The 72,089-nt window shown below is 36.6% G+C and overlaps 2 non-coding genes across 2 annotated transcripts; both read left to right on the forward strand.

Moving 5' to 3' along the window:
* Window positions 1-38,974: 38,974 nt before the first annotated feature.
* On the forward strand, window positions 38,975-39,081 carry LOC141676018 (small nucleolar RNA R71). Its single transcript, XR_012556632.1, has one exon. It is a non-coding gene; the product is annotated as a small nucleolar RNA R71 (small nucleolar RNA).
* Window positions 39,082-57,290: 18,209 nt separating this feature from the next.
* On the forward strand, window positions 57,291-57,397 carry LOC141675481 (small nucleolar RNA R71). The gene has a single exon (XR_012556131.1). It is a non-coding gene; the product is annotated as a small nucleolar RNA R71 (small nucleolar RNA).
* The last annotated feature ends 14,692 nt before the right edge of the window (window positions 57,398-72,089 follow it).

Below are 72,089 nucleotides of genomic sequence, written 5' to 3' on the forward strand. Positions count from 1 at the left end.
GGTAAGTGGTCATCCCAATTTCCTTTGAAATCAATGGCACACACTCGTAGCATATCTTCAAGGGTCTGAATAGTCCTTTCGCTTTGTCCATCAGTCTAGGGGTGGTAAGCGGTACTCATGTTTAGTCTGGTGCCTACGCATTCCTGGAAGCTTCTCCAAAATCAGGAATTAAACCTTGGGTCTCTATCTGACACTATGGCTACAGGAACACCGTGTTTTACTACAATTTCCTTCAAGTAAATATCTACCAACTTGTCTACGATGTATCTTTCGTTGATTGGTAGGAAGTGTGCGAACTTGGTCAATCTATCTATGATAACCCATATGGCATCGTGATTGGTCTTTGTTCTTGGTAAGCCTGTCACAAAATCCATGGCTATATGCTCCCATTTCCATTCCGGAATTTCTAGGGGTCGTAATAGTCCACTAGGTCGCTGATGTTCAGCTTTCACTCTCTGGCATGTCAAGCACTTGCTGACCCACTCTGCTACTTCTCTCTTCATGTTAGGCCACCAATAATATTCCTTAAGGTCACGGTACATTTTCGTACTTCCTGGGTGGATTGAATATCTATAGCTGTGCCCTTCGAGCAGCAGCTCATCCTTTAACTCTTGCACATTTGGAATCCAAATCCGGGATGCATACCTCATGATCCCTTTCTCATCCTTCTCGCATCTCACTTCCTCACCGGTCAATGTTCTTCTTTCTTCGCTCATCTTCTTTTCCTGACATATTCGTATCTTTTCGGTAAGCTCCGGTACTAGCTTAATCTCAAATAATCCTTCCGTTTCCCTACCGGTCATCCTCACGTCCATTTTCATCTTCTCAAATTCCTTAATCAACTCCTCCGATGTCATTATCATCTTGAGTCTTTCCTTCCTACTAAGGGCGTCAGCCACATTGGCTTTACCCGGGTGATACAAAATTTTACAGTCGTAGTCTTTTATCAACTCTAACCATCTCCTCTGTCTCATGTTCAGTTCCTTTTGAGTGAAAATATATTTGAGGCTCTTAGAGTCAGTATAGATTTCGCATTTCTCACTGTATAGGTAGTGTCTCCAAATTTTCAGGGCAAACACTATGGTTGCTAATTCTAGATCATGCGTAGGGTATCTGCTCTCATATTCTTTTAATTGCGGAGAGGCATACGCTATAACTTTGTCGTGCTGCATTAGTACACATCCTAATCCTTTAAGCGATGCATCGCTGTATATCACAAAATCTCCCTTTCCATCGGGAAAAGCGGGCACTGGTGCTGACACCAGCCTCCTTTTCAGTTCTTGAAAACTCTCCTCACATTTCTCTGTCCATACAAACTTTTCTGACTTTCGGGTAAGTCTAGTCAGTGGACCGGCTATCTTAGCAAACTCTTGCACGAATCTTCGGTAATATCCTGCTAAACTCATAAAACTCCTAACCTCCGTTGGGGTAGTTGGTCTTTCCCAATTGGATACCGCCTCTAGTTTGGCAGGGTCAACTAAAACTCCTTTGCTACTCACTACATGTCCTAAAAACTGAACTTCTCTAAACCAAAACTCGTATTTTGAGAACTTGGCATACAATTTCTCATTCCTCAAAATCTCTAAGACTATCCTCAAATGTTCTGCGTGCTCTTGCTCTGTCTTTGAGTAGATCATAATGTCATCGATAAAAACTATCACACATATATCCAGATACTTTTTGAACACTCTGTTCATCAAATCCATAAAGGCTGCGGGTGCATTGGTTAACCCAAACGACATAACTAAGAACTCATAATGTCCATACCTAGTGCGAAAAACAGTCTTCGGTATATCTTCCGGTTTGATTTTCAACTGGTGATATCCTGTTCTTAAATCTATTTTGGAAAAATGTACAAGTCGAATAGGTCATCAATTCTGGGAAGAGGGTACCTATTTTTAATAATCAGCTTATTCAGCTCTCGATAGTCTATGCATAATCTCATGTTGTCATCCTTTTTCTTTACGAACAGTACTGGCGCTCCCCATGGCGACACACTGGGCCTTATCATTCCATTATCTAATAACTCTTGCAGTTGAGAAGCTAGTTCTTTCATCTCAACTGGGGCTAGCCTATATGGGGCCTTGGATACTGGTGTCATTCCTAGTGCTAACTCTATAGCGAACTCTATTTCTCGCTCAGGTGGTAATCCTGGTAAGTTTTCCGGAAACACATCCTCGAATTCGTTTACTACGGATATGTCCTGTATGTTAGGGACTTCCTTCTTGGTATCTATCACATTAGCCAAATAGGCTTCGTTACCTTTCCTTAACAATCTTTTTGCCTGAAGCATGGTTAGAAATTTCTGGTTCTGTCGTTGACCTTTAAACACTACTTCTTTTTCATTCTGTACTCTTATCTTTACTTTCTTTCATTCACAATCTATTTGCGCTCCGTTACTGGATAACCAATCCATTCCTAAGATTACATCAAATTCTCCTAACGCGAATGGGATTAGGTCGACCTCGAAGATCTTCCCTTCTAATTCCAACTTGCACTTAGGGTGTACTCGATTTATAGGAATTATTTCTTTGTTTGCTATTTCCACTCGTAAGATCTCACGTAAGGGTATGGCATTAAGTTTTAACTTTTTAGTAAAATCTTGAGATATAAAAGACTTGATTGCTCCAGAATCAAAGAGGACATTTGCATGTTCGGAATTTTACAAAAGGGTACCTGCTATCACGTCAGTGTTTCAGATAGCATCCTGAAAAGTCATGTTGAAGGTCTTAGCAGCTGGGGGCCGGTTGGATGCAGCTTTGCTCATCCCTGAGGCTGGGGTCTTCAACGTTGGGAAATCTTTCCTCATGTGTCCTACCTTTCCTCATTGGAAACACGTTATATTAGACCGGGTGCAGCTGTTGGCAAGGTGTTCGATTTGGTCACACCGGTAACATCTCAGAGGGGCTCTTGTCTGGGTACACACTCCAAGGTGTCTCTTCTTACAGGTTTGACACTCTGGTATTGGGGCACGTGGTTGGCTATGAAATGTTGCCCTAGATTGTCCGCCGCCCTGACCAACGCTCTCACTCGGGGCCTTTCTGAATCCGGGGCCTCGTGCAGGTTGGGACACCGCTCCCCTAACGAACCTGTTCGGAAGGCTCCTGTTCCCGGTTCCTATTCCTTAGCTTCCTATTTTCCTCTTCCTATTTTCCTTCTCCTTCACACTCTGCTCACTGCTAGCTTCAACAATCGAGGCTTTCTGTACTAAGGTGGCATATTCTGTCAGTTCTAACACTGCTACTCGGTTCTGTATCCACTGTTTCAGACCAAGTTGAAACCTTCGCACTTTTTTTTCTTCGGTATTCACAAACTCAGGCACAAATCTCGACAACTCGGTAAATTTGGCCTCATATTCTGCCACAGTCATCTTATCCTTTTTCAACTCCAGAAACCTAGTCTCCATCTGGGTTTCCATAAACCTAGGGAAATACTTGTCTAAGAACAGTCGGGTAAATCTATCCCATGGAATCACAGTATCAGTTTCTAGGTTTCATTTGGACTCCCACAAGTAGTTAGCTTCTCCTTTTAGCATATAAGAAGCGAAAATAGTCTTATGTCGTTCCTCAACACCTAGTATTTCGAAAGATTTTTCTATTTCTTTGAGCCAGGCTCGTGCTTCAACGGGGTCGGCAGATCCTAGAAACTCTGGGGGTTTGAGAGATTTGAAGGCTCCAAAGGCAGTAGATGCAATCTGTTGGGCAGCATGTGGCTGTGGTGGAATAGGCTGTTGGTTCAGATTTGCTCTTAGCAGTTCCATAAATTCGTTCATGGGATTCCCTCCCTGATGGGTATCCTCAGCCTCTTCTTCTACATATTCTTCCTCATCATATTCATTATAGTCTAGGTCTTCTTCACTTTCCTCATTTACAACAGGGTCACCTCGTTGTTGGTTAACAGATTCTGCGGGCTGTGCCCTGGTTCCTCTTCTACGAGTGGCATTGTTCTGATAATGAAAATTGGTCAACATAATTGTAATTATAACAGTTGGGTTATTTTATTCACATGTAAGCATGTCACTTATTATCTAGCAGGTTTTATAAAGTGCAATAATATAGATATCATTTCTTAATAACTGCTTAGATATATATTAATAAGATCTCCTATTGATATCTTGGGGATGAAACAACTAGCCGAGTTCATACATGCCTGATTATAATCTATCACTACTAGACCTGAATACTGAAATGAAAATACATAAATCGTGTACCCTGAAGGGCTAGGAACGCTATCTACTACTAGCTATCCTACCAAAATTGGTGACAAGTCACCCAGCCTTCTTCAAGGTCTATATCTAGTCACTAGCCTCTCAGTCACTATCACTGCGAGTGAGGTCTCGCACCCTCCTCATCGCTCCTGTAATCATCAGCTCTGCATCAACTACCGGGATGTATCTTCCTATTGATGTCATCCTCATCTGAACCCGGGTACGGAGCTCGATCCCATCGATCGCTCTGCGGGCTATAATTGGGGAAGCAGCTCTGAAATCCCCTGGGTGTGGTGTAGGAGAGCGAATAGCCTGGTGAGGGTACATCTCTACATCTCTCCAGACTACGCCATTAGCTATGGGGACAGGAAGCTCAGTCTCCTCCTCTAGGACATCCTCAGTAGGGTCATTATCTGAATTATCAATGGGTGGGCTCTCTGGCTCGGGAATAGGGTCACGCTCAGGAATCATGACATCATCAACAGGATCAACCTCTCTCCTAGGCTCCACTGGTACCTGACACAATAAGCAAGGTGTTACTAACTTAGAGTCGGAATTCCCTTGAGGGTAAAACGGTCAAGACTACCCGTGTAGCCCGACGACGAACTCGACTTGAGCTCTAATTGATTATTTTATTATTCTTATGTCTACGTATTTTATGTCCTATCGTTTCCAAGATTTAATAACCTAAGGCTCTGATACCATTTCTGTGGCGCCCCAAAACCCGGGGTCAGGAGTCTCGGAAGCCACGCCATCTAAACTCACACAACTCACACTACAATATGTAAATACTCACACTTCACGACCCCACACTTATCATACACACACTTACAGGTTATTGTCTTGGAAACGAACCATCATAACTAGAGTAATTGTTAACCATCAAGTGATATTTATTACAACCCAAAAGTAATTAATCTTACCGGGGAGTGACCTTTAGGTAAGGCTAGTCCGCCGGCCAAATATACGTTTCTTGTTTCTTACCTTACATAAGTCATACTTATAAATATACAGAACTATAAACAACTGAAAACTAATCCAGCTTATTCTGACTACCTGTGGTACAGCACCAAACAATCTACGGAACAGCTGGCCATTTCCTACCCGTTTCCTAGCTGTGGTTCTCATGGAAGGCATCTTGATTCACTGTTGTGTTGTGTAAATTTAAGAAAATAAGTGTGAGCTATAATGCACAGCATAATAATGTACAGTATGGAAATGACTATATGATAACATCATATATGATATTTATGTTTTATTCGAAAATAGTTTTCCTTGGTGATACACACCTTTTTATGAAAACAATTCTTTAAGGGATTTTAATATCCTGCGAATACCTTAATAGTAATCCTAGCACAAAGGCTTGGGTTACGGTATTGCATCACAATTCCAATTGGAAGAATTAGGACATTCGTTGGAGCCACCGCATACGATGATCAGTCGTACTGCGAATAAAGTAACCTTTTCTACTAGTAGAAGGGCGATTCCCTTTTTATTATCGGTTATCACCCTGACCACATTCAGGCCTTTTCTGTGTCCATCCCTCTCAGGTACACACTTCGTAGATCCATAGGTACATATTGTACCGTCTCCTACGGAACCAGTAGTCTATCCAATACGCGAAGTACTTGGATCCTACCCCTCCCTTGTCCTTTAGGAAATCCTATCATATATCGAGAAATCGAACCACATCGAAGTTCCTCCAAGCGTTTTGCTTGTTGATAGATTTACTGTATATATATATATATATATATGTACTTCCGAAAGTTTCGGAGGAAGTACTAAGAATGTGAGTTGACCGTTGTCAACAGATAATCAATAAGGGGGAAAAGTTTCTCCTTGAAACTATATTCAAAATATTAATAAGTCGGGGTAATATTCACCGACAATCTGAAATTATTCGAATGATATTCCGAAATCAGAAAGTATGTTTTAAATCAGGATCTATGATTTTTAAATCAATAATAAACCCTTTAATAAATAATTAAATGATAATCGATAATAATCAAACCTCGAATGAGTTTACTCTCTAAAAGATTTATTTAAAATAATATTCCTCAACTAGTTTGTGTCTACATAATTAATAATCTATGATGATTAATCGGGTTTGAAATAAATCAACGTTGGAGTATGCTACTCCCATAATAAAGGAATAAGTATATAATATTTATTATTGGAACGATAAAATATAGTTGAGGGAATATGATCGTTGGGAAATCGTTTTAATAAAAGTTCGAGGTATTTTAATGTTTCGTAAGTGGACGATGAGTCCCTTTTAAACCGTACTACTATGGACTTATAACCGTCCTATAATATCTCCGGAATGATTTCCGGGTTTTATTTTAAATCCAGACCGACTCTCGGTCTCTCGGTCTTATTTAATATGTCACGCTTAAAGCGGAATAAACATTTCACGATATATACTATATCGTACAACATCGCTATATTATGCAAAAAATCAACAACTACGTATCATGGCAAACATGGTATTTATGTGATGATAGTAAAACAATCCTTTCACAATACAACAGTAAAAATGGAGTTGGGTTCGTAAACTTGTCTGGGTATCTCGAGGTGGAGGATGCTCTAGGTTCCGCTCGGAAATCTATAACCATAAACACATTTCATTACGTTAGGTTCCGTTCTAATTTACGGCAACTCGCACTCATGCGCTACTTATTATGCACCCTCTCAACTCATACTACCCTTAACATTCCTTTAAGTCATATTCATATTATGGTCACTTCATTTTTCTAAGTATCGTAGGTTCATTGTCATTATCGTCGTCGGCTCCACTTATGGATTCTTACGGTTTCCACTCACGCGGTCTCAGCTCCGACATTTTTATAAAATTGAGTAATCATTATTTTCACTTGAAATTTTGATGGAAGTTAGGAAACTCAATATTTTACTCTATGTAAAAAATTCATGATTTATGAATACTTTTAAGTCTATCCTTTATATTTTCAAAGTTCGTAATTCGTAGCAGTTTTTGTCGCATAAATCACTTTTACCAAAACAACCATAACTTTTGATCCGTAAATCGGAATCAAACGATTCAAGCACCTAAATGATCCTTATAACATTTTCTATCATAATAAAGGGTTATTTTTCAAGAATCTACAGTTTACAACTTCGGGACTTTCTGCAGAAACTTAAAGTTACGATTTGTTGGTTTTAACGAAGTTACGTTTACGATCGGGGTTTCGTTTACGCCCTAACTATTAACACAACCACCAACAATCATCATATCATCATCAACACACAAACTCCACTCAAGAACATCATGTTCTTGAGACAACAACAACCAACCTTAAATCTACTTAACTTAATCATCAAGATTTCATCAATAACACCCATTATACTAGGGGTACTACCACATACTAGATGGATCTAAAAAATGAACCTTAAATAAAGTTGGGCCAAAGATTTTTACCTTTCTTAAAAGATTGAGATGTGTTCTTGAGGATGGTGGAGGCTTGGAAGTGCTTGGTATGATTTTTAGAACCTAAAACCACCATTGAAATCAAGAAACCAAAGAGAGGTTACTATTCACACTATTCACTAGTGAGTTTCTTGAATTTATTCCACCTATCAAACCTTGATAAAAAGAGATGAAAGAATTTTATTACCTTATTTTAATTTCTAGAAGGCTTGAGAATTAATTGGGTGATTTTACAAGAGCTAGAACTTGGAGATTTGAATTTGAGTTCTCCTTCTTTTGCATTAGGGCCGAATGGAAGCATCAATGGGGCATTTATACTCCTCTTGGTTGCTTAGCTTGGTTGATTTGCTAGGTAACTTCTAGGAAGATGGGGTGGTATCTTGCAATTGATTTTATTCTCCTAGTATAGCATTCTAGGTTGATTCTTGGTTGCAAATCTTAGGGACATATATTTGTAGCTTGCTAGCTTACAAGCTAAACTACAAGGTTAGCTTCCTTAGCACACTATTTTGCTAGCTAGCTTGGTCATCCTATGGTTCGCTCACTATTTGATGAAGTAACCATGGTTACTTCCTTACCATGGTTTAGTTAGTGCGTTACATTTATTTAATCGTTTACGCGTTCACTTGGTTACTTAAACGTTCTCCGTAATACTTACTCGTAAATGGTTCGCGATGTAATTCCTTTCGTATTTATTCCTTATATTTTTAATTATCCTATTTGAATATAAATCCGTAGAATTTTAATCTCGTAATTATATCGTGATTCCCGTAATCCTCGATGAGTCGTAAATACGGTCGTTTTTCAAAGTTCGTTTTCTTCGAAAACTAATAGCGTTTACATACACTCATTTGGTACATATAGTCGTAATATTAACTCCGAAACTCATTTTCTCATGCACTACATAGTGTGGGCTCAAAGTTTTTCCCGTCTGTCAGGGTTTCTATTCATTAAACGTTTTACAAGGTCTCAAAAATTCGAGTTATTACATCTCTAAACTACTTTCATCTTTGTTTTTATTTCAACCAGTATGCAACATGTTTGTATTTTGCGAATACTATTTGATGTCCTCTTTACAAGTAAATATAGGTTTTCATGAATTATGTGAAAGTATGCTTAATTATGTGTGTTTGTTATAATACATGTCTAATAAGCTTATCTGCAACACCTTTATACTTATGCTAGATTTATTGTTTCTCCTTTACATGTTACATTTAGTTAATTCATATGCATTGCATATCATTATAGTATGTCCAATACTCTATGTATACAATGAATATGACGCACATGACTACACTCTATACAGTATACGAAGGTCATCGTATCTTCACTCTACTATCATAAAGCATTGATCATCATACTACGATATATCGACAGGGGCAAACCCTTACCTACGTACAATCAGACGAGGGACATAGTATCCTGATTTTTTAGCATAAAAACTACAAATGATAAGTGAGTTTCAAAAGGGAAAGGCCTCTTAGCCACTGTACGAGTGCATGCACCAACATATTATACCAAAGAATACAACTGCCATATCAATTTGTGACACGTATTCTAATACATAACGAGAAACACAAAAATAAGGACACTTCATAATATTTATCAAATCGACATAAGTGAGCAGACAAGACTCACTATGACAATTCTTTCACTATCTAGAGATGATTACATGATTAAGATACAAATATTAAATTGAATGCACTGAAAAAATACCCATTAGACGAAAAGGTATTTTTCTCTTGATAAATCACGTTTGTATATAACCTGAAGATCATGCACTTTGCAATTGACTTATGTTCATAAGGACTTTAAATCATACGGAAATACTACGTCTGGTAAATGTGTTAAATAGTATAATAAATTTATGACTTGACAAATGAACAAGAACAAGATATGACAAACTAATGCGGAAAGAAAATGGTTGTAATCGAGAATTAAGCCAACTATGGTTTGTGATATGACAGTGACCTCTTCAAGATAAGTGCTCAATATGGAATTTACAAGGTCCTACAAACACCCTCGTGAAACATGCATGATTGTGCAACATCGATATCGTACTTGAAAATAAAAATAGTGCATGATGATAATCACCTGATGAAAAATCTTTTAGTTCATACTATCAAACGATTAGTTTTGCTTCGACTAGAAAATTACAGCATTGACAGAGATAAACAAAACATCAAAGAGAAATTAAAATGATGGGCACAGCCATGAGACTTCATTTCAGCGTCTTCACTACCAAGATTAACAAGATCGTCCATCGGGAAGGCATCATCTGGGAAAGACTCATTATAGATCTTCACTATTTTAGCAATATCCCAGGATCTCCGTTCCCCTATATATCTTCAAAATTGAAGCGGCCTGCTCTGATATTACATGAATCTTCTCAGCATAGTTGGATTCTTTAGGTTGCAACAATAGTGACATCAGATTAGCTTCTTCTCCAACTTTTGTACTTTCATATCAAGTACGCTTCATGTTGGACTACTATTATATGTTTCAAGCATTTGCCACACCTTAAGAGTAATGAATTGCTTTGAACGAGATTCATGAACACGACAAGCAATCAAAGTATCTTGAAGAACATAAATACATGAGGAAATGACGAGTACAATAATTGAAGCTCATCTAGAATATCGTTCATCATCATTGGTCGACCGTAATAATTGGACCATAACCTATCTTCAATAAACAATGTGAATACACCATTTATCATAGAATGATTGACATGGTTGCTGCTAAGAAAGCATTCTTAAAAAATGAGTGATCACATAATAAGTGTTTCTTGCTGATTCAACTACAACCTTCTCAATGGATTTATCACGACGACTATCAAGAGTTTATGCAAGCAGACATTCATCTGGAGATTTAGGTAATTCAGCAGGCTTAGTAGACACGTTACGTCATCAAGTAAAGCTCAAAGACAAAGGAATCGAAGATCGGCTACAGAAAACCAACGCAATTATTGTGTTGACAATTCTTAAGTTAAAGACATTCAGAAATTGACTTGGTGCATGGTTGATTTGAACTATTTGTCCCTCGATCGACTAACAACTATGGAACTTTGCGGTCAACTTGACAACACATGAATAAGCGGCATTTGGCATCCTGGATATAACGAATAATCTGCAATCAAATTGGCTGAGAATGTGTGAGATCAAATTATCCTTCGAAGATGGTGCTACGGAAGTCAGAATTGACAGGAACATGGAATAAAGATAATTTCATTGGGTGTTGAACACTCCAATAAAATTAGGTGCAATTGTTGATCCCTGATTTTTAGGTGAAAGAAACGTTATAAGCATCAAAACTAAGTCAAATAACAACCCATAAATATAGGGTTAGTTAACATAATCACCTATTCTACAGCATACATGAAGATGGTGGCAACAATATAGAAAAGTGGGTAACTGTGTGGGAAGATTTACAATGGATATAAGGATACATATTGAATTAAAAAATACACTACACACATAATTTACATATACTTTTACTTTGATTAGGATTCTAATTCATCTTCTACACTCACTTTTACTTAGGCTAGAACTCTACTACTTCACCTTCTACATCCACTCTCTTCATTAGTCTTCTCTTCATTAGCCACTGTATTTTCTTTATTATTAGGCATGACTCATACACTATCCAAAATAACAGACAAATATATATCACATACACAAGCTACAATCCTACTAGTAATCTCTACATTTATACTCAAAATACTATATAATTCTACTAATTCATTTATTTACTCTCTACTTCTATCTAGTCTTTTACCATGAGTTCAATATACACACTATTATCCATTTCCTAATCAACATTTACACCTAAAATATTTTACCCTTCATGTACTTCATTAATTATTTGTACATGATACTTTATATGCTATTCAGCATAATACACACTTGACACGTGCAAACTACACGCTCGACACGTCCAGACTACATAGTCAAAGAAGGAGCTATCCTCCATGTTTTCTTGTTATTTCATTGATTGTGATTACTTGTAATCGTCTTGACATCATTATAGTGGAAATATTCCGGCCGGGTATCGTCCCACGCGCGGTTTTTACCCTTTCTCACGAGGGTTTTCCGCGTCACCAATTGTCCGCGTCCATTTACATTTTGCATATGTTAATCTTTTTTCTCTTTACAATTTTTCCATATTTAAATCTATTAGACTTAGCTTTTAACCCACAAATTTTGGTAAAAACATTTTGCTTCATGTCTCCTTCGATCTCCTCTGTTCGCCTTTTAAATGCAATTCGAAGGTGTTTCTGAGGTAATATTAAGCATGTTGTTCAACTTTTTGAAGAATATGCACTGATGAGTTGTATGTATGCTACAATATGTGTATATAAAATACATGATATATATTTTAGATAATGTAGTGTTTGAATTTTATGTCAAATTTGTGTTTAGTGAGATTGCACGAAATCTGTTTGAAAAAATTCTTGCGAGATGATATATTATGTTGAAGTATTCAACTTTTAGATTTTTGAAAAAAGTAGACAAAAAATTCGTGTGAGATGTTATATTACATTGAAGTATTCAACTTTTAGATGTTTGAAGAAAATGTACACAAAATTTTGTTATATCACGTTGACGTAAACGTGGTAAAAAGAAACCAAGTACCTTATCGAAACATAATTTGGAGTTCTACGGAAAATAGAATTGTAATTATAATACAGTTTGAACAATTTTATTATTATCTAGAGGTGAAGCTAGAATAAGTATCTATAATATCTATATTATTTTATTTAAAAAGAATTCCACTAACAATTTAAACAATTCTAAATTAAAATGTTATAACTTAAACATATGACATATTTACTTGGTCGATGAAATCAAGTACCCTATCGAAAATACTTTAGAGTTCCACGAAAAATAGAATTATAACCATAATACGCTTTGAACAATTTTATTATTATTTACAGGTGAAACTTGAATACAGCGTCTATAATATATATTATTTTATTTAAATAAAATTCCACCAACAACTTAAACAATTCTAAATTAAAATATTATAATTTAAACGTGACCTATTTACTTGATCGTGGTCTATATCTTTCGGAACCTATTTAATTGGGTTAATATATAAGCCAAATTATTTTAAAGCATAATTAAAAATAGGATTACATCCTATAAAAACAATAAAAATTATGTGGCTATTAAGAATCAAAAAATGGGTAAAAATAATACATATATAATTGTAAGTCATATAGTAATAAAAAATGATATAATTAATACACTTAAGAGTTATAACAGAAATTAAGATGGGTGTAACCAAAAGGTGATTAAACTAAAATACGACTTAAAAAGAGATTTCACTTATTAATAAATGTCATTATTACCACTGTTTTCTTTTTCCACACATTTAAATATATTTTGACCGGATAGTTAAATATATTATTTTCATATTTTAATTTTTTGAATAAAAGTAGACAAAAAGATTATGATTCACAAAAAAAATTAAATTTATGACTACTCTTTTCTTCGTCTCTTTGCCAATAAATCATAATCGGCGTATAGACTGGTCGGATGGTTAATACACTTTAATATGTATGTAAAATGTTAGGCGTTATAAGAAAAATAGCATGTTGCGTACCTAAAAATGGATCAAAAAATTATTTCATAATGACACATGACTCTGATTTTATTCGTAAGACTAAAAATGAATGCACAAGGGATTTATATATTATTAAATTAATGGTATAACCAATTATATAATGATAAATAACATTTTGGAATGATTTTTGGCACATTTTTTAGAACCTGACATTTCTCAAAGTAAAAAACAGAGGAAGAAATTTATAAGAGTGCTAATTGTGGAAATATTTACTCTGAAGCAGGATATATACAATGGCGTGTACGAAAGAGAAAAATAAAATTTAACATTTTACTTGACGTGGCAAAATTAACCTTCGTCCAGAAAATGGGCATTGACTTCGCAATTTGGATAACTGGGTAGGTTCTGGATCATATTCATTTTTGAATTATAATATATATCTAGATAATATTCAGATCGGATCGAAAATAATTTGATTCGGGTGTAATTCAGATTAAATTCAGATTAAGATCAGATAGAATTCGGTTCAGATTAAATTCGATTCAGATATGTTTGGATCATAATTTATTAATTTTTTCAATTTGTGAGACTTAAAAAATATATTTTTATCGAGTGTAGTATTTTTAAATCTATCACAGTGTACTTTTACAAAAAAAATTATGATTAAATAATAATATTATTATAAACATAAAAAATTTTTAAGTACGAATTTTGCTTACTTCAGGTCATAATATTATCTAGTGGGCAAGGCGGGAAATACCTATTTTTTGGATGAAATTAATTAAAATACCCATTTGCAAACATATGGCGGAAAATACCATTTCAGGTACGCAACTCTTAATTAGATAACGATAATATGCATTTATTAATTGGGTATGTCAGAAAATTAAAAAAGATACACATTTTTAATTTGGGTATTCCTTTTAAAACACCCAACTACCAAATGTGTATTATAAAAGAAAATTGGACACTTATTTACCTAATACGTATTTAATATAAAATATGACCCAACTGAGAAATGAGTATCCCAATCGGTATAGTCAATCACCTCTGCCAGAATTGTTATTTTTCGTCATATTTGTTTAAAAAAATATTATTTTTAACAATTTTCCTTATTCGATTTTGATAGGTTCTAAGTTAGAATATATTCTGCTATTTCAAATCATTTTCGGTTAAGATTTTGTTTTCGGTAACTTTCGAATCGAATTAAATTAATTTTGAATATTATTGAATTAAATAATTCAGATCTCGGATCGGATCTCGATTTCATGAAATTGGGTTGGATTTTGCAGATTCAAACCAATTTTTTCACATCTGGTCATACAATTAGAGCATGGTCAATAGTATACTATATTTTGTGCTATAATTATAATATAGAAAAAAGTAAAAAATCTCATTCCACGCTTTATGCTCAAAATAGCATGATGTTATAGTTCATTGTGCTATAATTTTAAAAGGGTTAAGTTCTATGGAGTACACTATTTCATTGGAGTTCTTGGAATCCATATATGTTCTGCAAGTAAAATATAGCTTAAAATATTGTAAAACTTATTATTTTTCGACAAATATCACTATTCTATTAAAAAACTTGTAGATTGCATATATTTTACAAGCAGAATATTGCAAAATATATTATTCTACAAAACATGTTTAGTTTGCAGAACATAAATGTTCATGTTGCAGAACATAATGCTGAACATACATATTGTACTGTAAATATATGAGATTTGCATGATTTTTTTGAAATTATGCTCTTTGTGTAACATGTATGCAAAATAACACGCTTTACATGATATTTTATTTGCAGAACGTAGATGGACTCTGAGGACTCCGACAAAAAGATGGACTTCATAGAACTTTACTCTTAATTTTCAAATCATAAAAAATTGAAAAAAAAGAGAAATGGATAAAGGAGGTAATTAAAAAGTGCGGGGTATTTTAAATGTAATTAAATTTGTATTCAGAAGTGTAATATATTTTGAAAATTATTAAAATTTGAACAAAATTTAGAACAACCCATGAAAGACCTTTTGCTATTTTAGCAATAATTTTTTTTAGTGCTAAATTATAATAATAACTACACTAATATGAGCACAGGCTTTGCCCTTAGTAATGCGCTAATTCTCTAAGAGCAAGTTTAATAAACTCTTTATTTAGGCTTTTAACTCAAAATGGGAGGAATGAAAAATGCAACTCCAACAAGGTTTCAGTGGCTCCTCAAATTCCTAACAGCCTCTCTTCCTTCCTTTTTAAGAGCCCCAACTCATTCTTAATTTATATTTTATCAAAATAATTTATTCATTTTTTTTCTTTCTCTCATTCTTTTATTCTTTTATAATTTCAGTATACGTATAACTATAAAAATAAAAAATAAAAAAAAATTGGTTAAGAATTTTTGTTATAGTTGAACATACGGTATCATCCTAAGAGCTAATTAGTTAGAGGATTAGTTAGAGGGGCATATTCGATTAAGATTTTAAAGGTTTTTTTTGGATCATTGAAATCAAGAGATATTCAATTTAGATTTTAAAAAATACTTTAAAATCTGATGATATTAAATAGATATTAGAAAAAAAAATTAAAATCTGAGTGTATTCAATTTAGATTTTAAAAATCTACTGAAATCTTGCGGTATTCAATTTAAATTTTATAAAATCCATCAAAATCTGATGGTATTCAAATTTCCGTGGATTTTTTTATTTGAAAAACTTGTGGATTTTGATGGATTTCCTAGTTCAATTTTAATCTTTTGAAATCTCTTCAAAATACATGAGATTTTAAAGGATTTTCGGAAAACTTCACAAGATCAGCCAACAAATTTTTTTTATCTTCCCCATCAAAATTCACAAACAAATAAAATTAACGAAAACCTTTTAAAATTCATGAATTATTATCAATTTTTTAAAATCTAAAATAAATAACCCACTTTATAATCTATACTATACTATAATAACCGGAATAAGGTATAATTTGTATTTTGGTTAACCCCTCATTTTGGTTATCTCTTTCCATTATGACAGTCAGATCTTCTTCATCAAATAATCAGAGCTGTTAGATCCAAATACTAAAAAATACGTTTCACAAGTTCTCAGGTTCGAATCCCGTCAACAACAAATATTTATATTATTATTATAAAAAATATATACAAGTTTTCAAGTTCAAATCCCGTTAATAACAAACATTTTTTTTATTATTTATAAAGATACATATAAGTTTTGATGTTCGAATCTCACCAACAACAAATATTTATATGATTATTTATGAATAAGATCCCATCAATGTATTTAAACTTAACTTGAAATTATACACAATGAAAACATAATAATAAAATTATTATTTAGTATTTAATGATTTTTATAAAATTTTAATAAAATATATATAATAAAAATCAAAATATATAAATATTAACCAAGCCCCGTACATTGCAGGGGCCGTAAGCTAATCTATACTATATTATAATAGCCGGAATATAGATAATTTGGTTCAACGGTTTGGTTCAACGATAATTCTCTAATTTTGATTATTACAAAAATAGATAAATAGTGTTATATATCTAATAAACTATTAAATTATTAAACTACTACTAAATATAGTATACTTATCCTAATAAACTACGAATACAACTTATCTTATTATTAAAAGATATAAATAATAAATAATAGTTCTGGCAAAAAAAAGATATAAATAATAGTACTATATTATAATAGTCGGAATAGAGATAATTTGGTTCAACGGTTTGGTTCAACGATAATTCTCTAATTTTGATTATTACAAAAATAGATAAATAGTGTTATATATCTAATAAACTACTAAATTATTAAACTACTACTAAATATAGTATACTTATCCTACTAAACTACGAATACAACTTATCCTATTATTAAAAGATATAAATAATAGTGTTACATATCTGCTAAACTACTAAATTGTTAAACTAGTAGAAATAGTCTATTTATTCTACTAAATTACGACCACATGTTATTCTATTATTTTTATTATTAATTTATAATCATTACATATTTATATAAATATTTTAAAAATATAATATAACTTGATAAATAAAAATTTAAAATATTAATAAAAACCCGTAAATCGCACGGGATTTATGCTAGTATTTATCGAGGTGTGTTAAAAGTCTATTGGACAACACCTCATGCAATATTACCGACAAGTGGTTAATAAGATAGTTAGTACTACTTGCCTGCTAGGAATTTGATTTCGAACACAAGGAAGTAGGAAGCGCAGTAGGAAGCGCCGTCGATGAACATGTTGGAACACAGATTTATGATGATAAGATTTTCCCAGCAAGTGAATGAAAATAATAGAATGAAAGCATCCGAGAATATAGCATTGTAATATCGGACTTTCCCGAAGATGCAATTTAGGTTTTTTAGGGTTTATGTGAATCATGTTTGACTGGATATATCTTTCTACTTTATTTTAAACAAACACTATCTTATAAACTTAGTTTGAAATATTCAAACTATTATCTTTTACTAAATTTATCTATTTCAAAACAATCTAACAGATTATCTTTTCAATACTTATTCAAATACTTTCAAACAAATCTGTTTTATTCATGTTTATCTTATCTTTTGTTTAAAACTCACATCTGTTAGACATTGTCTATAAATACAACTCTTGATTTTAGACTAATGCTTACACGCTATATTCTTCATCTGAAACATCATTCTTGTTCTCTATTCATTCGTTCCAATATCCAGTCGAACAAGATCTAATTTGAGTTGTAATTCATATTCTTATTACTTGTAATCGTGTATTCATATCAACTTGTGTCGGGTTGTGGCAAGGCTTGATTTCGAAAGATAGAAAAGGTAGTCAAATGACTAGGATATAGCAAGTGTGCTAGGTAGCAAGGTTTTCTAGGGAAAGAGTTTCTTTCGGTGCTATCCATTTGTAATCAAACAAAAGATTGTAAGTTCTTTTATTGAAGTTGATATAATACATTCTCTATGCTAGTTGGCATAGGGACTTGGATGTAGGCCATAGAATAGGATTAAGGGCTGAACCAAGTGAAAACTCCTGGTATTTTTATATTGTTCAATTTTTCATATTACTGCATTTATATTTCAGCATTTTACATTCTGCAGTTAACTGATACTGTCTCATTGCTTGTCTCATTCGTAAAGGATCTGTCCCATTTACATAAGTGACTGTCCCATTTTCCATATCAGTTAGATATTTGTTATATCGATTGGACCTTTGAATTTCAATTGGTATCAGAGCAGGTGCATTTAATTCTCTGTTTAGTGTTTATTTTTCTAGCGATCCATGGCCCAACCATACATGTATTCAAACAATTACCCGCCATTGCTTCAAGTTACTGAAAACTATAATAACTGGAAATTTTGAATGAAAATCTTCCTATAGCGTGATGCTTTTGAATGAGATGTTGTTGAGAATGGCTTTACAGTCCCATTGAAAGAAGGCAAGCCTAAGTCTATTAAAGAACTATCTCCTGAAGAACTCAATGCTATGAATTCTAACGCGAAAGCTATGAATTCACTTCTTAATGGAATGGTGGTTACTGAGTTGCGTAAAGTGTCAGCTTGTACCACGGCTAAACGAGTCTGGGATACTATTAAAGTCAGCCATGAAGGTACATCTAAGGTACGTGAGGTTAAACTTAGTATGCTAATGAGAAAATTATGAAGGTTTCAGGTTGGAAAGAGATAAAAGTGTCAAAGATGCTCAAGGAAGGTTCTTAACCTTGATGAATTTTTATCTTTCTTCTGGAAAGGACTATTCCTCAATCCGAAATCAATCGAAACGTTCTTAGGGCTATGCCAGAAGAGTTTGCTCCTAAGGTCACCATACTGCAGGATTCAAATATTCTTTCTACTATGGACACTCTCACACTCTTAAGTAAATTTGAAGAATTCGAGAATCAGCTTCGCAGATATGATGAAGAAGATGATGCTCCTCGAAAGAAAACTCTTGCACTTAATGCATATGCAGACGAATCTCCTGATGATTATGACGAGGAAATTGCTCTCTTGACCAAAAATTTTCATAAATTTCTTGCCAAAAGGAATGCATCAAAACGGCCAATAAAGTCTCAGTTTCCAAAGAAAGATTTTAAATCTAATTCCAACAAAGATAATAAGGCTAATTCGAGCAAAGATACTTGCTTTGAATGTGGGAAGAAGGGGCATTTCAAAAAGGACTGCTACAAGCTCAAGAACAAGAAGAAAGCATTACTTACCTGGAGTGATGATGTTTCTGATGTCGAGATCGATTCAGATGATGAAGTGGCTCAACTATGTTTTGTTGGACTCGAAGACAGCTCCAGTGACAACGATGAGGTACATAATGTTCAATATAGTAAACATTCCAATACATCTCAAACTGTACTAACCTTGCAGGCTCAGAATAGAAAGCTAAAAGAAAAGAATGCTTATTTAAAACAAGCATTAAGTGAAGTTCTCAGTGAAATGGATGATCTTATGAAAGATGAAACTCTGGCTGCTGAAAATTGATCGTTGGTTAAAAAGATATCTAAGCTTACCGAAGAAAATCAATATCTCAAGAATGAGATTGAGATGAAGGATGTATGTCTTAAAGCCTTGAAGAAAGAGTCAGTCTTTGTTGATCCAGAAACTGTCAAAAGAGACAGTGCTCCTTATCATTTGGTTCCTGAATTGAAACAGAAAGTGGCACAGCTCGAAAAAGGTTTAGCAAAGTGCTTTCATGGTGAAGGATCTCTGAATACTTTACTTGCTGAACAAAAATATTCTCTTGATAAAGAAGGATTAGGATGTGAATCAATCAAGAAACGTGCATTTCAAGGTGGTTACAAGCGAGCTCCAATGAAATACAAGATGCCTTATGAGAAATGTCAAGATTGTGGCAAATCTGGTCATACTACTTCTAAATCTAGATTATATGGTATCAAGGGCCACTCTTCTAACTCATCTTATAGATCGTCTACTAGATATAAGTCCGCTAATGCATCTATTAATATTGTTCAGATATGGATTAAGAAATTAGATAGACACTTATATAAGATGTGTGATATTAATCTACAAGAACCCAAAGTTAAGTGGGTACCTAAGTGATAAAGCAACTTTTGCTGGTATGCTTGAAGGTCCATGATCCACATAATAAATGGATAATCGATAGTGGATGTTCTCATCATATGACCGGTGATAAATCCAAGTTTCTCTCATTAGTTGCTGTTAGCCGCTAAACGCGCGCTAAAATTCACCCAAGTATACGCGTTCGCAAGTAGTATAAGATATAAATCAGATTCGTTCCCACAGAGACTGGTTTAGGTTAACTTGTAATCTATGCACTTATGCAACAATGATATAGCTATTATTCAATGCTAAGACTAATAACAAATTGAGGTTGTTTTGTAACTAAAAATTAAACTAACAATTATAACTAAGAGAATAAGAATGATTGAATTAATATATATATATATGAAAAATATGAGATTCTAACTTCATTAAATACTTCATTCAGTAGACTTTACGTTCTTAACCTTAGCATGTAATGATGATGACACTAATCAGATAACACGAAACTGATAAAAGCCAACTTTCATTGCACGAATACCATACTATCAGATATCCACAAAATAGATAGAAGTTGAATAGACACCAATTATATTGAGACCATATATGTCTATAAAATTTGACAACATAAAGGTTTAACGAACAAGTTATCTATCGTGATTACATAGGGAAAGTAAGATGGTTAAAATTACCTACGAATCATGCATAATAATAACTGAAAGGCATATGTCATAGCCTATTTGTTTATTCGAGGATTTAACTCAACTCAAATAAGAATGTAACAAGTAAATAGTGGATCTATCGTCAAAGAGATCTCACAAAGTAACATCTGTCAAAGGATTGAGAAACAATGTTCATCTACAGACTTGAGGAATTACTTCACTGGAAGAAGTTCAAGAAATTGATCAAGCCTCAGTGATATAAATCAAGATTGTGGATTTAATCAAGTGACAGAGATCTTGTCAGGGTATCAAATAGTTACAGGGATTTAATCTGAAGAAAATCAAGATTATCAAAGTCAAGACATGAAGAAACGTCACGGAAGTTAGTCACTCATGAACCAGACAGTACATCGAGTGTCAACATTGAAGTGGTGGAATTGATTCATAATTTTCAGTGATTTTCAGAAGATTTTCAGAAGAGTGGTTGATGTTCAAGAGTAGTATTAATTCTCTATTAATTAATTAAGTCATATAATTTAATTAAGAAAATAAATTATATCTGCAAAGATTAATTTATTGATTAATTGAATTAATTGATTAATTAATTCTGAATTAATATTATGAATTTTCAGAATTGATTTTGAATTTATATTCAATATTAATTCAGCATGACAATCAATTGAACCAGTATGACACTCAATTGTCATACCCAAAGTCATACTAATTCAAATTGATTGTCATACCGAAAGTTCTACCAGCTATGGGATTGTCTTGCTAGTTCAACAGATTGTCATGTCGATTGTCTTGCTAGTTCAAGTGATTGTCTCACCGATTGTCTTGCTAGTTCAAAAGATTGTCTCACCGAAAGTCATGCCAACTATCAGATTGTCTTGCCAGTTCAATGAAGTTCTGTTGATCAAATCATTTAAAAGACAAGAAGAGCAACAGACAATTCATCTCACAGAATACACTTAACCAACTCAAGAACAGAACAGAAGCAGCCGCCCAAAACATTTCATCTCTCTGCTGAATTCAAGATCATTAATTTCTAGCTATTAAAGTTAAATCCAAACCACTAGAAATCATTCTCTTGTTCTTGTGTAACTATCTAGCGGATCAAAATCCCTAGAACTTAATCTCAAATTGCTTCTAGCATTTAATTTTTTATTACAAAAATAGAAAAAGTTCATGTCGAATTTATTCTAAATTTGTGATAATCTATTTGATATTAATCCCTTGTAAACGATACCGTTGTTGTAACACCTTTCAAGTTTAATAATAGTTTTATTTAACTTGAATTTTGTTTCACTTTTTTTATTCCGCATTAAATTCTATTAAACGGTATAGTTTGTATTCAACCCCCCCTTCTACAAACATATTGGGACCTAACAATTGGTATCCGAGCCTTCTGATTAACGAACAAATCAAGATCCTAGATTTTTGTGATTTTTCAACTCCGTGAATTTTTATTTATTCAAAAATTCATAATGACTTCACAAAAAATTGGAACCGTTAAAATTCCACTATTCGATAAAGAAAATTATATTATGTGGAAGAAGAAGATGCTTTTGTTTTTATAAGTTGTAAATCCCAAATATCTGAACGTGTTAAAGAAGGGTCCAAAAATTCCGATGGTTATTGAACCAGAGGTTATAGAAGATGATGTTGTAATTACCAAAGAACCTATGTAAAAGATCCTGAGGATTTTACTCCTGCTGAAAAGGAAGAAGCCTTCCTGGATGCCAGCCTTCAATTAATTTTAGTTGATTCCCTTGATCCCTTGATGAACAGACATGTGATGAACTGTAAAAATTCCAAACACATCTGGGAAACTATTGAGGTGATTAATGAAGGCACATAGGAAGTTAGGGAGCACAAGTTAGAGATCCTAACCTCTGAGTATGAACATTTTAAATCCAATCCAGGAGAAGGAATTACTGAAGTGTTTGAGAGGTACAATGCATTGATCAACAACCTGAATATAAATGGAAAATATTATTCATTAAGGGAGGTCAACAAAAAGTTCCTTTTAACACTGCCAACTCATCTTGAACATAGAATCACTGCCATAAGAGAAGTGAGAGATCTGAGTGAGATTTCTTTGGATAGGCTCTATGGTGTGTTAAAAACCTATGAGTTGGAGCAGATTCAGCAGAAGGAAGTCTACGGGAAAGATAGAGTGGTCAGCACGTCTATTGCTCTAGTAGCTGAAGGTCAACAACAACAACAACAATCTCAACAGTCAGAGAGAATGGTACAGTCTTCCAAGGCTGTGGAAAATGTGATAGTAGCAGAATATGATCCTCCTACTACAAATCAATGTGGTGATGATTTTTACTCCTTGGAAGAGCTGGAGCAATTGGAAGATGAGTCAATGGCCCAGATTGTCAAGAGATTCTCCAATGTCAGATTCAAGAGGAATCCCAAGTTCAAGTACAAGTCCAACTACAACAGATTCCAGAAAGGTGGATCTTCATCCTCTAACACCAGCAGTGGTGGATACAAAACAGGGATGGTTGATCGAAGCACCATTCGATGCTTTAACTGCAATGAGTTGGGACACTTTACCACAGAATGCAGGAAGCCAAAGCAAGTAAGGAAGAACTCTTATGATTCAAATCAGAAGAGTAACTCTGAAAGGGCTTACCTGGCAAAGAGAAGAAGCTGGGATGATACTGATAGTGAAGATGAAGAAGATGGGAATCTTGCTCTTATAGCTATTGATGGAAATACTTCATCGTCAAGAAAAGAGGTAAAATTTACTGATGCTGAATTAGTTTATCATCTAGGAGGTTCCTTAGATTGTGCTCGTCGTGATAATGAACTGTTAAGTCAACAGATCAAAGACCTTGAGAAAGAGGTCAATGAATTAAGACTTGTGCACATTAATCAAGACAAGTTAAAAGAACAAGTATCTTTTCTAGAGGATAGAGTTAACTGTTATAGACAACTCGAAACTATTCTCAAAGACAAGATCACCGGTCTTGAGACTAAGGTTAAAGCTTACTTTAATTCTTGTTCGAAGGCTAAAGAGTTCTACAGTAAGCAAGCCGTTAATCAAACATCTGGAATAGGTTTTGATTACAATGCTACTATTGGAGAATTAGGCATAAACTCGCCTCCTCATGTCTGTGCTAAAGGTAGGGAAGTACCACATGTGCTTAAGGGTGTTGATAAACCCCTCTATAAAGGATCAATTGCTGAACCATTTGATGAGACCTCCTTTATTATTCAAGAAAAAATAAGTGCTGAAGATCTTGCTAATGAGAAGGTTGTTTCCAAGCCAAGTGTGTCGAAAGTTCCAGTCAAAGTTATGAAAATAACTGAGACTAACTCAGACACACATGAGTTGGATAACAAAAATGCCATGTCTACCATGCATAATTTTCCTGTTGTTAATCCCTCTTATAAAGTATGTAGTGTTCTTAATTGTATGTCTTGTGCTTTTAATTTGATGTATGCTTATTTTAATGGTAAGCATATTTCTAATGATAAGACTACTCCTCGTCAGCATGTAAATAATAGGAAGCATGATAGGTCTAAGACTGCTAGTCCTCCTAAGGCTAAAAAGGAGACATTTGTGCCTAAGCCTAAACAGAAATTTGTTAAGGCTGTTTACAAGGTCAAATGTCCAGTCATTGAGAAAGTTGAGAACATGAAAATTAAGAATGTTGTTTTGCCTGACAAAGGCCAATTCTACAAGTATGCCGGACCCAACCAAACTTGGGTTCCGAAGAAGGTCTAATCCATTTATAGTGCAGGGCATTAAACAGGTGGAACCGGTAGTGTGGATTCTTGACAGCGGATCGTCAAGACATATGACCGGAGATAGAGCCCTGCTATCAAATATGGTTGAGAAAGCTGGCCCAGTGGTTACCTTTGGAGATAACAGCAAAGGTTTAACTAAGGGATATGGCTGTTTACAAGCTGGAAATGTTATCATTGATAATGTTATATATTGGTCTACAAACAGACTTGTGCACTCGAACAGTTTTAGGAGAAATTCAAACTTCTTTCTATAGTAGTGATTTCTTATTTCATTAAAATCTTTTGAAATCACTATTGTACATCATTTCTCTCAAAAGATTAAATGTATAATTTTCATTCATTATAGATCTTAAGTACATTTTATTTCTATATTGCCATATGTTCTGTGATACAGGTTCAGTCTCCAATGGCTTTCTTTCATTGACAGTCATGAGATTGAAAACCCACAACTTCTATCCCAGACTGTAAAGAAAAACACAGAAATAGAACCAACCAACACTCTGTTACCACTAAAATGAAGTATGAATGAGCGTGAGGGAGATAGTGCCTTAGTGCACCACACAAGGAAGGTTCTGAAGTCAACCCAGAAGCTCTGTCTCCTACAAAGATAAGTATACCGAGACAACTGCTAACCCCCATACATCTTTTCAAAAAGATGTAATGGCTGAAAAGGCACAAAAACAGTTACTAGATTCATCCTCTCAACAGGGTGCGTCTATTGAAATTTGCCTGTCGGCCAGGGTATCCGATGTAGTGTCACCACCTCAAACATAAAAAATTCTTGATGCACAAGGAAAGGTTACACACACAAAGGAGGAGTTGACAGAAACAAGAGTTTCGACCATTTTAAGGTCAGATTCGATTGTTCAAGGTTCTTTAATGGACAAATTACCTTTACAGGTGTTAGGAGAGGATACTGATCCAATAGCCATATGTCAGTGGTCAGTGTCTACCTCCCCAGGCTTAAATCCCCTGGATGCATCTGCGGATAGTGGATTTGACATAGGCGCAGATCGACAACTTGTTGACAGTGATTCAGATATTACCTGATGAGTCATAAGTAAATGTCTTCACAGACATTAGAAGGGAACTTTGATCCTTATGCTAAATTCTTTGGATCATTGTTTACCTTCCCAGAGTTCAAATCTGGAAACGTAAAAGGGAAACTAGCAACTTGTAGATTATGACTCAGATTCATCTGATGAGTTTAATAAGGATGTGGATTTGCGAACTCCCATTGCATCACCTGTGACCTCCTTAAGGATGGCTAAGGTGATTTTCCTTGCAGGTACAACTGGATTTTGGAGCTATGAGAGGAGTGATACACTTGTGAGAATGAGTGTAAACACGAGTGGAAAGAAGAGTGAAATACATGTGAGGTACACTAAACAGAATCACACACTCACAGTGAGGAAGAAAGAGAAACTACTTGTTATTTCTTTTCCAACCAAGTGATATATGAGAACTCCTTCAGACAACGGCATACATTCCTTCTCTAAGGGGGAGATAAAAGCTTAAGTAATAGTTTGGAGGATTCCTCAACTAAGGGGGAGAAATAGCAGGGAGGAGGAAAAAGATAAAGCATATGTACACTACACCACACCATTGTTGTTTGTAACTAGGGATCCTATTGTACGGGAGAGGTGGTAAACACAAGGTGATTTCCTAGTAATCAGAAGAAGTGGTTTGGTTCATCACTATTCTGATTAAGGGAAGAAGCTGTTTTCCAAAGGGGAGTACCATTGGTTTTTATCTGCGGATCCCATTGTATGGGAGATGTGGTAAACGAAGGTGATCTCCTTTAAGCAGTTGATTCTCATAGGGGGAGAAGCAAGAGAGATATGTGTTTCTCAACAGGAAATGTGGTTGTACAAAAGAAGATGAAACTACTTGAAGATATGTTTAGTCTAGAGGAACGTCTATTTGGAATTTGGAAAATGTTAAATATAATCCAGAACTTTTCTGCCATTTACTTTGAATTTCTATTTACATCTTTTTCTTATTTGTTAGTTGAGTTATCCTCTAGGTATTTGTTGTTATTGTCCAACAAATAAATAGGGGGAGATTGAAAGGCATATGTCATAGCCTATTTATTTATTCGAGGATTTAACTCAACTCAAATAAGAATGTAACAAGTAAATAGTGGATCTATCGTTAAAGAGATCTCATAAAGTAACATCTGTCAAAGGATTGAGAAACAATGTTCATCTACAGACTTGAGGAATTACTTCACTGGAAGAAGTTCAAGAAATTGATCAAGCCTCAGTGATATAAATCAAGATTGTGGATTTAATCAAGTGACAGAGATCTTGTCAGGGTATCAAATAGTTACAGGGATTTAATCTGAAGAAAATCAAGATTATCAAAGTCAAGACATGAAGAAACGTCACGGAAGTTAGTCACTCATGAACCAGACAGTACATCGAGTGTCAACATTGAAGTGGTGGAATTGATTCATAATTTTCAGTGATTTTCAGAAGATTTTCAGAAGAGTGGTTGATGTTCAAGAGTAGTATTAATTCTCTATTAATTAATTAAGTCATATAATTTAATTAAGAAAATAAATTATATCTGCAAAGATTAATTTATTGATTAATTGAATTAATTGATTAATTAATTCTGAATTAATATTATGAATTTTCAGAATTGATTTTGAATTTATATTCAATATTAATTCAGCATGACAATCAATTGAACCAGTATGACAATCAATTGTCATACCGAAAGTCATACTAATTCAAATTGATTGTCATACCGAAAGTTCTACCAGCTATGGGATTGTCTTGCTAGTTCAACAGATTGTCATGCCGATTGTCTTGCTAGTTCAAGTGATTATCTCACCGATTGTCTTGCTAGTTCAAAAGATTGTCTCACCGAAAGTCATGCCAACTATCAGATTGTCTTGCCAGTTCAATGAAGTTCTGTTGATCAAATCATTTAAAAGACAAGAAGAGCAACAGACAATTCATCTCACAGAATACACTTAACCAACTCAAGAACAGAACAGAAGCAGCCGCCCAAAACATTTCATCTCTCTGCTGAATTCAAGATCATTAATTTCTAGCTATTAAAGTTAAATCCAACCCACTAGAAATCATTCTCTTGTTCTTGTGTAACTATCTAGCAGATCAAAATCCCTAGAACTTAATCTCAAATTGCTTTTAGCATTTGATCTTTTTATTACAAAAATAGAAAAAGTTCATGTCGAACTTATTCTAAATTTGTGATAATCAATTTGAGATTAATCCCTTGTAAATGATACCGTTGTTGTAACACCTTTCAAGTTTAATAATAGTTTTATTTAACTTGAATTTTGTTTCACTTTTTTTATTCCGCGTTAAATTTTACTAAACGGTATAGTTTGTATTCAACCCCCCCCCCTTCTACAAACATATTGGGACCTATCAATAACACATGAACCTATGCTAGCATGGAATGTTCTAAATCCTTCAATTCACTTTCGCTTCATTAAGAATTAACACACTATCTTATAAGTTCGCGACGCTCATAAGACGAATACGCACAACCAATACTAGGATATCATACAATCACCACACTAAGGCATCGAAACAAATTAACTAAAGTAATCCATTAATAAATCCGCTAGAACCCCACGATAACGATTAACCCATAATCAGACTCATCATCAATGTGGGTTCCAATGAAAGCATGGTATAATAAACGTAGTCTTCATAAACGAATAATAAACAAAGTATAACACAAGAGTATAGGTTCAAGAATAAGAAAACTAGCATCCAACGTTATAACTTAAACAAAGAATCACAAGTTAAAACTAGGTCTTCTTTGCCTTGGTTGAATTGTGCTAAAACGGTCTTCTTTACTCCTTCTCCTTGTGATATAATGTATCTCTTCTGAAAAACGAGCGTAATTATGTATATATAGCAGCCCCATACAGAGTAGAAGTCTTCTGGATCAAAATCAGAGTAGAAACAAGATTCTTTAAATTCGACCTGGCGCGGGCGCGCGCTATCACATCGCGGGCGCGCTGAATCTCTGGACTTTGGGCGCGGCCGCGGGCTATCACAGCGCGGGCGCGCTGACCTCCTGCATAAAAATCTGACTTCTTCATTTTCCTTGTTGATTTGAGCCGGTTTTCCAAGAGCTTTTATTCCAACACCACCTTAACACCAAATTAACACCAAAATAATGCTAATTCACCTGATTACCTAGACAATGCCTGAAAATGCAAAAACACTAGAAAACACATTAAAATACCAACAACTTGAGTAAATTTACACCAATTCAAAGCTTTACGGAGCGTAATAAAGTGTCATAAATGCCACTCAACATACCCTCAAACTTGAATCGATGCTTGTCCTCAAGCATAAACAGACTCAAAGAACATGAAATAAAAATGCATGAATGCAACGATCCCCAATAGAATAACTAAACCAATCAACAAGTAACATCTCAACAAATGCAGTTATGCGCATAAAGATCAATCAAACCTCACAAATTATCCTACAAACCAGAGACGTGCGTGTGTGCAACTGCTTACAGATATACTCTCGCCACTAGATCAATAATTATGACTCACTACTCATCAAAGCAATCGCAAGGTTATAAATAGAATAAAAGCTAGACTCAAAATAACTTTTAACACTTCAATTCTTATATCAGAGTTTTACATGGATTCATGATTTTATTCTCAACAAAACAACACAACTATGCTTATTTGACTGTGCAATGAGTGAGGTCCATAAAAGACTTATACAATAGTACCCATGTAGCTAGCGTTAGGTTAGCGGATCCCAGACTATAAAAAGCCTTAGGTCACTAGGCACAAAGTCCCCTAAGAACTTAATAAATCGAGTACTAAAGAGCCCACTTGTGATCAATTATACATAACACTTTTCTTTTTTTCTTTTCCTTTTTTTTCTTTTTCAACAATTTCTGAATGACGGCTCATTCAACCCTAGACTACTCATATAAATATGAGCCGGCTACTAGCCATTTGACACCTAGCCAACACAACTAGCAATGAAATCCAATTTTCTCCAAATTTTAAATATCCAAACTAATTTATTATTAAGAGAATATCCTAAATTCTAAATATAAAACAGTGATTAAACCTCGACATACAAACAAACCATGACCATGATCTAGTACTTTAGCAAACTATAAGACTTAGTGAAAAACAGTTATCTCTAGCATGCAAATCAATTCGATATGACTTAACATCACTAAATACGACATCACTACACTAACATCAATATCGCAAGTCAATCGGAAAAATCATCTACGGGGTCATGTTATAATGCAAATGCATGAACTATATGAACAACCTAAAACTTGTTAGTCGCTAAACGCGCGCTAAAATTCATGCAAGTATACGCATTCGCAAGTAGTATAAGATATAAATCAGATTTATTCCCACAGAGACTGGTTTAGGTTAACTTATAATCTATGCACTTATGCAACAATGATATGGATATTATTCAATGATAAGACTAATAACAAAGTGAGGTTGTTTTGTAAATAAGAATTAAACTAACAATTATAACTAAGAGAATAAGAATGGTTGAATTAATATATATATGACAAACATGAGATTCTAACTTCATTAAATACTTCATTCAATAGTCTTTTCATTCTTAACCTTAGCATGTAATGGTGATGATACTAATCAGATAACACGAAACTGATAAACGCCAACTTTCGTTGCACGAATACCATACTACCAGACATCCACAAAATAGATAAAAGCTGAATAGACACCAATTATATTGAGACCCTATATGTCTATAGAATTTGACAACATAAAGGTTTAACGAACAAGTTATCTATTGTGATTACATAGGGCAAGTAAGATGGTTAAAATTACCAACGAATAATGCATAACAATAACACATGAACCTATGCTAGCATGGTAAGTTCTAAATCTTTAAATTCACTTTCGCTTCATTAAGAATTAACACACTATCTTATAAGTTCGCGATGCTCTTAAGACGAATACGCACAACCAATACTAGGCTATCATACAATCACCACACACTAAGGCATCGAAACAAATTAACTAAAGAAATCCATAAATAAATCAGCTATAGCCCCACGATAGCGATTTGCCCATAATCGGACTCATCATCAACGTGGGTTCCGATGAAAGCATGGTATAATAAACGTAGTCTTTATAAATGAATAATAAACAAAGTATAACACAAGAGTATAGGTTCAAGAATAAGAAAACTAGCATCCAACGTTACAACTTAAACAAAGAAACACAAGTTAAAACTAGGTCTTCTTCGCCTTGGTTGAATTGTGGTAAAACAGTCTTCTTTACTCCTTCTCCTTGTGCTCTGATGTATCTCTTCTAGAAAATGAGCTTAATTATGTATATATAGCAGCCCTATGCAGAGTAGAAGTCTTCAGGATCAAAATTGAAGTAGAACTAGGATTCTTTAAATTCGACCTGGCACGGGCGCGCGCTATCACAGCGCGGGCGCGCTGAATCTCTGGACTTTGGGCGCGGCCATGCGCTATGACAGCGCGGGCGCGCTGACCTCCTGCATAAAAATCTGACTTCTTCATTTTCCTTGTTGATTTGAGCCGACTTTCTAAGAGCTTTTATTCCAACACCACCTTAACACCAAATTAGCACCAAAATAATGCTAATTCACCTAATTACCTAGATAATGCCTTAAAATGCAAAAACACTAGAAAACACATTAAAACACCAACAACTTGAGTACATTTACACCAATTCAAAGCTTTATGGAGCGTAATAAAGTGTCATAAATACCACTCAACATACCCCCAAATTTAAATCGATGTTTGTCCTCAAGCATAAACAGACTCAAAGAATAAGAAATAAAAATGCATAAATGCAACTAAATGAATACAACGATCCCCAATAGAATAACTAAACCAATCAACAAGTAACATCTCAACAAATGCAGTTATTCGCATAAAGATCAATCAAACCTCACAAATGATCCTACAAACCAGAGACGTGCATGTGTGCAACTGCTTACAGATAAACTATCGCCACTAGATCAATAATCATGACTCACTATGCTTATTTGACCGTACAATGAGTGAGGTCCACAAAAGACTTATACAATAGTACCCATGTAGCGAGCGTTAGGTTAGCGGATCCCAGACTATAAAAAGTCTTAGGTCAATAGGCACAAAGTCCCCTAAAAACTGAATAACTCGAGTACTAAAGAGCCCACTCGTGATCAATTATACATAACACTTCTTTTTTCTTTTTCTTTTTTTTCTTTTTTCAACAATTTCTGAATGAGTGTGTTTCACTCCATCTCATTCAACACTAGACTACTCATATAAATATGAGCCGGCTACTAGCCATTTGACACCTAGCCAACACAACTAGCAATGAAATCCAATTTTCTCCAATTTTTAAATATCCATGCTAATTTATTATTAAGAGAATATCCTAAATTCTAAATATAAACAAGTGATTAAACCTCGACACACAAACAAACCATGACCATGATCTAGTACTTTAGCAACCTATAGACTTAGTGAAATACAGTTGTCTCTGACATGCAAATCAATTCGATAAGACTTAACATCACTAAATACGACATCACTACACTAGCATCAATATCACAAGTCAATCGGAAAAATCATCTACGGGATCATGTTATAATGCAAATGCATGAACTATATGAACAACCTGTTATAAAAACTACCAAAAATAAAATAAGAAAAAACTACATGGCAAAAATGCAACTATATGCACTATCTATCATGAATATGCAACCTATATGCGACTCATACAAAACATATATTCCTTCAACTACTACCCCCAAACTTAAAATATTCACTGTCCTTAGTGAAGGTAATAGTAAGGAATCAGGCATACCTACTCCGTATCAGGATCATCACCCTCAACGGGTGGAGTGTCAGGCGTGTATGGAGGTGGATACACAGAGTCCTCACCAAATAATGGCCATTGAATGTCAACACCGGTGGCTCTGAATACAGTCCCAAGTGCCTGGGTGAGATCAGGTGCAAACCGACTATGGATGTCATGCATGTCATCCATCCTCCTCGCTAGACGCCTATACTGCGTCGTACTCAAACCAGCTCCAACCTCAGCTCCTGCTTCCTCCTGCTCCTGCTGTGACGGACCAGCCTCCTCTCCCAACTGAGCTCTCCATGCTACCTTCATTGTATGCTGCGTCCCTCCAGCAAAAGTCTGATCCGCTGGTCTACCACCTGAAAGATGATCGTATGAATAACCAAGCCCCTTAGGATCGCGCTTGCCACCATACCACTTAGTCATGTTCAACAGCGTAAAACTGTCGATAGGAGCACTGGGAAGCTGAAGCTGCTCATGTATGGGCCAATGAACACCAACTGTCACGCACAGTTTCGTCACAACGGACGCATAGGGTATAGAACCCGTAGTACCTCCTCTCAAGAATCTCAAAATCTCCTGATATATAACCATCCCCAAATCAATATAATCACCCTGAAGAATACCCCAAAACAGACGAGCACGCTCCATAGTAATCTCATACACATGTGATGATGGCATGATGTTAGCACAAATAACGAGTTCCAAGCCCGTGCAAACTTGTTCATGCACGACACAGGGAACGTGGAGTAATCAGTTGTGCCCCTCTTGAACTTCCAGTGAGTCTCGGGCACAAAAATAGTAGCAACGATCAGATCTAGATTAAAGTCCTCCGGAGTCTTATCATTCCAAGTATCTTGACCGGACTTCCTCGCGGGCTGCTCAATCACCCTCCTTATCGCATCAGCACTATACTCATGGGCACAGCAACGGGAGCCTCGCAAAAAGGAACCCAGCCCATCTCCAGAATCATCTCTAACAGCTGACCATCCTTCCCTGATGGCAGAAAACCCCGCTCATTTGCAATAGGCTTCGAGAGAAGCCTCGTGTACTCCTCTTCAGCCTCAGGAGTAGAAAACCTTGCCCTCACACCACCCGCAGATGAAGAATCGGTGATGTTGTTGCTTACTTGAGTTCTTTGTCTCTTAGGTGCCATTGGACTTGAGTAGAGAGAATAAGAGTTGTGTGTTTGAGAGGGAATTTGTGTTTGAGAATTTGTGATGTGGTGGAGAAGTTTGTGTATAATTGTGTGTACATATAGGTGGTGAGAAGAGAATTAGATATGGAATAGAAGTGGGAATTGATTATGGGAATCGTGGGAATAATGGGTTTGATTTGGAGAGGGAAATTTGGGATGTGGAAGAGTAAAATTCGGGTAGAAATTGATTTTGTAGTAAAAATCCCGATTTTCTCTTCATAAACTGCTATTAATTTTTTTCTGAGTCGGGACCCCGGCGCGGCCGCGTGCTAGACAAGCGCGGGCGCGCTCACCTTCTGCCAAATCGGCGCGGCCGCACGCTAGATCAGCGCGGGTGCGCTTACCTTCTGGAAAAACAGCGCGGGCGCGCGCTAGATCAGCGCGAGCGCGCTTGGCTACTAAAGTTGGCCCTGAATTTTTTCTTTTTCTGATTTTTTTTTGTGTTTTTCTCCTTTTTTCTCGCTTCCTCTACCTACTAATGTACAACAAACTTGGGTTGCCTCCCAAGAAGCGCTTGTTTTACGTCGTTAGCTCGACGTAGAAACTTGAGATCAAACGGACAATAAAACGGCACTAACCTCTGACCATTTACCTTGAATGCTTGGCCCAGATCACTCTCAAAAAATTTCACCGCTCCATGTGGAAACACAGTTTTGATTATGAAGGGCCCTGACCACCTTTACTTCAACTTTCCAGGAAAAAGACGGAGACGAGAGTTAAACAAAAGAACTTGCTGCCCTGGAACAAATGATTTGAGCACTAGACCCATATCGTGCCACCTCTTAACTTTCTCCTTATATATTTTAATGTTCTCATAAGCTTGAAGTCGAAACTCGTCGAGCTCATTCAATTGAAGCATCCTCTTCTTTCCAGCTGCATCCAAATCAAGATTTAATATCTTCAAAGCCCAATAAGCTTTATGCTCTAGCTCCACCGGTAAATGACACCCCTTACCATAAACCAACTGATATGAAGACATTCCTAATGGAGTCTTGTATATTGTTCGATACGCCCAAACAGCTTCATCAAGCTTCAAAGACCAATCTTTTCTCGATGGACTCACAACTTTCTCTAAAATGCGCTTGATCTCCCTGTTAGATACATCGGCTTGACCATTCATCTGATGATGATAAGCCGTAGCAATGCGATGATTCACATTATACTTTTGCATCATAGCAGTGAACTTGCGATTACAGAAATGCGACCCCTCATCACTGATTATGACTCTTGGAGTTCCAAATCTTGTGAATATCTACTTGTGAAGAAATAAGCACTACCTTTGTATCATTCGTTGGCAGCGCCTTAACTTCAACCCATTTCGACATATAATCGACCGCCAACAAGATATACTGATTGTTACAAGATGAGACAAATGGCCCCATGAAGTCAATTCCCCAAACATCGAAGACTTCAACCTCGAGAAGCACATTGAGAGGCATCTCATCCCTCTTAGACATATTACCCATACGTTGACATCGATCACATTTCAAAACGAACTGATGAGCATCTTTAAATAAGGTTGGCCAAAAGAAACCTGCTTGAAGAATACGAGCTGCTGTCTTTTCTCCACTATAGTGTCCTCCATAAGCCGTTGAGTGGAAATCTCGCAAGATCCCCCCCCCCCCCGCTTCGCTGTAAGGAATACATCTCCTGATGATTTGGTCAGATCCTTATCAAAAAAGAAATGGCTCATCACACATATACCTCTTCACTTCATGTAGAAACTTCTTCCTTTGAGCGTATGATAAGTCGGGAGGCATGATGTTACTCACAAGGTAGTTCAAAATGTCTGCAAACCATGGTTCTTCCTCTTGTACTCCAAACAGCTGATCATCGGGAAAAGACTACTCATTTATCAATGTCTTGTCCAGTGAAGTAGCATTAAGGTTCTCTAAACGCGAGAGATGATCAGCGACTTGATTTTCAGTCCCCTTTCTGTCCTTGATCTCTAATTCAAATTCTTGAAGTAAAAGAACCTATCTAATCAATCTAGGCTTTGAGTCCTTCTTTAAAACAAGATATCGAATTACAGCATGATCAGTGAAAACTGTCACTTTAGTCCTAAGTAGATAAGATCGAAATTTCTCAAAACTATAGACAATAGCCAAGAGTTCTTTCTTCGTAGTAGTATAATTCAGTTGAGCACCATTCAAGGTCTTACTAGCATAGTAGACCACATGAAATATGTTGTTCCTTCTCTGCCCAAGAACTGCTTCAACTGTATAGTCACTTGCATCGCACATCATCTCAAAAGATTCATTCCATTCAGGTGCAGTTATGATGGATGTCGTGATTAAACTCTTCTTCAATGTCTCAAAAGCGGCAAGGCACTCGTTATCGAACTGGAAAGGGACATCTTTCTCTAGCAAACTGCACAATGGCTTCAAAATCTTAGAGAAGTCCTTGATGAAACGCCTATAGAAACCCGCATGACCAAGAAAACTGCGAATTCCCTTAACAGAAATTGGTAGAGGAAGATTTTTAATGACCCCCACCTTGGCTTTATCCACCTCAAGACCTTTACTCGATACCTTGTGCCCAAGAATAATGCCCTGTCGCACCATAAAGTGACATTTTTCCCAATTGAAAACCAGATTGGTCTCAACATATCTCTTGAGAACATGTCCAAGATTATGTAAACATTCATCAAAGGAATCGCCAAATATAGAGAAGTCGTCCATGAATACCTCCATATTCTGGCCAATCATATCAAAAAAAATGGCCATCATACATCTCTGAAATATGGCTAGTGCACCACACAGACCAAAAGAAACTCGTCTAAAGGCGAAAGTACCAAATGGACAAGTGAAGGTAGTCTTCTCCTGATCTTCTGGATCGATACAAATCTGATTGTAACCCGAATAGCCATCCAGAAGACAATAGTACTCGTGACCAGCCAATCGGTCAAGCATCTAGTCAATGAAAGGCAGAGGGAAATGATCCTTCCTCATGGCCTTGTTCAGTTTCCTGTAGTCCATACAAACTCTCCATCCCGTGACTGTTCGAGTAGGGATGAGCTCATTCTTCTCATTAACAACAAATGTGATACCTCCTTTCTTCGGTACACTCTGAACTGAGCTCACCAAAGAACTGTCAGAAATGGGATAAATAATCCCTGCATCCAGCCAATTAAGAATTTCCTTCTTCACTACTTCCTTCATGATCGGATTAAGTCTTCTTTGCTGCTCAACCGTAGGCTTGCTACCTTCCTCTAGCAGAATTTACGCATGCAATAAGAAGGGCTGATTCCCTTAATATCTGCTATAGACTATCAAATTGCCGATTTGAACTCTCTTAGAATCCTCAAAAGCTTCTCCTCATCGCTACCTGAAAGGTCAGATGCAATAATCACAGGCAGAGTAGATGCATCACCTAAAAAAGCATACCTCAAATGTTCAGGTAAAGGCTTAAGCTTAAGAGTAGGAGCTTCCTCAATAGATGGCTTGAGGCGTTTAGGAGCTTTGTTCCATTCCTCCATTCTAAGAGATTCAAAAGGCATATCAATCTTCCTCTTCCAGGGAGAAGCATTCAGATATAGTAATTGCTCTTCACCTTCGTCATTCTCACTATCTGAATTCCCCAATAAGGCCTTCTCTAAGGCATCAGACCTTAGCAGTTGATCAAGTTCTGAAGTAGCCACAGAATCGACCAGCTCCACTTTTAAGCATTCCTCATTTTCCGTAGGAAATTTCATAGCATTGAACACATTAAAAGTTACATCCTGATCCAGCACTCGCATTGTAAGCCCACCCATCTGCACATCTATTAAGGTTCGGCCAGTCGCCAAGAAAGGTCTTCTCAAAATTATGGGAATCTTCTTATCCTCCTCGAAATCAAGAATTACGAAATCAGCAGGGAAGATGAGTTTATCAACCTTGACCAAGACATCCTCCACAATACCTCGCGGATATGTAATAGAACGGTCGACCAACTGCAAAGTCATATAAGTCGGTATTAGATCAGGCAAGTTCAACTTCTTGAAGATTGACAAAGGCATCAAATTGATGCTAGCTCTCAAGTCACATAAGCAGATGCCAAAAGACACTTTTCCAATAGTACATGGAATAGTGAAGCTTCCTGGATCTTTAAGGTTCGGAGGCAACTTCTGTTGCAGCACAGCACTGCATTCTTCCATGAGAGCGAAAGTCTCTAAATCATCTAGCTTCACTTTCCGAGAGAGAATACCTTTCATAAACTTTGTGTAACTAGGCATCTGCTCAAGAGCATCAGCGAAAGGTATGCTGATATGAAGTTTCTTGAGCACCTCCAGAAACTTCTCAAATTTCTTATCCAGCTTTTTCTTCTACAGCCGCTTAGGAAAAGGCGGTGGATGATAGATCTGTTTCTCCCCTGTATTACCCTCAGGAGGAGTGTGCTCAACAGTAGTCTGCCTTGGTTCTACTTTTGCTCCCTGCTGCTCTACTTCTTCTTCAGCCCCAGCTTCTTCATTCAAAACTTGAGTTTGTTCGGGATTCACAATCTTTCCAGACCTCAAAGTGATTGCCTTCACATGCTCCTTAGCTTCCCTCTTTCCTGGCACTTCAATATCACTAGGTAGTGTACCAGGTTGATGATTTAGCAAGGCATTGGCAATTTGTCCAATTTGATTATCCAAGGTCTTGATAGAAACAACTTGACTCTTGCACATAAGCTTCAACTCCTTTAATTCAGATTTTTCATTAGCTTGTTGTAGCTGAAGTTGCTGCCTTGGTGCATATTGCGGTTACTGAAAACCAGGGGGTTGTACTGCTTAGCTGGGTACTGCTGATAAGGTTGTTGAACCGCATTCTGAGCGTTGCTCCAGCTGAAATTAGGATGATTGTGGTTGTTGGGATGATAAGTGGCTGACACAGGTTGCTGCGATCGCTAAAAGTTACTCACAAACTGAGCTGATTCACTAGAAATAACACACTGATCAGTCTCATGGGTACCAGCACAAGCTCACAGATACTAGTGATTTGATTAACTCCATAATTAGTCAAAGTGTCCACCTTCATTGTCAAAGCCTTAAGTTGGACAGCTATAGCAGTTGAAGCATCCAACTTCAGAATTCCTGCTACTTTTCCCTGAGTCAGTCTCTGCGAAGGATTCTGGTATTATTAGAAGCCATCAGTTCAATCAATTTATAAGCTTCATTGTAGCTCTTAGCCCACAAGGCTCCTCCTGATGCTGCATCAAGCATGGGTCTAGAAGTAGCACCCAATCTATTATAAAAATAGTTTATAATCATCCAATCAGGCATGTCGTGATGTGGGCACTTCCTTAGCATATCCTTATATCGATCCCAAGCCTCACACAGAGATTCACCAGTTTGCTGAGCAAATTGAGTAAGGGGATTCCTGATTGCAGCAGTCTTCGCCATAGGGAATAATTTAGTGAGAAACTTTTGAGAAAGATCCTCCCATGTGGTGATAGAACCTGGTGCCAGAGAATGTAACCAGCACTTTGCTTTATCCCTCAGAGAGAATGGGAAGAGTGGCAGCTTGATAGCATCTTCAATCACACCATTGAACTTGAAAGTGTCGCAGATCTCAATGAAATCCCTGATGTGCATATTGGGGTCTTCAGTAGGAGAACCCCATTGAATTTGATAGCATCTTCAGTAGGATAACCCCATTGAACTTAATAGCATCTTCAATCACACCATTGAACTTGAATGCTTATTTAAAATAAGTATTAAGTGAAGTTCTCAGTGAAATGGATGATCTTATGAAAGATGAAACTTTTGCTGCTGAAAATCGATCTTTGGTTAAAAAGATATCTAAGCTTACTAAAGAAAATCAATATCTCAATAATGAGATTGAGATGAAGGATGTATGTCTTAAAGCCTTGAAGAAAGAGTCAGTCTCTGTTGATCCAGAAACTGTCAAAAGAGACAGTGCTCCTTATCCTTTGGTTCCTGAATTGAAACAGAAAGTGGCACAGCTCGAAAAAGGTTTAGCAAAGTGCTTTCATGGTGAAGGAACTCTGAATGCTTTACTTGCTGAACAAAAATCTTGTCTTGATAACAGAGGATTAAGATGTGAATCAATCAAGAAACGTGCATTTCAAGGTGTGTTAGATATATTTGAGATGTCATGTCTAATATGATTTGTGTTTAGTTTTCAGATCTTAACAAACAGGACATACCAGGACTTACTGAAATCAGAAATTACTGAAGTCAGAACTTAAGTGTCAGAAGATACATATCAGAACTTAATATCAAAACTTAAGTGCGGGAAGACTTTCAGTTAAGGAATGAAGCTGATTTACAGGAGAAGATATAGAATAAAACAAAAGAAGATATACATGAAAAGAGTTAGAAGACTGGAAGACTTGTAGAAGATATCTGATTGATATATTTTAGGAGAAATAATTATATTCCATATCAATTAAAATATATCTTGTAACTGTGTACTATATAAACACATCTTAGGGTTTATACTATATGTGTTATCATTATCGAGAAGATTATACATTGTAACCTAGCAGCTCTTAGTGATATTTGTTCATCACTGAGAGAGAATAACAATTCATATTGTAACATAGTTTATTAAATATACTTGATCTTTGTTACATACTTGTGTTGAAATCGATTTGATTGTATAAACACTGTATTCAACCCCCTTCTACAGTATTGTGTGACCTAACAATTGGTATTAGGGCTTTTCTGTTAACACACATACATTAAAGATCCAAACAATCATGTCTGAAGAAGCACAAACTCCAACCAAGCCCACCAAAACTTAAGAAACTCAAAACACTCAAACCCACAGTCGATATGAGACTATTAGGGTTCCCATACTGAGACCTTCTGAGTATCTCATATGGAAAATGAAGATGGCTATGTTTCTAGAAGCTACAGATCCAGAATACCTTGATAGGAATAATGAAGGACCATATAAGCCTACCAAGCTCTCTGTTGCAGTTGCTGATCAACCAACAAAATCCATACCGAAGGAGAAAGGTGATTACACAACTGAAGACATCTCATTTATTGCCAAGGATGCAAGGGTAAGGCATTTATTGCATAGTGCCATTGATAATGTCATGTCAAACAGGGTAATTAATTGCAAGACTGCAAATGAGATATGGGATGCTTTGGAGATAAGATGTCAGGGAACTGATGCAATGAAAAAGAACATGAGGACTATACCCACTCAAGAGTATGAGCACTTTGACTCAAAAGCTGATGAGTCATTAACTAAATTATATGACAGGTTTATCAAACTCTTGAATGATCTGTCACTGGTGGACAAGGAATATGATCTTGAAGATTCAAATCTAAAATTCCTTTTAGCTCTTCCAGAAAATTGGGATTTAAAGTCTACTACAATAAGAGACAACTATGACCTTACTGAAACTACTCTTGATGAAATTTATGGTATGCTCAAGACTTATGAACTTGAGATGGATCAAGGGAGCAAGAGGCATGGAAGAAAGTCAAGGACAGTTGCTCTTAAAGCTGAGGAGGAATCTCCTAAAGTGGTTGCCTCAAAGAGGGGAAAAGGAAAGGCTCTCATCATAAAGTCTGATTCAGAGTCATCATATTCAGATGATGATGATTCAGAAATTGAAAGTTTACCTGAAATGGATGCTGATGCAGAGATGATGCAACTTTGTGCTCTTATGGTAAAGGGTATCACAAAGATAGCCTACAGGAAATTCAGAAAGGGAAGGAAGTTTTCCAGGAAAGGTGGAAGTCTGATATGAAAGGGTTCAGAAAGTCTGAAGGTAAAGAAGGAAAGTCTCACAGAGGAGACAACTCAAATGTCAAATGCTACAATTGTCGTAAAAGAGGCCACATATCTCCTGACTGCAAGAAAGGAAAAAGTGACAAAGGAAAGGCACTTGTCACAAAGAAGAAAAGCTGGACAGACAATTCAGATTCTGAACATGAGGTGAACTATGCCTTGATGGTAAATGCTGATAGCAGTCCTGAAACTGTTGAATTAAAGGTACCTCAAACAACTTATGTTTTTCATACTGATGATATTACTGAGTTGAGATAATATCTTAAAACCATGTTCATTAGTTATAGAGATCAGACTTTAACATGTGAAAGATTAACATCTGAAAATCTTACTTTTAAAAATAGGAATGACTATTTATAAAAGGAGTTAGTTTTTCTTCATCAAACTAAGAAAGAAAGAGATGATGCTTTGTATATTAGTGATGAAGTTTTAAAATTGAATGAATCTCTAAGAGCTGACTTAGAAAAGGAAAAGAGATTATAAGAACTTGGACTAGTTCTGGTAGAACAACTCAGAATTTACTAAGTAGTGGAAACTGGAAAGAGGGCTTAGGTTATGGAGATGATAAAAGTGAGAAAGGAACTGTGCAAATTGAGCCAATTGTTGTTAAACAGACTGCTAAGCCAAAGGTAAATCCTGTTAAGTTTGTAGCAAAAACTGTAAAGTCTGATTCTGAAAAGATGAAAGAGTCTAGGACAGAAGTCAAAGAAAATTCAACTTCTGACAAATTAAAACAGGATAAACCAGCTGAAGTAAACATAGGCTTAATGACAAAGAAGCAGCTTAAACATAAGCTAAAAGAGATTAGAAATATGAACAAGGTAAAGGAAGCTAGGAAAAATAGGAATGGAAAGGAAGGTGTGAATAAAAGCAATAATTATATGCATGTTCCTAATGATCCTAGAAAGAAATGTTATAACTGTGGAAACTCTAACCATATTGCTTCTTTTTGCAGGAAAAATAAAGATATAAACTCATTACCTCGTAAATTAGGAGTTAAGAGTCAGTCTGTTAGGTTTTAGCCACAAAATCCTTGTTTTCATTGTGGTAGTTTATGGCATTCCATTTATACTTGTAAGGAATATCATAGTTTGTACTATGATTATTATCAAATAAAACCTTCTTTGAAGAAAGTTAGTATTATTCCTTCTAGTGTAAAGTCTGATACAAAGTCTGATATAAAGTCTGATAAATAGCATGTTAGCATAAACTCTGAAATTAAATCCGCTGCAAATGGTAACAAACTTAATAAGGCCAAAGGATCCAAGCAAGTCTGGGTCCTTAAAACTAACCAATAGTGGTCTTTGTGATTGCAGGGCAACAGGAAAAACATCCTAGTTCTGGACAGTGGATGTTCAGGACATATGACTGGAAATAAAGCCCTGCTATCAGACTTTATGGAGAAATCTGGCCCAGGAGTTTCTTATAGAGATGGAAACATGGAAAACACTATGGGATATGGCAATATCAATCTTGGGAATGTCATCATTGAAACAGTAGCTCTTGTATCAGGACTTAAACACAATCTGCTAAGTGTGAGTCAAATCTGTGACAGAGGTTATCATGTGGTTTCTTTGAAGAACACTGTGAAGTTGTAAGCAATTCTACAGGAAAAGTGGTTCTGAAAGGTTACAGGCATGGTAACATTTATGAAGCCAGACTTTCAACAAGTTCTGATGGTTCTGCAATCTGCCTGTTGAGTAGAATATCAATTGAAGAAAGCTGGAATTGGCACAAAAGACTCTCTCATTTAAATTTTAACAACATAAATGAGCTAGTATGGAAAGATCTTGTGAGAGGACTGCCAAAATCAGTATTTGCTCCTGATGGCCTTTGTGATTCATCTCAAAAGGCAAAACAAAGAAAATCTTCATTCAAGAGCAAAACTGAATCCTCAATTCTTGAGCCTTATCACCTACTGCATGTTGATCTATTTGGTCCAGTCAATGTCATGTCTATTGCAAAGAAGAAATATGCTTATGGTTATAGTGGATAAGTTCACAAGGTACACTTGGGTTTATTTCTTGCACAAGAAAAATGAGACTGCATCTACTCTAACTGATCATGTCAGACAGCTAGATAAATTGGTCAAAGATTTTGTCAAAATTATAAGAAGTGATAATGGCACTGAGTTCAAGAATTCAATCATGGAAGAGTTCTGCAAAGAGCATGGAATAAAACATGAATTTTCTGCACCTGGAACTCCACGGTAAAATGGAGTTGTAGAAAGAAAGAACAGGACTCTCATTGAAGCTGCACGAACTATGCTTGATGAAGCAAAGCTGTCAACCTACTTTTAGGCTGAAGCTGTGTAGACTGTTTGTTTTACTCAGAATGCTACACTAATAAACAAGCATGGAAAAATACCATATGAGATGATGAAGAAAAAGAAGCCAAATCTGAAATACTTTCATGTATTTGGTTGCAAATGTTTTGTTCTTAAGACTCCTCCTGAACAGCTGTCAAAATTTGATTTAAAAGCTAATGAAGGAATTTTTGTTGGATATCCACTTTCCACAAAAGCCTTCAGAGTCTAGAATTTAAGAACAAGGATTGTCATGGAATCTATCAATGTATCTTTTGATGTTAAGAAGATTACTAGACTTGAAGATTTCAATGATCATGATCAGCTGAGATTTGAAAATGAAGATTTAAATTCTGATTCTGTAAATTCTGGTTACTTAAATCCTAATCTTGTAAGTTCTGACGAATTAAGTTCTGATGTCATTGAAACTATGGTAACTACTCCAAGGGAAAATGCACCTGTCTAGGGGGGAGCAAGCTGAAGATCCTACCACAACTCAAGACTCTCAAGAAGCATCAGAACCTGTCACTGGCTCTTCAAGTTCTAATTCATCAAGTTCTGATGAGCCAAATTCTGATAATTCTAAAAACTCTGATTTTTCAAATCCTGAAGTTTCCAACTTAAATTTTGAAGTCTCAGAGAGCATAACTACAAGGGGAGCATCAGAAAATGCTGATGGAGACAGCATGAATCATGGGGGAGGATCCAGTTCTAGAGAACAACTTCCCTCTGCAAGGAAATGGACCAAATCACATACACCAGACTTAATAATTAGAGATCCTGAAGCAGGTTTCAGAAATAGAACAGTAACATCAAATGAATGTCTCTATCATTCTTTTCTATCTCAGACTAAACCAAAGAAAGTGGAAGAAGCTCTTCAAAATGCTGATTGGGTGCAAGCAATGCAGGAAAAGTTAAATGAATTTGAAAGAAATAAAGTCTGGACCCTAGTGCCAAGACCAAAGAACGGATCCATTGTTGGCACAAAATGGGTGTTCAGAAACAAAACTGACAGTGATGGCATAATTATAAGGAACAAAACAAGGCTGGTTGCTAAAGGTTACTCTCAACAGGAGGGTATTGATTATGATGACACTTTTGCACTAGTTGCTAGATTGGAAGCCATAAGAATCTTTTTTGGCTTATGCTGCTCACAAAAAGTTTAAAGTCTTTGAAATGGATGTGAAAAGTACTTTTCTCAATGGAGAATTGGAAGAAGAGGTATATGTTGAATAACCTCCAGGCTTTGTAGATTCAAAATTTCTAAATCATGTCTACAGGCTTGATAAAGCACTTTATGACCTTAAGCAAGTTCCAAGAGCATGGTATGAGACTTTAGCTCAATTCCTTCTGGAAAGTGGATTTCACCAAGGTACAATTGATAAAACACTATTCTACCTCAACCATGGAAAGGACTTACTTTTGGTACAGATATATGTTGATGATATCATATTTGGCTCTACAAATGCCAAACTCTGTGAAAGGTTTTCAAAGCTAATGCAGTCAAGATATCAAATTAGTATGATGGGATAACTTAGTTATTTTCTGGGACTTCAAGTCAAGCAAAATGAAGAAGGTACTTTCATAAATCAATCAAAGTACATCAGAAATTTACTCAAGAAATTTGGAATGTAAGACAGTTCAACTGCATCCACTCCCATGGCCACTGCAACCAAGTTAAATAAAGACACTGGTTCATCAGTAGATATTACTAACTACAGAGGTATGATTGGCTCTTTACTCTATTTAACTGCAAGTAGACCTCATATCATGTATGCTACCTGTCTTTGTGCAAGATTTCAGGTTGATCCAAGAGAACCTCATCTAATAGTTGTGAAAAGAATTTTCAAGTACCTCAAGGGTATAGCTGATCTAGGATTGTGGTATCCTAGAGAATCAAATTTTAAGCTAATAGGTTACTCAGATGCAGATTTTGTAGGATGTATAATAGACAGGAAAAGCACTAGTGGAAGCTGCCAATTTCTTGGAGGCAGATTGGTTTCTTGGTTTAGCAAGAAATAGAAATCAATTTCCACATCAACTGCTGAAGGAGAATATATTGCTGCAGGAAACTGTTGTGCACAGATTCTTTGGATGAAGAATCAATTACTGGACTATGGGCTAGAATTTTCTAAAATACCTATTTACCGTGATAATCAAAGTGCTATTGCTATGACAGGTAATCTAGTTCAACACTCAATGATAAAGCACATCAGCATTAGGTATCATTTCATAAGGGAACATGTGATGAAAGGTACAGTGGAATTACATTTTGTTCCAACAGATCAACAACTAGCAGATATCTTCACAAAACCACTATGTGAAGCTACTTTTACAAGACTGGTAAATGAACTTGGAATGGTTTCAGGTTCTTTCTCTAAATCTGCTTAGTTTTTGTTCACATACATCTTTACAAATTGTCTTATCTTCATGTAATATGTGCTTAAATTGTAATACATTAAATACTGATTGTTATCTGATGTGGATCTATATACTCTGATAGTATTTTGAATGTTCTGTGACTATTCAATCCAATGAGGATAACTGTGCTAGATGCTGACCTAGTAGTCTTTAACATACTAGAAATCCCATGTTTGAATTAGTTGTTTATGTGGAAATTCATTAACACAAGCAAATTCTGATGTTGAGCTTAGTCAAATTTACTTTGTGTATCTTATTACTAAGTCACAAACTAGATTCTCGCTTCTTATCTGTCAAATTCTGATGTCAGTAAATCTTAAGGATGAACCACATGCTTGATAAGCCTCACTTATCTAAAGAAAAGAAAAGAAAAGAAAATTGAAGTCAGGTACTCCTTTGAGATCTAGAGTAAATATGTGGAAGGGAAGACCCAAGTGCATTGCTGGTATTAAGTTATATGCATTAGAAAAGCAAATAAATTTTTCTCGATGACTTTTCACATTCTCTGATTACTGGAGAAATACTCTAATAATAGCATAAATTGTGATAGCAGTTGTGACTCACTTACACTGAGAAGCCACTTTAAAAAGGAATTTCAAAAGATGCATAAAATGAGCACAATCAGTTGAGGTGGATTCTTGCATAAATTTATTCTATAGTAGACTTCATTATTAGTGATAGATTTTAAGCACTTTTCTTAGTTATGTCTTATTTATAAGATGTACTGAAGTTTATCAGACTTTAATCTTTATCTGATATTTTGCTAAATGAACACACTCTCAGTCCATATGAATAATGAAAATTACTATGGTGATTAAGTTATTTTTGACAAAAAGTTAAGTGTCATTTGCATAAATTCTGAGGACAAGTTTCTGATGGAAGTTCTGATGATTAAACTCTGAAGAAACAAGTCAGTATTTATATGAAGAATCACAGATACAAACATTCAATTTTTTAGTACAGAAGCCATGTTCTGATGACCATTAAAATATGATAATAGTCAAGTTCTGATATTAAATCATGATGCAAACTCTGATGCTTACGTGGAATTATTTATTTACTTGACTTATTTGTGGTAAATTCTGTAACGGTCATATTTTATCAGAATATAATTAGGTGAGAGAAAAACAGTCATAATCATTTTGTAAGTGGGAAGCGAGTTGTCCTTGAAATACTGCATGTGCACATTTATTACTGCGTATTACCCGTGCCCACTAATAATATTTTGACTAATGATATGCTGTCAGGTGTCTAAAGTTTGTTCTGCTTCAATTATAACAGTTGTCAAAAAAGAGAGTATATATATGAGAGTTAAAAGATTTTATAATCTTTTACCTACTTTTCTTTCTCTAATCTCTCTTATTCTCTCTCTCTCTCTCTAATATTCTCTGAAGCTATTTTCTTACATGCCTTTTATCAAACACCTTGTGTACACTCTATTTTCTCACTTATTTTTCACAGAAATGGCACCCAAATACATCATTTTCAATGGAGCTAAGTTTGTTCCTAACAACTACTTGGCTATTCTGAGCAAGGATGAAGCCCCATCAAAACTTCACTTCATTCAAGACTTTTTGTCTCGAAGTGAAATAGGTTATGCACTAACCCAACCTGAAGCAATCTCAGGGACTCAGGTGCTGGATTTCTGGAGGTCAGGAGTTTATGATGATGGTGGTGCTAATGGGTCCCCAAACATTATATTTACAACAGGGGAGGATGCCCATGTAATGACTTTAGCCACAGTTCGACAAGCACTACAATTTCCAGAAAACTGTAGTTATTCAACAGTTGAGGAGCCAGCTCTTCAATAGCTAATGGCCAATTTGGACTATGAGAAAACTTTGGCAAAGCTTGGACAACTAAAGAGACCCCACATCAGGAGGGAGTGGAGTTTCTTCTTTGATTGCATCACCAGAACTTTTGCAAACAAATGTTCAAACTTTGATGCAATTCCTATCCTAAGTCAGCAAATTGGGTATGCTCTGATTACTCAATCTCATTTTGATTATGCTACTTCTGTACTAGGATTCATAGGGGATAGGATGACAGAAGATAGAAATACTGTATATTTTGCAAGATTCTGTCAACTTATTAACAGCTTTTGTAACTCTGATGCACCCCAATGTTAGGGCGAAAACATGCACTAATATTCACGCAAGTATACGCGTTCACAAGTAATATAGAATACTTTCTAGTTCGTTCCCTCAGAGACTCAGACTAAGTTATTGTCTAATTAAACTCACTCACCAATGTATGATTACTTCTCAATGTTAAGATAATAACACTTAAAATTGTTGATTAAATATTAACTATAATTAACTACTTAATTAACCACTTAACTAACACTTTAATTTATCAATAATAAAATACTCATGAGATCACAACTTCATTATTACTTCCTTCTATAGCCATTGTTATTACCTTTAGCATGTGACAGTGATGACATTAATCGAATAACACGAAACTGATAAAAGCCAACTTTCATTGTACTAATACCATTCTACCAAGCATCCACAATTAAGATAGAAGTTGAATAGTCATCAATTATGTTGAGTTCCTATATGTCTACAGAAATTGACAACACAACGATTTAAGCACAAGTTATTCCTTTTGATTACATAGGACAAATAAAACTGTTAGAATTACCCACTAATCATGCACATCGTACATGAACCTATGCTAGCATGGCAAGTTCTAAATCTCAAGATCCACCGTCGCTTCACAAGAGATTAACACCCTATCTTATATGTTCGCGACGCACATAAGACGAATACGCACAACCAATACTAGATATCATTCAATCATCACACACTAAAGTATTAAACAATTAACTAAAGAATTCCATAATAAATCCGTTGCAACCCCATGATCACGATTAGCCCATAATAGAACTTATCGCCATCATGGGTTCATATGAAATCATGATAAACAACACAAGAAAATAATAACTAAACTAATTATATTAAAACAGAGTACGTCACAAGAGTAAATAAGTTAAAGCAAGAAAACTAGCATCCAACGTTACAACGAAACAAGAATCATAAGAATATATGCTTCCTCTTTGCTGCAGTGTGCTAAATCGGTCTTCTTCCTTATCTCCTTCGCTTTTTGCGCAAAACACAATCTAAAACATAATCTCCTTCTTATTCTCTATGAAAACGTCTCAAATCTACTTATATAATAGTCCCATAAAACTCAGATTACATAGAAGTTGGAAGCCAAACAGAAATAGAAGTCTAAAATAATTCAGCTTTTTCCCCGACCCTGCGCGGCCGCTCAGCATTTCTGCGCGGGCGCGCAAGGTTGCTGCGCGGCCGCTCAGCATTTCTGCGCGGGCGCGCAGGACCCTACTGGAAAAATTCCAGGTTTGCTCCGTTTCTTCGCCGTAATCTGCCCGTTCTTTTCCTCTCGCAATGGTGAACACATGCCAAGGCTTATTCTTGATGATTCCTCCTCCGAAATACAACTAATACCCTGAAATGCATAAACACTAGAAAAACGCATCAAATACACAAAATACTTGATTTCAAGACACCAAATTAAGCCATTTTAAGACGTTCTAAGTGGTATAAAATGCCACTTATCACACCCCCAAACTTAAATCGATGCTTGTCCTCAAGCGTCACAGACTCAAAACAAATAAAAATATGCATGAATGCAATCTATATGAAAATGCAACGATCCCCCTTACTACAATTAACCAACCAAATTGTCACGCCTCAACGAATGCAGTTAGACACTAAAGATCAATAAACTCATGCAAACGGACATACAGCCAGAAACGTGGTGTGTGCAAATGCTTAACAGATATGCTTCGGAACTAGACCAATTACTATGACTAGACTATCCTCAAGGCAATCCTACGATTATACAAAGAATAAAAATTCTAGGCACAAAGTGATATACAACACTACAAGAACTCTGGAGCTTACTACGGAATCGTGCTTTTTATTTACAACTCAAATGCTTATTTGACCGTGCAATGAGTGAGGTCCACAAAAGACTTATACAATGGTATCCATGTAACGAGCGTTAGGTTAGCGGATCCCAGACTCTAAAAGCCTTAGGTCACTAGGCACAAAGTCCCCTAAGAACTTAATAACTCGAATACCAAAGAGCCCACTCTTGATCAATTATGCAAAAAAAAAAAAAATTTCTTTTCTGAGCAAGTGCGTTTCGCTCCATCTTGCTCAACCCTAGACTACTCGCATAACATGTGAGCCGGCTACTAGCCATTTGACGCTTAGCCACAACTAGCAACAAATTCCATTTTTACTCCATTTTTTTTCTTTTTTTCATGCCTTTACCACTAAGAACCTATTATCAAATTCTAAGCATAATAAATAGATTATCCTCGAAAATAATCAGATCATAACAACAATCTAGCCCTTAAGCATTCTCTAAGACTTAGTGAAAATACAAGTGCTTCTAGCATGCATATCAACCTACACAACTTAATAACACTTTAATGCTATCACTACACTCGCATCAATATCACACTTCAGTCGATAAATCATTGCAAAAGGGATCATGGTATATGCATGAGCTATATGATATGACAAATAAATAAAGCTGTATAAAAAAACTATATGGCAAAAATTATGCAACTATATGAACTAACTATCATGAATATGCAGCTATATGACACACACAAAATATTCCTTAACTACCACCCCCAAACTTAAAATCTTCACTGTCCCCAGTGAAGGTAGTAGAAAGGAACACAGGGTATACCTACTCGGAGTCATCATCATCATCACCCTCAGTGGGTGGAGTATCAGGCGGCGGGTATGCAGAGTCCTCACCAAAAACTGGCCACTGGATATCAGCTCCAAGGCCTCGAAAAGCAGTCCCTAACGCAAGGGTGAGCTCCTGAGCAAACCTACTCTGCGTCTCATACATGGCATCCATCCGCCGTGAAAGCCTCCTATACTGGGCATCACCCATCCCAGCACCCTCCTGAGCTCTCGAAGAACCAGCCTCACCACGCCCTGGCCTAGCCATAGTAGCACCTCGTGCTGGACGCCCTCCTGGAAGACGATAACCCAACCCATGCTCCTCAGGCTCACCACCGGTCCACTCCCGCATCCCATTCAGAGTGCCAGAATCTATCGGAGCTGCTGGCAACTGCAACTGCTCATGAGCCGGCCAGTTCACTCCTACTGCTCGGCATAGCTTCGTAACCGTGGATGCATAAGGGATGTTCATATGCTTTGCTCCCCTCAAAAACTTCAGAATTCCTTGGTAGATAAACTCACCAAGGTCCACATAGTATTCCTCATTCAGAATTCCCCACAACAACTGTGCTCTCTCAACTGTGACCTCGTGTGCATGTGAAGAAGGCAAAATATTAGCACATATAAATGCATTCCATGCACGGGCATACCTGTTCATGGCGATCGCCGGAAAGTGACGATACTCATTATTGGCTGGACTGCGGTTCCAAACTGTGCCCGGTCGACAGAGAGTCGTACAAATCAAATCCAAGTCAAAATCCTCAGCAGTCTTTTCATTCCAGTTCTCCTCCTCGGGCTTTCTCTCTCGCTGTCCAATCACACGGCGAATCACCGCAGGATGATAATCAACCGTCAGCCCACGAACTACAGAAAACCCATTCTTTTCAGCCTTCGCGTTCGCGTAGAACTCGCGAACAACACTCATCGGTACTGCTTCGGGTGACTCACAAAAAGCTATTCACCCCTTCTCTGCAATCATGGGCAACAACTCACCATCCCTCCCTGATGGTAAAAACCCCCTCTCCTTCAGAATCGGCTTCCCCAACAGCCTACTGTACTCCTCCTCCGCAGCTCTGTCAGTTAACCGAGGCCTTGCAGCAGTACCCCTTGATGAATCAGCAGTAGGAACTGTGCTGCTGCTGTCAATAGTGCGTGCTCTCTTGGGTGCCATTGATTTGTGAATAAAAGTGTATAAGAACTGATTTTTGATGTTTATGAGAGGGTTTAAGTGTAGGAAGTTTGTGGGAGATATGTAGGATATGTGTATGTATATATAGTGTGTGGAGTAGGTTAAATTAGATTAGGAGTGGGGTTGAGGGATAAAATCATGGGGTAATGGGAAAAGAATTTGTGGGTTTATGGGCTGTGATGGGTTTTTGTGTTTTTGTTTTTTTTTTTTCTGAACTATAAAAAATTTTCTGGAACTCGACCCCTGCGCGGCCGCTCAGCATAGCTGCGCGGGCGCGCAGAGGGTTTCTGGAAAAAAAAAATTTCAGCCCCTTTTTTCTGATTTTTTTGTGTTTTTGGATAGGTTATTAACTTCTAAGGGTTCCTGTAACAACAATTCATGGGTTGCCTCCCACGCAGCGCTTCTTTTTCGTCATTAGCTTGACGTTCCGTACCTTTCTCAAGTAGTCAACAAAATGGCACTAACCACCTCTCGGTTTGCCATGTCCCCATAGTAGTGCTTCAACCGCTGACCGTTAACCTTGAATGCTTGGTCCGAATCATTCTCAAAAATTTCCACCGCTCCATGTGGAAACACAGTTTTGACAATAAAAGGTCCATACCACCTTGATTTCAACTTCCCAGGAAAAAGTCGGAGCCGAGAGTTGAATAACAGAACTTGTTGCCCTGGCACAAATAACTTAGGATGTAGATTTCTATCGTGCCACCTCTTCACCTTTTCCTTATACATTTTGTTATTCTCGTACGCTTGCAGTCGAAATTCATCAAGTTCATTAAGCTGAAGCATTCTTTTCTTACCAGCTGCATCTAAATCCAGGTTCAATTTCTTCAATGCCCAGTAGGCCTTATGCTCAAGCTCCGCCGGTAGATGACATCCCTTACCGTACACCAACTGAAATGGTGACATCCCAAGTGGAGTTTTGTATGCTATTCTGTAAGCCCAAACAGCTTCATCGAGCTTTAAAGACCAATCCTTCCTTGACGGACAAACAACCTTCTCTAGAATGCGCTTTATCTCTCTGTTAGACACTTCCGCTTGACCATTTGTTTGCGGATGATGGGCAGTAGCTACTCGATGATTCACATTATAACGCTGCATCATAGAAGTGAACTTACGGTTGCAAAAATGCGATCCTTCATCACTTATGATTACCCGAGGCGTTCCAAACCTTGTGAAATTTGCTTATGAAGAAAATTTAGCACTGCCTTTGCATCATTTGTCGGTAAAGCTTTAACTTCGACCCATTTTGAGACATAATCGACTGCCAACAAGATGTACTGATTATTGCAAGACGAGATAAAAGGCCCCATGAAATCGATTCCCCATACATCAAAGACCTCGACTTCAAGCATCACATTTAATGGCATCTCATCCTTCCTTGACAAATTTCCCACTCTTTGGCAACGATCACACCTTAAAACAAACTGATGAGCATCCTTGAACAAAGTAGGCCAGAAAAAACCTGCTTGCAGAATACGAGCTGCCATCTTCTCACCTCCATAGTGTCCACCATAAACCGTGGAATGGCAGTCTCGTAATATCCCCTCCGTCTCACAGAACGGGATACATCTCCTGATGATCTGGTCAGCTCCCTGTCTAAACAAATATGGTTCATCCCACATATACCACTTCACCTCATGCAGAAACTTCTTCTTTTGAGCGGATGTCAAATTAAGCGGCATTATATTGCTGACAAGATAGTTTACAATATCTGCAAACCATGGTTCTTCCTCCTGAATTGCAAACAACTGCTCATCCGGAAAAGATTCATTGATTAACGTCCTATCTTGTGAAGTAGAATCGGGATTCTCCAACCTAGAGAGATGGTCAGCTACTTGATTCTCAGTACCTTTTCTATCTTTGATCTCTAACTCAAATTCTTGAAGTAAAAGCACCCAACGAATGAGTCTCGGCTTCGAATCCTTCTTAGAAACCAGATAGCGAATAGCTGCATGATCAGTGAATACTGTCACTTTCGTACCAAGCAGATAAGATCGAAATTTCTCAAAGCCAAAGACTATAGCCAAAAGCTCCTTCTCAGTAGTGGTGTAGTTTAATTGGGCCCCATTTAAAGTCTTACTCACATAGTAGACCACATGGAAGATATTTTTCTTGCGCTGTCCCAGAACAGCACCTACCGCATAGTCACTCGCATCACACATCATCTCAAACGGTTCTGTCCAATCTGGTGTTGTAATAACTGGTGCCGTGATCAAACTCTCCTTGAGAGTCTCGAATGCTGCCAAACATTCATCATCAAATTTGAAAGGCACATCTTTCTCAAATAAGTTGCACAACGGCTTAGATATCTTTGAAAAGTCCTTGATGAATCGCCGATAAAAACCCGCATGACCGAGAAAACTACGGATTCCTTTCACCGAATTAGGTGGGGGAAGATTTTCAATGACTCCCACCTTGGCCTTGTCCACCTCCAGACCTTTGCTAGAGACCTTATGCCCAAGGATAATGCCTTCACGCACCATAAAATGACATTTCTCCCAATTAAGCACCAAATTAGTTTCCACGCATCTTTTGAGTACGGCGCGCAGATTATTCAAACATTCATCATATGAGTGTCCAAAGACGGAGAAGTCATCCATGAACACTTTGACGTTATTTCCAATCATGTCAGAGAATATAGCCATCATACATCTCTGAAAGGTGGCCGGGGCACCACATAACCCAAACGAAACTCTACGAAAAGCAAATGTGCCAAATGGACAAGTGAAGGTAGTCTTTTCCTGATCCTCTGGTGCAATACAAATCTGATTATACCCGGAATAACCATCCAGAAGACAAAAATACTCATGTCCCGCCAATCTGTCAAGCATTTAATCAATGAATGGGAGAGGGAAGTGATCCTTCCTTGTGGCTTTGTTCAATTTTCTATAATCCATGCATACTCTCCATCCTGAAACTGTTCGAGTAGGGATGAGCTCATTCTTTTCATTTGCGACCACAGTGATACCTCCTTTCTTAGGTACACATTGCACGGGGCTCACCCACGAGCTGTCAGAAATAGGATAAATGATGCCTGCATCTAGCCATTTCAGAATTTCTTTCTTCACCACCTCCTTCATGATCGGGTTCAGTCTTCTCTGATGTTCCACAGTTGGCTTACTACCTTCCTCTAACAGAATTTTATGCATACAATATGAAGGACTTATCCCCTTGATGTCTGCTATGGTCCATCCTATAGCCGATTTGAATTCTCTCAAAATCCTTAAGAGCTTGTCTTCCTCACTACCTGAAAGGTTAGCTGAAATATTAACAGGTAACGTAGATGAATCACCTAAAAAAGCATACCTCAAGTGTTCAGGTAATGGTTTGAGCTCCAAGGTAGGTGCTTCCTCTATTGATGGTTTGAGCTTCTCTTCAGCATTCTTAAGGTCAGAAGTACCAAGAGATTCAAATGGTATGTCGAGCTTTCGCTTCCATGGAGAAGCGTTCAAATATTGTAATTGCTCGTTGCTATCTTCATCATCGCTGTCAAAATCCCCCACTAAGGCCTTTTCCAATGCATCAGACATTAGCATATGATCGAGTTCCGAAGTAACCGCAGAATCAATCACATCCACTTTTAAGCACTCCTCATCTTCTGTAGGGAATTTCATTGCCTTGAATACGTTGAAGGTCACATCCTGATCTTCGACCCGCATAGTAAGTTCCCCTTTTTGCACATCTATCAAGGTACGGCCAGTAGCCAAGAAAGGCCTCCCCAAGATTATGGGAATCTTCTTATCTTCCTCAAAATCCAGAATAACAAAATCAGCAGGAAAGAAGAGCTTATCCACCTTGACGAGCACATCCTCAACTATGCCCCTTGGGTAAGTAATGGAACGGTCCGCCAATTGTAGCGACATGTATGTGGGTTTTGGATCAGGCAGATCCAGCTTTTTAAAGATCGACAACGGCATCAGATTAATGCTTGCTCCCAAATCACAAAGGCACTTGTCAAAAGTTAGATTGCCAATAGTGCAAGGAATGGTGAAGCTTCCTGGATCTTTCAGTTTTGGTGGTAACTTTTGTTGCAGAACCGCGCTGCATTCTTCCGTGAGAGCAACAGTTTCAAGGTCATCCAGTTTCATCTTCCTTGAAAGAATAGTCTTCATAAACTTCGCATAACTAGGCATTTGTTCCAGCGCCTCAGCGAAAGGTATATTGATGTGAAGTTTCTTGAACACCTCCAGAAACTTCCCGAACTGTCTATCCAGCTTTTGTTGCTGTAATCTCTTAGGAAAAGGTGGTGGAGGATAGAGCTGTTTCTCCCCGGTATTAGCCTCAGGCAGAGTGTGTTCAACAGTAGTCTTCTTTGGTTCCGCCGCTTTCTCCTTTTGCTTAGATTCTTCATCTCTAACTTCAGCTTCGACTTCTTTTGCCTTTTCAGCATCAGCTACTTTTCCAGACCTTAAGGTAATAGCCTTGACTTGCTCTTTAGCTTCCTTCCTGCCTGGTACTTCCGTATCACTGGGAAGAGTTCCAGGTTGACGATTGAGCACTGCATTGGCTAATTGACCGATTTGATTTTCCAAGGTCTTGATAGAAACCGCCTGACTCTTGCACAACAGCTTAAGTTCCTCAAAATCAGCACTAGTAGGTGCAGCTGCACTTCCCTGTTGAGGATATGATTGCCTTGTAGCATACTGCTGTGGTTGCTGGAATCTAGGTGGGTTAAACTGTTTACTTACTCCTTGCTGATATGTTGGCTGAATAGCATTCTGATTATTCCCCCAGCTAAAATTTGGATGATTTCTGTTGTTAGGATGATAGGTCGCTGGCACAGGCTGCTGTTGTCGCTGATAATTATTCACATACTGAACAGATTCGTTGACAAGAGAACACTGATCCGTAGCATGAGAACCTGCACAAAGCTCACAAACCATAGCTATTTGATTAACTCCATACGTAGCCAAAGAATCAACCTTCATTGATAGCGCTTGGAGCTGGGCTGCAATAGCGGTGGCTGCATCAACTTCCAGAATACCTGCTACCTTGCCTGACGTCATCCTCTGAGTTGGGTTTTGATGCTCATTTGCAGCCATCGTCTCGATAAGATTATACGCCTCAGTATAGCTTTTAGCCCATAAGGCGCCTCCAGCTGCTGCATCGAGCATGGGCCGAGATTGGGCCCCCAAACCATTATAAAAACCAGTGATTACCATCCAATCCGGCATTCCATGATGTGGACATTTTCTCAACATTTCCTTGTAGCGTTCCCAAGCCTCGCACATAGATTCTGTAGGTTGCTGCGCAAACTGAGTAAGAGCACTCCTCATAACAGCAGTCTTTTCCATTGGATAAAACTTCACCAGAAACTTTTGCGCAAGATCTTGCCACGTAGTGATGGACCCAGCTGGTTCAGAATGTAACCAGTCTTTAGCCTTATCCCTCAGTGAGAATGGGAAAAGCCTCAACTTGATAGCCTCATCAGTCACGCCATTATACTTAAAAGTGCTGCAGATCTCGACAAAATTCTTTATGTGCATGTTGGGGTCTTCAGTTGCCGCTCCTCCAAAAGAAACAGAATTCTGCACCATCTGAATAGTGCCCGGCTTGATTTCAAAGGTGTTAGCTTGAATAGCCGGATGAAGGATGCTTGACTGAATGTCATCAATTTTAGGCCGAGAAAAATCCATAAGAGCTGGATCAGCTTGAACAATACGATCTCCCATGTTTACTAGTTCTTTCTGCTCAGTTCCTGAATCCGAATCCTCAAAATCTAACTTCTCCGGAGTATCAAGAACTTCGTCTTTCTCCTCAGCTGTATCTAAGGTCCTCTTGCGAGCACGAGAACGAGTTTGCATAAACGCTTGCTAAAGTACCTGAAACACAACCGAAAAGAGTAATTAACTACTACGTCCTAATCACTGAGTCCTAATGACCAATGATGGTAAGTACATAAACTAAACAAATACGCCGAGTCCCCGGCAGCGGCGCCAAAAACTTGTTAGGGCGAAAACATGCACTAATATTCACGCAAGTATACGCGTTCGCAAGTAATATAGAATACTTTCTAGTTCGTTCCCTCAGAGACTCAGACTAAGTTATTGTCTAATTAAACTCACTCACCAATGTATGATTACTTCTCAATGTTAAGATAATAACACTTAAAATTGTTGATTAAATATTAACTATAATTAACTACTTAATTAACCACTTAACTAACACTTTAATTTATCAATAATAAAACACTCATGAGATCACAACTTCATTATTACTTCCTTCTATAGCCATTATTATTACCTTTAGCATGTGACAGTGATGACATTAATCGAATAACATGAAACTGATAAAAGCCAACTTTCATTGTACTAATACCATTCTACCAAGCATCCACAATTAAGATAGAAGTTGAATAGTCATCAATTATGTTGAGTTCCTATATGTCTACAGAAATTGACAACACAACGATTTAAGCACAAGTTATTCCTTTTGATTACATAGGGCAAATAAAACTGTTAGAATTACCCACTAATCATGCACATCGTACATGAACCTATGCTAGCATGGCAAGTTCTAAATCTCAAGATCCACCGTCGCTTCACAAGAGATTAACACCCTATCTTATATGTTCGCGACGCACATAAGACGAATACGCACAACCAATACTAGATATCATTCAATCATCACACACTAAAGTATTAAACAATTAACTAAAGAATTCCATAATAAATCCGTTGCAACCCCATGATCACGATTAGCCCATAATAGAACTTATCGCCATCATGGGTTCATATGAAATCATGATAAACAACACAAGAAAATAATAACTAAACTAATTATATTAAAACAGAGTACGTCACAAGAGTAAATAAGTCAAAGCAAGAAAACTAGCATCCAACGTTACAACGAAACAAGAATCACAAGAATATATGCTTCCTCTTTGCTGCAGTGTGCTAAATCGGTCTTCTTCCTTATCTCCTTCGCTTCTTGTGCAAAACACAATCTAAAACATAATCTCCTTCTTATTCTCTATGAAAACGTCTCAAATCTACTTATATAATAGTCCCATAAAACTCAGATTACATAGAAGTTGGAAGCCAAACAGAAGTAGAAGTCTAAAATAATTCAGCTTTTTCCCCGACCCCGCGCGGCCGCTCAGCATTTCTGCGCGGGCGCGCAAGGCTGCTGTGCGGCCGCTCAGCATTTCTGCGCGGGCGCGCAGGACCCTACTGGAAAAATTCCAGGTTTGCTCCGTTTCTTCGCCGTAATCTGCCCGTTCTTTTCCTCTCGCAATGGTGAACACATGCCAAGGCTTATTCTTGATGATTCCTCCTCCGAAATGCAACTAATACCCTGAAATGCATAAACACTAGAAAAATGCATCAAATACATAAAATACTTGATTTCAAGACACCAAATTAAGCCATTTTAAGACGTTCTAAGTGGTATAAAATGCCACTTATCACCCAACTAGCAAGTGAGTTGATTTCACCATTTAAACTTGCAAAGAGAGCATTTACTGACTTATTGTCTACTGATAATAGGAAATCTGTTTTGAGACCCCTCCAAATTCCAAAATCAGTCAAACAGTTTTTAGTAAACTCTGACCCAACCACATACACTGCTCAATATCCTGATGTCCAACCAACCCAACCTCCATCAGCACCTCCAACCACTACACAATCAACCACCTCTCAACCTCAACCAACTCAACCAACCATCAGAACATACTTCCAACCAGCTCAATCCTCACAACAACAACCATCAGCACCTACCATCAGACCTTCATCTTCCAGGCCTAAGAGGGCAAAGTCTGTTCCTAAATCTCCACTAAGGAGAAGAGGGATGATTCTCAGGGATGAATCTGATAGTGAAGAAGAGCAAGTACAGGTTCATGCATCAGAACCTGTGACTGTTGAAGCTGAAAATGTGGTTTTTCAGAAAGAAGCTGAAGGGTCAACCCATCAGAATTTAGATGCAGCAGAGGGTTCAGGTACTTTGAAGAGGAAAAGAACTGTAAGTTCTGATGATAAAGCAACTCCTTCACTATCAAGGATATTAAAGAAAATGAGAGCAAGAAGGCACATGGCTAAGCCTCCACAGAGAATACTGAAGAAGTTGAGGAAGGGGATCAGGAATCTCTGATCTCATAGCCAATTGTACTTGAAGCTTTGCCATCTCCAACTCAAGCTCAAGACACGACTCAAGATACTGTGCTCACACCTCCTGTCTCTCCTATTCATGACAAAGCTACAGATAATGTTAAAAAAAAAGCTGCCAGTTCTGAAATAGATATTCACAATCTGAATATACCAAATGTTTTTTATCTGGAAGCTCAAACACCAGCAGCTCAGCCATCTACAATCAACTCTCCAATCTTAAATGCTGAGACACCAATAACACCTATTCTGGAGATAAATTCTGATGATCAGAATTTAAATGAAGTTGTTCTAGAATCTCCAGTTGCCTCATATACTCTAGTACTGTCAGAAGATAATGAGTCTTCTTCAAGTTCTGAAGACAGTGTTTCTGTTGATACTCCAGCTCCCATTCTAGGAAATGAGGCACTTATTGAGAAATTTGTTGAGCAAGCTGCTCCTATTCCCTGGGAAGATACTCACAAAGGTGTGGAGTGGACCAAGAAGTGGAATGAAACTGATTTCATTCCAAGCTCCAAAGTACTGACAGACCATTTGGAAAAGCTGATGAGTTGCTCACAAATTCTGATTTCAAGACACAACTCAAAGTCACAGCTCTGTCTACCAAAAATCTTCAAGGTCTCCACTCTGCTACTCATGAAAAGGTTGACAAACTTCTTGAAAAGGCTAAAAAGCTGGATATGGAGACCAAGCTTGATAAAAAAGAGGTTTATCAGACCTATTTCTGAGAAAGTTGAAGCCATTGAGAAGATTCAAGAATAGCAACATGCCCAAATCACTGAGGTCCTGCAGAATCAAGCTTCTCAAAAGGCTCAATTGGATGAAATCCAATCTTCAGTAGAACTTCTTCTCTCTCTCCTACTACCTGATGATGCCAAAAAGGGGGAGAAGGTAAGTAAGTCCAAATGCTCAATCACTCAGATACTGAATGTTAGGTCACACACACTGTAGAAGGGGGGTTAAATACAGTGTTTACTATAATCAAATCGAATATAAGAACTCAAGTAACAGAACACGGATTTTATTCAACACAATAAACTCTGTTACAAAGAACTGTTCTCTCTCAGTGATGAACAAATTATCACGAGAGCTGTTAGGGTTATAATGAATAATAATCTCGATTAAGATAACACTTATAGTGTAAACCCTATGTCTGTGTTTATATACTACACAGTTATAAGATAATATTCTAATTGATATCGAATATAATTCTGCTTCCTAATATATATCAATCAGTTATCTTTTCTTCTAAGTATTCTATTTCTTATAGAATTCTTCTTCTTCATTCATATCTCTTCTTATGTTTGTCTCGATCTTCTTTCCTTCAATCAGCTGCTTTCCTTATCTGAATGTCCTCCTAAGTCCTGATATTATCTCCTGATAAATATCTTCTGATATCCTAAGTTCTGATAACTTAAGTTCTGACTTCAGTATAAGTACTGATTTCCAGTTAAGTACTGATTTGTCCTGTTAAGTAAGATCTGAAAACTAAACACAAATCATATTAGACATGACATCACAAATATATCTAACAATCTCCCCCAACTTGTAAATTAGCATAATATACAAGTTCAACAGATATTTGATGATGTCAAAAACATTAAGTACAAATGCATGAGAATTTAACTAGATAACTACAACTTACAGTCCTTGTAGCTTTATCATCCTTAAAGTCTGATTTCAGCTTCAGTCTGTATACACTTCAGAATTTAAGCAGTTGTAGATCTTTGACTTGGCTTCAATTTCTGATCTCTTTGATATCAGGATTTGTTCTGAGATAATTCTTTAACAGACTTCTCTCAACATATTCAAGTTCATTAATCGTCCTCCTTTTTGCTTCTTTAAGCTCTGCAGTATCTTCACCAGTTTGAAAGATAGCATATCTGAGATCATTTATTTTTGCTTTCCTTATATTCTGATCCAGTCTGATGACATAGGCTTTATCAGACTCTGGATTGAATTTAAGTCCCTTAATACCAAGATATGTATCGATCTTTGCAGTATTAGACTTCATTTCAAAAATATCTCCACTGTGAGATCTGTACTTAGGACAGTATGGGATGTCAAACTTTACAGAGTAAAGCCTCTTCTGTCTTTGAATATTTGACTTTAAATAACCTGCAGTACCATCTGTTGATCTGTTTTTCACTTGAAGTAGATATAGAACATGTTCCAGTTCTTCAAAATACTTCAATGGAATATCATTCTTCCTGATCTGGAATACCCTTCCATATGTCATAAAGTATAACATGACATCTTCTTTTAGCACAAAGTGGTAAACGATTTGTACAGATTCAAGTTGATTCAATCTCTCAGGAGTTGCACCTACTCCTGGTTCACTTAAGGAAGTTGGATCATTGGTAGTGTTGTGTATTCTTTTCTCTTTAGAACTACCCAATCCTGATTTGTCTCTTGCTTCCTTTCCTTGAACAACTCTTGCTTCAAAACCACTTGATGTAGTCTTCAAAGGTTGAGTCTGTTGAGCTTTGATATAACCAGGTAGTAGCATCTTTAAAGGTTTAACATGAGCAATGTCAGAGGTTAATGTGACCTTCTTCTTATCTTCTGATATCAAGCCAACTTGAGCTATGTCAGAGGTTGCTTACTTCATTTGAATATCAGAACTTACTACATCTTGACTCTGAACAACTTGAGCCATGTTAGAGGTTGATTGAGAAATCTTTTTTTTCTTCAGAGTAAGACTAGCATCTTCTTCATCAATTATTTCCTCATCCATGATTGGCTTGTATACCTTTACAGGTTCACCAATTTTTTCTTTGCCCTTGGATCTAGGATCTATCTCCACTTGTGATTTGGCTTTGGTTGCCTCAGAATCTAACCTTTCTTTTATCACAATGCCCTTAGGCTTTGGTGGCTTCTTTTCAATGACTTGAGCTTTAGACTTTGAGTTGACATTTTCTGCTTTAAGTCTAGCTTCTTCTTTCTTTAGAATTTCAAAGTCCATTCCAGGATTTTCTTTGAGAAATAATCTCTTTGAAATTTCTTCATGAAGCTCCAAATGTCCAGTAGAACTTATCCTTTTACCAGTATCAGAACTTATTTTTCTCCCAGTATCAGAACTTGTTCTTTGACTTGTAGTTCCAGTTTTGCTAGATGTAAAACCTTTGCCTTGACCATGACCTCTACCCATTCCAGAGTTTCCCTGGCCATCATTTCCATCATCCTTACCCTTCAGTGCTTGAATAGATTTTCATTTGGACTTAATCACTGTAACAACCTAAATCCGGGGTCAAGATTTGGTGTCACGAAACAATCTTTACATAAAATAAAAGAATATTCAATTAACCCCTTGAATCCGGATCGTTTACAGGTTATGGTATGAAACAAGAATCTAACCTTCTACAATTTACAATAACTTATTTACAAGTGAAAATACCTTCGTTCTAATGCTCCTGTCATATTCTTCTAACTTCTTCAACCTCTCGTAGTGGATATTTCTCTAACTTCTGCTGTCTATCAAAGTATATGTCTCTGGCAGAAATAAGAATTTACAAAGCAAGAGTGAGCCAAAAATGCCCAGCAAGTATATAATTTGATTTTCAAGCATTAATACCAAAGGAAAAAAAACTTCAGGACAAAATCTTAAAAACAATTTTAAACAATTCTATTTATTTGAGTGAGTGGAGCGAATAACCGTTGGCTGTCACCAGCCTTTAACTATAAATCCAAAAATGATAAGCGATTCCCCATTCATCTCCTAAATCAGGGTTTTGTCCGGTTTTGGAATCATAAAACCTTTCGAGAGAGAGAATGCCGTTAATGGCGATCAACAACAAATTAGACTGGACACTAGTTCACACTTATATCCTGCTGATTAGTCAGGATACAGTGCAGATCTATACCTCCCTGTATAGATCCAGTCGGGTCCCCAGGCTTCACGGCCCATCTCAAGGCACCGGTCATGTCCCGGTCCTTAGGATTAAGTAAAACTCAATACTCAAAATATCACTATCCAGCCCGTGGAGTATTTTGATATCAAATCATTTTGAATTCAAAACATCCCAATTCAGGGTTCGCAAATAACCCGAAAGAATGGGTATTTGCTCGAGAGAGCAATCGAATTATAGGAACAATAATGAAAAGAACATGCATAATAAGAGTAATTGCAGCGAAATGTAAAATATTTAACTATTCTGAACTTAGAATAGGAACGAAGAAATATTTGCAATATTTAAAAGAAAGTTTGGGAATACTTGCAGTATTTAAAAGAAAGTTCGGGAATACTTGCCTCGATAAGCTTTAACCCCTATTATCGGTCGACTTTTGGATTGCCTTGAGCGTTTGGCTTCATCGTCAAACCATTATCTTATCCTGGATACAATCCTATCCTTCATGTCCTTCGATTGGAATCTTGTTGAGTCTGATAACTAATCCCTAGATCATTCCTAGTCTAACGTCACGTCTCGGGTCTTCCGACTTGGACCTACAGGGTTGAAATACCCTAATTCAGATAATCGTTTTGCTTAACATAACACCACTATCCTATTCTACCCTTACGATTTCATAGCCCAACTCTTATTTATATGTATTACTGAAATACACATAGCAATTATGGTTCACATCTTCGAAACTCGGTTTGGTGTTTATTTTCGGAAAATACATATACTCGTCATTTTGAAAAATAGGGTAATCGAGTATTTATGAAGTATTTTGTCTCAACCGCACTTAAGTTCATATAATATAATTATATATGGTTATTCGACTCTCCGATAATTGCGGGTTACACTCCCGTATTTTCGGAATCAATTTCCCGAAAATCGGACAAAGTCTCCTTTGTTTATCGGCATACCCGTCGAAATCAACTTGACATCAATCACAACAACAACGCAACATCAGGCAATTCATAAATCCATTTATCAATCCCATCCACCGATATAAATTCACTCGTTTCACTACTACACGTAACCAGGCTTTACCTGTACAATCTATGTCTGGCTTTGAATGCCTCGAACTATGTATGTCTATCATAAAAGATACCATTCAACCATCTGATAATATATAACTATCTATTTTATGCATATTCTTATCGTCTACCCACCCGTTAATAACAGACAAAGGTCCTATTTTAATCAGATAATGTCTGAAGGACACGTTGACTCATAATTCACATAACACGTATACATAAGGCATATAATCATGTTATTCATATAACACGTAGGCACATTATTCATGTAGCAAATAAGTTGAATTGTCAAAAGGTAGGTCTCGATACGTTCAGAATTGAAATCGGGTCAAGAGAGTATTCAAAGGTCAAGGATTGACTTAGAATGATTCACAAACAAATGACCATTTGATACAAAAGATTTTTAGGTTTCAAAAGTATTTTTATTAAAAGCAGGACATTTTTCTGAGTCTAGAGGCGTTCGTTTCGTATTAAACGGACGAACGGTCTATTTATTATGAATTAAATAAGAATAATTCAATTAATAATGATATTATTTGACTTAAATATAATTAACTAAAATAAATAAATTAATTAATTAATTAAATCCATAAATAATTAACTAAAATAAATTATAAATAATTAAATCAAATTTAGATTATTTTTTTGAAAATAATAAAAGAAAATAATTTCCTAGAATTAAAAATAATTCAGCTAATTATTTAGAATAATTAACTGAATTTCTTTTGAATTAAAAATATATTTTTAGAATTTACAAATGATTTTTGAATTATTTTTAAATCAGAAATTCAGAAACACGTTATGGAAAACAGAATTGGGGGAGAAAGGATTAAAACCGGGTCAATAATGACCCAATCGGGTTGTGAAGATTCAAACCAGGTCGGGTTTGAATGTTCACCGGTTTCTGGGAATTCCCCAGATTCCGGCGAACTTCCCCGCCGCCGGTTAAATCTCCGGCCACCCCCCAAAACTGCTTAAAATCACTCGGTTTGAATACCAATCTTGCTCACAATCATCTCAGGAATACAAATAACGTAACAAACAGAATCAGCGATGATCTAATCATCGATTCCGGTCTAAAACCGAAAAAAGTCCGGCGACTTAATCGGAAAAATACGACTCCAGTTGATTCTAAACCAAACACGACGATATATATCTTAAAATAAAGATGTTGATACCTACAATCAATCCATAAATTCATAATCAACAAACAATCAGTGATTAATTCAGAAAATTGGTTCAAAATTTCCGAAAATACACGAACTCGCCAAACAACTTCTAGGGGTTATAGTCATCGATTCTATATATCAATCGATTGCAAATCATGTAATAAAGCTTATTTAAGCATCAAATTCAATAAACGATTCAAGAACAAGAAATCCCCAAATCGAGCATAAACCCTAAAATTACGAATTGAAAAATTACCTATCGTTTGATGATTCTGATGATGGATTATGAATGAACAGATCGAGAGCATCGTTTTGGTTACTAGAACATCAAAATCTGAAGTCGGCATCACCTTCAAATTCGAGTTTGATTCTCAAGAACGTCAGGAACAATTTTTCAGAGAATATCCTGATTTGAAAAATATTTTTCTGATTTTTTTGTATAATTAAATAATAATTAAATAATGGATAATTGATATTTATAGTTATATAAAAATAATACCAGTTGGATCGTATTGGATCGATAAATAGGTTACTTAGCCGCTAAGTAACTGCAAAAATGATCCAATTCGATACCTGTTTTGGATAATTATTAAAACCGGGCTTCTTATAAAATACTTTATACGAAAATAATGTGATAATATCCCGTCTTTCAATAGTACAGGTTTTATTGGTCTATAAAAAAATGATTATCGTATCGAAAATTTTATACCGAGACTCGTGCGGATCAAACCGTACCTCGGATCGAAAAAGTCAAAACATGAAAAGTGTTCAAAATTATCATATTCGGTTAGGAAGGAGTTTTCGGAAGAGTTTCGGGTTGTAAAAACGCAAAAACGGTTGAAGTGGGACGATTTCCGATTCTAAAAAGTAATTTTATAATTACGTAAAAATAATCATTATTGATTCTATAAATTCTTATAAAATCACATAACATTCCAAAAATTACCAGAAAAATACCAAAGCTATCTATATTTTATTATGGATAATTAAAGATTAAAATATCTAAATTTTATCAGAAATAAACATCCAAATATTAATATCAATCATCAAATAATTCACCAAAATTCACATAATAATTATTTATTGATAAAAATAATTACATAATATTTCCCGGACGTTACAATCACTTTCTCCCCCTTTTTGGCATCAGCCGGTAAAAGAAGAGAGACAAGCAATTCCATTGAGGATTGGATCTCATTGAGTTGAGTTTGCTGAGAAGCTTGATTCTGTAGAATTTCAGAAATTTGGTCTTGTTGCTTCTCCTGAGTCTTTTCAATATACCCAATTCTGTCAAAGGCTGGCTTGAAAAATCTAGTCTTTTCCAATTTTATATTCATATTTTGCTGGATCAGAGATTCTTGAATTTTATTCACCTTGTCATGAGTTATGGAGTGTTGACCTTGAAGGTGCCTAGTACTCATTGCAGTAACTCTAAGTTGTGCCTTGAAATCATCATTTATCAGCATTTCATCAGCTTTGGCAAGGTGCTCAGCAAGAATTTTTTCAGAAGGAACAAAAGTAACTATGTTCCACTCCTTAGTCCACTCCTTTCCTCTATGAGTTTCACTCCAAGGTACTGGTGCATCATCTCTAACAAACTTCTTGATTAAATCAGCTTTACATGGAGCTTCTTGAGGTGCATGTCCAGATGGACCATCTGCATCAGCATCTACATTCGTAGCAGCTTCACCAGTAATTTCAGCATTGTCAGTATCAGAACTTACAGAGCCTGAATAACAGTATGTGAGGCTATAGAGGTTTCATCATCATCCTCTAAATTCGGATATGTAACTAAGTTTTGATCAACATCCAAATTATGATGCCCATCTAAAATCTGATCTTCAGCATCTAGATTTAGAAGAGGTGTTGTCGGAATTTCTGCAGTGAAATCAGCATCCAGAATTGGTGTTGTTGGTGGAGTAGGTTGAGTGGGTGGAGCTTCCAAGTACAGAACCTCAGGCACAACCAAGTTGTCAATATCTATTTCATCACTTGTACCTGAGTCTTCAGCATGTACTGGATCAATGATGGGAGACGCAGGAGGTGTAGGCACTTTCTCTGGAATATCCTCTTGCTCTTGAATAGGAGACTTTTGAGCTTGAGTAAAGTCTGATTCAGCCGTGGGAAGTAATTCAATGACTATAGGTTCTGTTGGGATCAGAGATTCCTGACCCCCTTCCTTAGCTGCTGCTTCCAGGATTTTTTCAGAGTGTGATGATTCACTTACAGCCCTCCTGGCTCTTTGCTTTTTAAGTCTCTTTGCTGAATTAGAGACTTTGGGAGCTTCATTATCAGAATTTAGCTTTCTAAGCCTTTTGAGGGGTCTAGAACTCCCAGTTTCAGTATCTTTCTTAGAAGAGATCTTCCCAGCTTCTACAATAACAGGTTCTGATACTGGAACCTATTCCTCAGTATCTGACTCATCTCTCAGAATAATTCTCCTTCTCTTCTATTGAGACTGAGGTACTATCTTAGTCCTCTTGGGTTTTGAAGATGAAGGCTTCACAGGATATGCTGAAGATTGAGGTTGAGGTGACTGTGTAGGTTTGAAATATGTCCTGATGGATGGTTGAGTTGGTTGAGGTTGAGAAGTTTGAGGTGTTTGTGTAGTTGTGGTAGGTGCGGATGGAGATTGGATTGGTTGTGATGAGTTGGTGGGTTGGACATCAGGATAGACAGTTGTATAAGTGTGTGAATCAGCATTTACCAGGATTTGTTTTACTGACTGAGGAATCTGTAAGGGTCTCAGCACTTGTTTCTTATTGTCAGCATTTAACAAATCATTAAAGGCCCTTTTTACAAGCTTAAAGGGTGAAATTAAATCACTGGCTAGTTGGGGTATATAAGCACAACAAAAAGAATATATAAGCTGACAGAATGTAGAAAAGTATACTACATTCCTATCCTCTATCATCCTATCCCCTATGAAACCTAGCACAGCACTTGCAAAATCAAAATGAGTTTGATAAATAAGGGCATACCCAATTTACTGACTCATGATGGGAATAGCATCAAAATTTGAGCATTTATTGGAGAATGCCTTGGTGATACAATCAAAGAAAAAGCTCCATTCCTTTCTGATATATGGCCGTTTCAGTTGACCCGGCTTTCCCAAACTTTGCTCATAGCCCAGACTGGCCATAAGTTGCTGTAAAGCAGGCTTCTCCACTGTTGAGAATGTACAACCTTCAGGTAAGTGGAGAGCTTTACGAACTGCTCCAGGAGTAACAATATGCTCGACATCTCCTGATGTGAAAATAATGCTTGGAGTACCAGTAACACCACCATTATCAAAAAGCCCAGTTCGCCAAAATGTCAGCACTTGTTTGCTTGAAATGGATTGGGGTTGGGTCAAAGCATACCCAATCTCACTGTTGGCTAACAAATCTTACACAAAGTGCAGATCTGATGGAGCTTCAGCCTTATTAAAGATTGCAGCATAGTTATTTGGTACAAACTTGGCTCCATCAACAATTAAATCCTTAGGCGCCATCAGAAATAAGTGAAAAATTAGAGTGCCTGTAAGGTGTTTGAGAAAACGTCTGTAAAGAAAACCGTTAGAAAACGTGAGAGAGAATAAGAAAAGAAAGAGAGTGAGTAGAATAAAAATGAAAATAAAAGATTTGAAAATCTTTTATCTCTTTTACTTAGACACCCCACGTGACAGCAGTTAATGAGAAGTAGAACAGACCTTTACACCTGTCAGGCATGCAGCAGTTAAGGCAAAAGTTAATTGGCACGGTAAATAAGTAATGATTACTTTGCACATTCAGTTTTTCAAAAAAAAACTGTTCCCACTAAACAAATGATTATTACTACATTATCTCACATAAACCAATATTCTGAAAAATATGACTGTTTAAGTATGACTTAAAAGTAAACTAAGTAAATAAATACTGCCATGTCAGCATCAGAACTTGATTATTATGAGAATTTAAAAGTCATCAGAATATGGCTTCTTAACTCGAAAAGTGAATGTTTATTCCTGTAATTCTTCACACAAATACTGATTTTATTTCTTCAGAACTTAATCATCAGAACTTGCATCAGAACTTGTCCTCAGAATTTATGCAACTGACACTTAACCTGTTCATCTAAAACAACATTGATCACCACAGTAATTTTCATCATTCATATGGAGTGTAAGTGTGTGCTTTAAGCTAAATATCAGACAAAGAGTAAAGTCTGATTCACTTCAGTACATCTTAGAAATAAGGCATAACTAAGAACGTTGCTTAAAATCTGTCATTAGTCTGAAGTCTACTATAGAATGAGTTCATGCATGAGTCCACCTCAACTGTTTTGTGCTCATTTTATGCATCTTTTAACATTCTTTTTCACAGTGGCTTCTCAATGTAAGTAAGTCACAACTGTTATCAGAATTTATGCTATTATCAGAGTATTTCTCCAGTAATCAAAGAATGTGAAAAGTCACCAAGAAAATTTTATTTTGCTTTTCTAATGCATATTACTTAATACCCGCAATGCACTTGGGTCTTCCCTTCCACATAAATTTTTCTCTAGATCTCAAAGGAGTATCTGATTTTATTTCTTTTTTTTCTTTTGATAAGTGAGGCTTATCAGCACTTAGTACATCCATCAGATTTACCAACATCAGAACTTAACAGATAAGAAGCAATGTTCCAGTTTTTGACTTGGCAATAAGATACACAAAGTAAACCTAACCAAGCTCAACATCAGAATTTGCTTGTGTTAATAGATTTCCACATAAACAATTACTTCAAACATGGGATCATTAGTATATTAGAGACTACTAGGTCAGCATCTAGCACAGTTATCCTCATTGGATTGAATAGTCACAGAAACATTCATATCACTATCAGAGTTTAGAAATTCACATCAGACAACAATCAGCACTTAGAAAATTTCAATTTAAGCACAAAATACACAAAGATAGTAATATCTGTAAATACTGATCATAAAGTCTGATGTATCAGAACATAAACTAAGCAGATTTAGAGAAAGAACCTGAAACCATTCCAAGTTCATTTACCAATCTTGTAAAAGTAGCTTCACACAGTGGTTTTCTGAAGATATCTACTAGTTGTTGATCTGTTGGAACAAAATGTAATTTCACTGTACCTTCATCCATATATTCCCTTATGAAGTGGTACCTAATGCTGATGTGCTTTGTCATTGAGTGTTGAACTGGATTACCTGTCATAGCAATAGTACTTTGCTTATCACAGTAAATAGGGATTTTAGAAAATTCTAACCCATAATCTAGTAATTGATCCTTCATTCAAAGAATATGTGCACAACAGCTTCCTGTAGCAATGTATTATGCTTCTGTAGTTGATGTGGAAATTGACTTCTGTTTCTTGCTAAACCAAGAAACCAATCTGCCTCCAAGAAATTGGCAGCTTCCACTTGTGCTTTTCCTGTCAATTTTGCACCCTGTAAAATCTGAATCTGAGTAACCTATTAGCTTAAAGTCTGATTCCCTAGGATACCATAATCCTATATCAGCTGTACCCTTAAGGTACTTAAAAATTCTTTTCACAGCTGTTAAGTGAGGTTCTCTTGGATCTGCTTGAAATCTTGCATAGAGACAGGTAGCATACATGATATCAGGTCTACTTGCAGTTAGATAGAGTAGTGAGCCAATCATACCTCTGTAATCAGTAATATCTACTGATGTACCAGTATCCTTATCCAATTTTGTTGCAGTGGTCATGGGAGTGGATGCACTTGAACAATCTTGCATTTCAAATTTCTTCAACAAATTTCTGGTGTACTTAGATTGACAAATAAA

Source organism: Apium graveolens, chromosome 7, assembly GCF_009905375.1.
Source record: "Apium graveolens cultivar Ventura chromosome 7, ASM990537v1, whole genome shotgun sequence".
NCBI classification, from domain to species: domain Eukaryota; kingdom Viridiplantae; phylum Streptophyta; class Magnoliopsida; order Apiales; family Apiaceae; genus Apium; species Apium graveolens.